We start from the raw sequence: 70,470 nt of genomic DNA on the forward strand, positions 1-70,470 counted from the left end.
AGATCGTTTCACGGGTTCATTGGTTATCCTGGAACCTAACTACACATGGCAACACAATGACTACACATATAGATTTCATACTTTACTGGGAAAGTGTAATCAGTTATTGAATTGTCTGTGAGAAGGAATATCATCTTAAAATGTGAGTGAATCATTAACAAATATTGATAACTCCAAGTATTTGGTGAGTATATCCTGTCAGAAGTTATCGATGTTTATACATGACGTAACTCATGTCTGTAACGTTCTCATCAAACCTTCAACATAATCTGAACGTAATATGTCTCGAATTGTGGGCACATGTTTAAAAGAATTCGATAAACTTCTACAAGTGATATAAACATTACTATAATTATGCATTACACTGAACATTAATAACAACATAGTTTGATAGTAGATACGTTTAGAAATATATCTAACAATATGAATTTGGAAGGTTTACAGTGTATCAATCAACAGCTGTCTTTATTTTCTAGTACGCATGACGATTTGTTTTAGAATTGGTCGTGCATGCAACACATGTGGGTATGTTCCCTTCTACTGACTGGACACCTGGATGTGACACATACATGACTATACAGAAGTGGGAAACTAGAACGAGGAGTACAAATGGTGTTGTACAAACTTCACCTGGACAGACTCACACCATCAGCACTGGTGAGAAGATATGGATCCTGATGGTGGCTACAAAACGTAAAGCCAAAGGACTGTCAGGACACCTGCAGTTCAAGGTGAAGCAGCCATCAGGTGAGGGATAGTTCCAAATCTGTAAACGGCTAAAACACAATGAAACTGGTGGATGTTGTTTGACATAAAACCGGTAATAATCACATGTATATTCCAATTAATTAGAAGTAAGATAACAAACCTGAAGTATATGAACACCCAACTTTAACTACTTTATATGTAATTCAGATTACAACATAAACGTCCAACATATATATACTTCAGCCTGTTTGACCACTTATCTTACCTTCATGTGTAATAATTCAGTTTCATTGGTCAAAGACGCTTTAACAAATTTCCGAGTCACCCCCTCTCAGAAAACTCTGAAAACTGGACTAAAAAGATTATCCGCTGAGAAGGTAACCACCAAGAAACTGTATCGCTATCAATCATATGACATCATAATATGAATTGTGTAATGCCTGAGTTCGAAAACCATTCGCTCAGCTGTTTTTACGAACACGTTTTTGTTTAAACGACTCCACTGCTTATTAAAACTATTTCATATATTGAGTAGTTTGCACACTCAACCTATACATAAATAACCATTGTTATAGCAGTTTTTAGTCTGTCAGGATAGGTTTCACTGATTTAAAAATATCCAGTAGGAATTTGTTTACATGTCATATAGTCAGTAGTGATCTTTAAATAAACCAAACTGATATTTTGTACATTTAACATGATAACAATATAATGTAATGACAGGTGGAGATACTGTCAATGAAATAGTTTCGTTTTGTGTTGATATTGTATTGTTATAAATTTTATTCTGTACATACCAGGATGTACTACTTCATTTCAATGTTGTATGTCCTCATAATGTAACATTATGAAGAACCTAAATACATTTGCTTTCCACACGGCACCAGACCAGCTTAGCATTGAATGCTTTCAGCCGAACACCATCAACTCTACAACAACACCCACAACAACATTACCATCAGCAACAACAGGAGCAAACAAGAAGACATCAACGAGGACAGGAAAACCTTCTTCCACAAGTACAACAGACAGCACACCTCCAACACAGGCTACTTCTGGTGCTGCCACAGAGACACGTCTTCTAGTTCATCTGTAGGAACGTCTTTGCAAGCTGCAGCATCAGCATGAAGTACTCAAGCTACACCTACTCAAGGTGCCAGCACAGGAAATACAACGGATCCCTTCCCGGGTATGTATGTTCCAACTCTCTCTCTCTCACTCACTCACTCTCTCTCTCTCTCTCTCTCTCTCTCTCTCTCTCTCTCCCACTTAAGAGGAATGTTTCTTGGAGTACTGTGGTGAAACTTCTTAACGAATCAGAGCTGAAGGTAGCCTTGGTGTAGCTGACGGGGTAGTGTTGGTGTGTTGTGAACTATTTAAGAAATATAAGCGAAATCTTTGTGAAATTAATAAGAAAACGCGCAGTCAAGTCAAGAATCATAAGTGTGAGTGCTATAATTCTAGCAGACTTAAAGTTGCACACTTTCTACACAACATGTGAGGCCATTCTTGTGTTTCTAATAGCATATCACTTCAGTAAACATCTGGCCATACAGAGATAACTGTTGCGAGGATAACCTTATATAAAATAATCTATATCAGGAAATATTACTTCATATTTTGAACATCTGTATCACATTAATTGCCACGAGTATACAACGCTGTCAAGCAAAAGACGACATTAGAACAGAGTCGAGATGCAGCCTATATAGAATAAAAAATCGAAGTTGTATACCATATAAATTGTCCTCATTTTTCAGATCCTTAACTTCGAGAATGCCATTCAAACGTGTTAACAAATAGTAGAGAGGAGTATGCATGAAACGTACGAACTCAACCGTATGTACCATTTTGCCATGAATGAATGGTGTTATCAGTGTCACAATGAAATCAGTATGGGTGGACAATCTTGAAGCTGGTCATAGGAGTTAGGTAGTCTGTACTCTATGTGTTTTTACACCTTCAGAGCTGTCTGGGGATCATAGTACATCCTGATACATGCATGAGGTCTGTCTAGGGATCATAGTACATCCTGATACATGCATGAGGCCTGTCTAGGGATCATAGTACATCCTGATACATGCATGAGGTCTGTCTGGGGATCACAGTATATCCTGATACATGCATAAGGTCTGTCTAGGGATCATAGTACATCCTGATACATGCATGAGGTCTGTCTAGGGATCACAGTACATCCTGATACATGCATGAGGTCTGTCTGGAGATCACAGTACATCCTGATACATGCATGAGGTCTGTCTGGGGATCACAGTACATCCTGATACATGCATGAGGTCTGTCTAGGGATCACAGTACATCCTGATACATGCATGAGGTCTGTCTGGAGATCACAGTACATCCTGATACATGCATGAGGTCTGTCTGGGGATCACAGTACATCCTGATACATGCATGAGGTCTGTCTAGGGATCACAGTACATCCTGATACATGCATGAGATCTGTCTAGGGATCACAATACATCCTGATACATGCATGAGGTAGAATCATCCCGAATGTCCATATAGTGAGTTGCATGAAAGTGATTGTGAGACCACTGTGGGTGTTATTGCAGGAGGTATCTTTGCTGCTGGCCTTGCTACTGCCGTGCTGGTCCTCATCGCTGCTGGCTTAATGAACGTCGTCATACCAAGGTGGAGACAACATAGCCAAATAATCTAAAGATAATGTTGAAATCTTATGTAATCAGTCGTAGGTGTAAACCCACACATGGTTTTCAGTATTAGATAACAGTTCATATTAAAGAGCAATATGTTGCTTTTATTAAGTGTGATTAACTGGGTTTTGTTACAGGCGAAAATGGCGGACATCCCGCTGTCATAAGCCTGACGACATCCCAATGTCTTATGTCCATCCCACCTATTCTGGGTTAACAGCGAGAACAGAGAAACCCATAAACACCTACGGCAAACTAAGCAACAAACCCTCCAAGTAAGTGGACAATCCACATATCAATGTGGCATACATAAAGCTGTTTGTCCTGACTCTAGAGTGACTGTTGGCTTGCAAATGGTGCCCCTGGGTACTAAAAAGAACCCCCGACATCTTTCTCAGTGGAGTTGGGTTTAAGTCTGTATCAGTGACATAGTCAATAGGTTCAGGTGTAAGTCTCTGTCCATGGTGCGTTGATATGGAAATCTTTACGGGTAGGTTCAGCCATCTCTCTCATGCGGGAACCATTACATATGGACATACATTACATATGGCCAGAGAGGCAAATACTTGTGAAAGATTAATGTTGATGAAATACAAAATATAAGTAGAATGGTGACTATAACAAATATGCAGACAGACATACAGATTTGTTCAAAAAAGAGGCCTTGGGCCCATGATACATACTCTCTTAGTGATATCATAATAATGAGAAACAGTATGTGAAACTCACCTTCGGTAAAATAATTTGGCTTAAATTTACTAAATGAATAAAGCCTATCCTTAAATTACGTCTTATTGTGTCTACCGGTTTCTATAATAGAAAGACCATAATTTTGGCGTCACATGTAGCCACTGAATATCTTAAGTAAAAAAGAATATAACCTGACAAATATTCTACGTTGAACAATCATTTGAACTGTCTATAGTAGTTACACATGGAGGAAGTGCTTAAGCCTGAAATCCATAACTGTTGCACATTATCTGATAATCTTTGTCTGAATAAAGAGATGAAAGATTTTATACAACCAACCTACTGGGATACCCAGAACAAAATCAAACCCAAATCTAAATAAGATATCTCGGATGTGTGTGACCCAAGCAGCACGGCCTACATTGTCAAGAGACATAAGCATCTGATAACACTGACTTTGTAGAGGTAAACGACTACATTTCCCCAAATATCTTATTATCTGTGGTAGATATACCAGCTTACAAAATTTATAGCGTGTTCTTTCTACTTCGCTATTGTATATACCCCATAAGCTGAGCCATAACACACGCCTGGCACACCCATGCTATCGTAAATCCTTACATGACATATCTCCAATCCTCTAAGAATACCTGTAAACTGACATCATAGTTTTGTCTGCTGGTGAGCGAAGACAAAATTGCGCCTTACTCCAAAATAATTTTGAAGAGAATATAAGTCCTACATATTTATATGAGGAAACAATATCTATTTGCTTTCCTTGAAAATGCTATTTTTGGTAGACCATTATTTTAGCTTATCAAACTTTAGCCAGTTTAATCACATTTTTTTAAAGCATAGATCTTATGTTTCAATTTTAGGCAAGAACTGGCTACTAAAGACACATCATCAGGAAACATGAGAAGACATAGGTTATTAAATCTTTGGGAAATAAACACCTCTCTCCCACCACTTTCTTGCACTATTTCTTTCTAGTTTGTTTATATAAGTTCAGAAGATCTATGGACTCAAATACAGCCTTGCCGGGTGTCGATATCACAACAATCAGAAATGCATGTGCCACACTCTCACACATGCACATAGTTCTGAGTACATTGACAAGAGTCTTTGGAGAAACGTGCCAGCAATACCAACTTCGGCAAGACTGTTCAGAAGTAGATCAAACGCTTTTGAAAAATCAGCTAAAACACAATGAAACCTACCTCATTTCCTTGATGAACATTTCTGACATACAGAATATAAAGTTAAAATGTTATCATTGATTGAATAATTCTCCCCAAATCCTGCTTGCCTCGGTAATTATTTGGGTTATCTTTGTCACCAGATTTGTACAATGGACAAAAAATACTTTCCCCCAACTCTACCGAAAAAAACAGTATCAAAGATCTTATTATTAATATTGGTAAGATGGAGCTCTTGTTAGCTTGTAAGAACACTGCAGCTAAACCATCTGGTCCTAGTGAGTTATTTTTAGTAACCTTGTCAATATGGGAGGAGTTCAATCTCTGTTATAGGTGCATTTAAAACGGGTCATACATCTACAGAGTTGTTGCTTAGATTAGAAACATCACAGTCATGTGAAGCGAAGGAACTTCAATCATCCCTTTTCAAAGGCCCGAAAGATGATTTACTCACCCTTCATTTCTTGTTTTATTGGAGAGTTGAAGACATTTGTTCAATTTTAAGTGTTTTCCAAAACAACTCAAATACCATGAGATTGTTTCTGCAAATTTGTATGACGAACATATAATATACAACGTTAAATCTGAAAAATGTGCAATTGCTGGTCTACTCTACATCATGCATCTTTAACCAAATTCTGAACAAATCACTTCACACTGGGCGCTTTCTCATCTTGATCTGAATCGCAGTGAACTACTGCCCCCGAATCAAGTGACCCGTGAAGGTCCCGGGGTAGAATAGGCCTTCGTCAACTCATGCTTGCCATAAAAGGCGACTATGCTTGTCGTAAGAAGCGACTAACGGGATCGGGTGGTCAGGCTCGCTGACTTGGTTGACACGTCATCGGTTCCTAATTGCGAGGATCGATGTTCATGTTGTTGATCAATGGAGTGTCTGGTCCAGACTCGATTATTTACAGACCTCCGCCTTATAGCTGGAATATTGCTAAGTGCGGCGTAAAACCTAACTCACTCACTCACCAGAATCAAGTGAGACGAAAGCACTTTGGAAAGAGCGTGCACTCGGATTAAGTCTAAACGGAGAAGTGAACTGCACCCATTTTTGGAAGATACTAGAAAGGTTATATCTTTTTTAAAACTTACTGACATTAGGGTATATTTTTGTTCTTGCGGGTAAGGTGTATAAACTGTCTTAAGAGTATCAAGGACACTGGCTCCTTCGGTTGATTGCTATTCCTTTCAGTTACGTCATATGTTCGTAGAAAGCTATCACCACCCACTATACACTGTAGTTCCCCAGGATGTACGATATGAGTCCATGACACAACATTATGGTGGACTAAGTTGTCGCTACCCGAAATTGCTAACCCCGGCGATTCATGTGCAATGATGGTGTCGTCTGAGAAAAGTTTGTTGTACACACTCCCGTTATTGAGTGAATGAGTTTAGTTTAACACCGCAATATTTCAGCAATATCACAGAGGAGGACACCACTTGGCTACCCCACCGCGCCACAACTGCTGTAATACAACCTATGGGTTGTACTGGTTATCAAACTGTGAACCTACGTCTTGGTTGCAGATAAATATAATATGTATGATTCTCAGTCTCGAATAACAGAGCTTCATAATAATTAAACCTTTCATTTGAGCTGACGCAGAAAGATTATTTCTGTTATCATACAAAGAGTAATTCACTTCCTGGTTCCAGATAAATATAACCTTATCACCCAAAACTGTGCTCCACAGGAGATATCGCTTATGTGAAATCATATGATATCTCCTTAGAGAGATCGTTTTGACAGTAGATTTTGTACACCGATCATGAAATCAACTTGATGACGTCACAATGCTATGACATCGTTGCTTCAATTCTAATGGTAGTACAGTGTTAAGAGATGTACATTTATCCATTGAATGCTAATGAAAAATGATTTTTATGATAAACAGAACCTCACCCCCGTGTCTACTGATATCAATTATATCAACACTCGTTAATAAAGGTAAACATACCCTAGAATATTAATATGTACCATCAACTCGTAACATATGTTATATTTGGAATTACACTTTCTCAGTAAAGTACAAATTCTAGTACTTTTTTGGTTGAGTCTCACCCGGGAATCGAACCCAAACCAGGCACCTAATTGCCAAAGTCAGCCGCATAACCCGCTCACCCACCGCGATTTCCGAAAATATAACAGTCGAACAACTGGTAGTCTAGACTGCGGACTTTGTGTACCCATCTGATATGAGTTTATCAACTCGCGTTGACACAATCGATATCAGTAAATACTTTGTTGAGGTGTTCTACTTTGAATACATCTAAATTTCGATCAGAATGGGCTTCTTGTTGACTGTGGCTGCCCTTATGCTACCAGCAGCCATCTCAGGTGAGACTAACTGTATATTTCACAGATGTGTAGCTGAAACGCTGACATTTGCGTGTGAGTTACCTTCATAAGTCGTTATCAAAAAACTGTATTAACTGCTTTGGTGCGTATATATAACAGCTGTATGCATTTATTTAGTTGTCTGCAGTTGAACACTGTAATTTGAGTGTCAGTGACTTATGATAGCCGTTGTTTGCCTTTGTGTGGACATCAGTTATGCACTAGACTATGTGTATATGTGTACTTAATCTGTCAAAAATGTGTGAGAGTATGTCCGAACAGCCTATAAATACAGATAACAGGTACACGCATTTAATCGGACGAGTTCACTGCAGTACACGTTACGAAACACTAATAAATCCTTTGTATTGTTTGGTCAGAGAACTTGATAAGAAATGCAGTTACGTTCACATTTAAACGTTGTTCATTTGAAGAAAGTTACAATATAAAACCAATGAAGACAATGACAAAACGATTTTCTCTCCAAGGTCTACAGATATGTTCCGCGGGGACAGGCAGAAGCCCCAGTCAAATCCAACTTGATGTGTCTACCACACAGATCAACACAGCAGGAGGGATGTGTTCCTGCAGACTAACTGTGTCACACCCCGTACTTGTGGATATGTTCACCAATGCCTGGAAACAACAGTGTGATTCATACATGACTGTACAGAAGTGGGGGTACAGTACACAGTGTACAAATGGCGTTGTACCAACTCCATCTGGTCAGATTCACATGGTTAGCTTTGGAGAAGAGATATTGATCCTGGTGGTGGCTTCAAAACCTGGTGCCAAAGGACTGTCAGGACAACTGTCCTTCATGATTCAGCAATCAGGTGAGGGATGTTACAATTACTAAAGGCATTACTTTCTCTCTCTCTCTCTCTCTCTCTCTCTCTCTCTACGTGTATATATATATATATATATATATATATATATATATATATATATATACACAAAACAGTGGAACAAACAATGTTGACTGACACACGAAGTAACGAAGTACACAAAGTGTGTGACTTATGCTCTTTTTATGAGGATCCACAAATTCCATGTAAAAACGAACATTTATAATTAGTAGTTGAGCAATACTGTTCTTAGAATTTTACCTGGACAGTGTCACGCTCGAAAAGGTGTCGAGGGGCGATAGTGGTAGTGGCAAAGAGTGTTTTCTTTCGGCAGGAATGCTAAACTTAGAGTGTTTTGCGCCAAACACTAACAGCAGCACAACAACTACTACTTCAACAACACTGGTTTCAACAACTTCCTCGACATCGAGGAGAAATGTTGCAACAACCACGTCTCCGCTTCCGAAAACTACAAGGATGATTACATCTGCATCCCAACCTATCACTCACACTGGAACAGTAAGCTCACCTGACACCACAGCTCAAGCACAGCTCACGTCCCCTCCTGGATCAACAGGTGGGACAAGGACTACTCATGCTCCTTGCACTCAAGACCTCAGGGCGGGATGTCATATAGGTAATAATGATTTTCCAGGTACGTGTTCTGTAAGATTTTTATTACTCGTGCGGTGTAAAGAGTGTCGGGTAAAATCTTTATGATTTCACGGGATCTTTGGTTATCCTTTAACATGACTACACTGATAGACTTTTGCATTTTAACAAGAAAGTGTAATAACTAATATAACACTTCGCATGACCCCTTTCTGAAAGGCTTGCTTATGTACTTACTGCTTGACTGCATGTCACATGCTGGCACGACTTTCTTTGAGACAGACGTTTATCATAAAATGTGTGTGCGTGCGTGAATCAATAAGAAATATTGATAACACCGGGTATTTGATGAGCATATTCCGGCACCTGTTAACAAGAATACTGCTGTTTTTTTTCTCGTGACATTGACTTAATCCATGCCTATAAGTGTCTCTTCAAACCAGCTGAAATCAAATCCTTATTCTAGTACTCACGACAAATAGGCCAATCCAATATCATTACAATATAACAATTCATAACATTCGATCTTAATATTAGGTCTTTCCAGTTTTCAGCTGCTGGGTTATTGAATTTAGTTTTCAACACTGGTGAAAAGCATGTTTGATTGTCTCTTGAAACTTCATCCCATGAGCGAATGTGTCACTGACGTCACATGTTTCACTTACCTTGCAATCAGTGTGTAATCAGAATATGTGAGCAAAATATTAAGTCATAACAGGGATAATCATCTACAACTGCATACAGTCTCCATCGTCATAAGAAAGAGGTTGTAGGTTACAAGTGAAAACATGGGTAACCTGACAAGGTCAGATGTGTCTGTGGATCATAGAGTGAGATGTAATGTTGATGGTCCAGACTCGATTATTTACAGACCTCCGCCTTATAGCTGGAATATTGCTGAGTGCGGCGTAAAACCTAACTCACTCACTCACCAGAATCAAGTGAGACGAAAGCACTTTGGAAAGAGCGTGCTCTCGGATTAAGTCTAAACGGAGAAGTGAACTGCACCCATTTTTGGAAGATACTAGAAAGGTTATATCTTTTTTAAAACTTACTGACATTAGGGTATATTTTTGTTCTTGCGGGTAAGGTGTATATACTGTCTTAAGAGTATCAAGGACACTGGCTCCTTCGGTTGATTGCTATTCCTTTCAGTTACGTCATATGTTCGTAGAAAGCTATCACCACCCACTATACACTGTAGTTCCCCAGGATGTACGATATGAGTCCATGACAAAACATTATGGTGGACTAAGTTGTCGCTACCCGAAATTGCTAACCCCGGCGATTCATGTGCAATGATGGTGTCGTCTGAGAAAAGTTTGTTGTACACACTCCCGTTATTGAGTGAATGAGTTTAGTTTAACACCGCAATATTTCAGCAATATCACAGAGGAGGACACCACTTGGCTACCCCACCGCGCCACAACTGCTGTAATACAACCTATGGGTTGTACTGGTTATCAAACTGTGAACCTACGTCTTGGTTGCAGATAAATATAATATGTATGATTCTCAGTCTCGAATAACAGAGCTTCATAATAATTAGACCTTTCATTTGAGCTGACGCAGAAAGATTATTTCTGTTATCATACAAAGAGTAATTCACTTCCTGGTTCCAGATAAATATAACCTTATCACCCAAAACTGTGCTCCACAGGAGATATCGCTTATGTGAAATCATATGATATCTCCTTAGAGAGATCGTTTTGACAGTAGATTTTGTACACCGATCATGAAATCAACTTGATGACGTCACAATGCTATGACATCGTTGCTTCAATTCTAATGGTAGTACAGTGTTAAGAGATGTACATTTATCCATTGAATGCTAATGAAAATTGATTTTTATGATAAACAGAACCTCACCCCCGTGTCTACTGATATCAATTATATCAACACTCGTTAATAAAGGTAAACATACCCTAGAATATTAATATGTACCATCAACTCGTAACATATGTTATATTTGGAATTACACTTTCTTAGTAAAGTACAAATTCTAGTACTTTTTTGGTTGAGTCTCACCCGGGATGCGAACCCAAACCAGGCACCTAATTGCCAAAGTCAGCCGCATAACCCGCTCACCCACCGCGATTTCCGAAAATAAAACAGTCGGACAACTGGTAGTCTAGACTGCGGGCTTTGTGTACCCATTTGATATGAGTTTATCAACTCGCGTTGACACAATCGATATCAGTAAATACTTTGTTGAGGTGTTCTACTTTGAATACATCTAAATTTCGATCAGAATGGGCTTCTTGTTGACTGTGGCTGTCCTTATGCTACCAGCAGCCATCTCAGGTGAGACTAACTGTATATTTCACAGATGTCTAGCTGAAACGCTGACATTTGCGTGTGAGTTACCTTCATAAGTCGTTATCAAAGAACTGTATTAACTGCTTTGGTGCGTATATATACCAGCTGTATGCATTTATTTAGCTGTTTGCAGTTGAACACTGTAATTTGAGTGTCAGTGACTTATGATAGCCGTTGTTTGCCTTTGTGTGGACATCAGTTATGCACTAGACTATGTGTATATGTGTACTTAATCTGTCATAAATGTGTGAGAGTATGTCCGAACAGCCTATAAATAAAGATTACACATACACGCATTTAATCGGACGAGTTCACTGCAGTACACGTTACGAATGTGTGTGTGTGTGTGTGTGTGTGTGTGTGTAGTATATAATATATATATGTGTGTGTAGCACTAATATATCGATACAGTCAAGCAAATGACAACAACAGTAGAATCTAGAGAAGTAGTTTAACAGAATAAAGAAGTTGTATGTCCTAATTAATTGTCCTCATTCTTCATATCCTTAATTTCTCGAATTCAAAACAAATATGTTTGAAATAGTAGAGATAATTATGCACGAAACCTACAAGCTGACAGCTTAGACTTGAATGAATGGTGTCACCGGTGTCTCCATGAAATTATTCCATAATTATTTCAGTTCTAGGCAGTCAGTGTTGAAACTGTTACGTGAAGATGGTCAGGGGCGATAAGTGGTCTGTACTCTATATGTTATACCACTTCAGAACTGTCTTTGGATCGTGATAGATCCTGATACATGCACGAGAATGATTCAACCCGAATGTCCATACATTGAGTTGTATGAAAGTGGTTGTGAGACCATCAAGGGTTTTATTGCAGGAGGCATCTTTGCTGCTGGAGTTGCTACAGGCGTTGGGTTGGTCCTCATCGCTGGTGGACTGTACGTCGTCATATCAAGGTGTAGACACTATGGTCAAATGCATCTAAAAATCATGTTCAGATCTAATGTAACCAGTTGTAGATTTAAAAGCACACATAGCTTTCAATATTAGATAATAGTTCATACTGGTGAGCAATAAGTTGATTTTGTTATGTGTGATTAACTGTGCTGTGTTACAGGAGAAAATGGTGGACATTCCGCCGTCACAAACCCAACGACATCCCATTATCTGATGCCCATCCCACCTACTCCGGGTTCACGCCCAGAACTGAGGAGCCCATGAATACATACGACAAAATTGATCCAAAACCTTCAAAGGGGACGGACAATCCATATATCAATGTGTCATAGATTACCTTATTTGTTCTGAGTCAGAGGTCTCTCGCTAATGTTGCACCTCTGGATATTAAGATAAACCAACATCTTTTCCAGTCGACCTGGCTGTAAGTCTGTATCAGTGACATGTTGATATGGACATGTTTACCAATAGGTTCGGGCTTAAGTCTCTGTCCATGATCTGCGGATATAAAAATCTTAACAGTAGTTTCAGGCATTTACCTCATGCGGGCAATTTACATATGGACAATTGGCCTGATACGCAAACATTTTTAAAGCATTTAAATAATGTTCATAAAATACACAACTCTAGGAGAAGAAGGACTATGACCAACGTACAAGGTTAAATCTGAAAATTATTGATGCCAGGCTCTATATATCATGAATAACATTCAAAGATTGAATTTCGAGATAATTAGCGGACTGTAAAAAGCGTGTTAAATGCACTGATAGGACATAACATATGTTCAGTTTTTCGAGTTTGTTTTGCACGGCATCTGTGGTAACAGTCGACTGCGGCCTGGGGATTTAGAAATGCAGTATGCGTCTTTGAGTCTTCGTTAGTATTGACACTTTATGAGCAAAAAGAGGGGAATCTATGGCCAAGTCACCACTGGCTGTATTATGGTTGGTCTGCTAAACATCATGCACTTTTGACCAAAGGCTGAACGTATTATTTGACATCGCGCGTTCTTCCTATTTTGATCTGAATCGCAGTATACTAATGCACCCGAATCAAGTGCCAAGCAAAGGAATTTGAAAAGTACTTGCTCTCGGAGTAAGTCTACACTAAGAAGTGAACTCCACCCTTGTAGACAGATAACATCGCAAAAATAAAAACCCTACACAAGAACATTTTCTACTCTCTTATTTGTCACCACTGGACGCACACGAACCATGCTGTTAGATGCTATTGTCACTGACAATAATAAATTTAACATTGTAGTTCCTAGACGTTTGTTGAATGTACATGAAAAGTTATTTCGCATAAATAATATTGACATTGAGGTATGCTTTTGTAGGTAAAGTGTCCAAACTGTCCAAAAGAGTACTAACTACACTTGCTTTTCCCGTTGATTGCTATTCGCTTCAATTACTTTCTGTTTGTAGAGAACATGCACTATGTCCATATACTGCAGACAGTAGATCCCCAGGCTGTGACACACGTATCCATAACTTTACGTGACCCTGCTTACGGCATACAGATGCCACGTGGAGCAAAGGTCTCCACGACAAAACCTTATACTGGACTCCGTTGTCTCTACTCCGAAATTGCTAAGCCCGGCGATTTACGAGCAACGACAGTGCCGTCTGACGAAACTTCATTCACACACTCCAGTAAGCGAGCTTAATTATACGTGGCCTTTAGCAATATCCGGGCAATGTCACGACGGAGGAGACCAGAAATGGGTTTCACATTTTGCACGCACGTCGGAAATCCAGCCCAGCATGACGAGCGAACACTTTAGCCACTTGGCTACACTACCGCACTACACGCTCCTGTATATACTACATTATACTGGTTATTAAACAAAGAACCTACTTTCTGGTTGTAGATGAATATAACCTATACAATTCTTAAAGGAGAAGTACATCTGAACTTTGATCATCATGGACGCCTTTTTGACTTTGGTTGTCCTCACGCTACCGGCAGTTATCTCAGGTAAAACTTACTGTATTTATGACAGGTGGGTAACTGAAACACTGAGACTTGCGTGTCAGTTATTGAAAAACTGACACCAGCCCCTAAGAGATCCTGCTGGATGTGTCTACCATGCAAATCAACTCAGCGGGTGGGATGTGTTCATGTAGACTGACCGTGTCACATATAACACAGGTGGAGATGTTCCCTTCTACTGATTGGATATCACAGTGTGATACATACATGACTGTACAGAAGTGGGGGACACAGTGTAGAAATGGTGTAGTACAAACTCCACCTGGACAGACTCACACCGTCACTACCGATGAGGAAATATGGATGCTGGTGGTGGATACGTAGCCTGGAGCCAAGGGACTGTAAGGACTGATGCAGTTCAAAGTGAAGCCTTCATCAGGTGAGAGATGTTGCCAAACGTGATATATATTATGCCTGGGGTGAGTGAGTGAGTTTCGTTTTACGCCACACTTAACAATATCCTGGCTATATGGCGGCAGTCTGTAAATAACAGTCTGGGCCAGGCAATCCCATGTCCCGACCCCGTTAGCCGCCTTTTACCATAGGCTTGGGTTACAGAAGGCCAATATGCAAACCTAGACAGTGTCACGCCTATAACGGTTTCGTCTCGCGATGGTGGTAGTGGCAACGAGCTGTGTGACTACAAAAGAAACATATAAACTTTGTTTAAAATTTAACTTAATTTCCGCATTATCACTAATCTACATACTGTAATCTGTAGGGTTTGCCTGTGTCCTTGTATGCTACAATTCACATCGTTTCCGAAAAACAAGATGATATCCTGAAGACAATTTACAGCAGAATAATTGTCAAGGATCTGCTTTGTCCAGTACATAACCCAGTCAGCGAGACAATCAATCACGTAGTTTGTCACACAGAGAATCTACTCCCTTGTTCCACATGAATGCCACATGTATAATTCTCAGTACATCTAAATTTAGATAATGGACGTCCTGTTGACTTTGACTATCCTCACGCTACCGGCAGTCATCTCAGATTGGACGTTGATTGTATACATACTTCAGTTGTGTAAGAGGCGTGCAGTTAAGATTTAAGTGTCCGTTACCTGCGTGAGTCGTTGTTTGACACCTTGTGTACTGTCTTTGTGCATAGTTACAAAACATACGGCCTGCTGCCCATACGATCAGCAACAGGTGTCCGTGGTCGTTGAAGTTCAAATGTTACGTCCACTGTAATACTTTAATGCATAATGTTCTATTGTTTGGTCAGAAAGCACATAAACTTGAGCATATGTAATAGTGTGTCGCCTGATGAGAGCCCCAACCGTCCTGTGTATTTACTAGTGTTGTGTCGGGAACACATATTACTTTACCATTAATGATATGTCCCAGTCAAAGGTTATGACATATGATTATTCTCTTCTCCAAGGTCTGCAGACATGCTCCTACTCTCCATGTCCAGACAGATAATCTAATTATATATGCAGGAAAAAAAATATATACAGTTTTGTTTAAACACAAAATAACTATAACCGGACTGTCTCACACCCTCCATTCTGGCAAGATTCAAACTGTATTTAAAACTTATGGCACCATCAGGTTCGTGAAGAAAGGTCAAAACATATAAATATTTATTTATTTGCATTAAAACATTAATATTTTCACATCATCAAAATTACTGCGATTACCTGTTTTAGTTGCACGCAAACTGACTGCCTATTCTTGTTTTTTTTCTGTTCCTGTGATAATCGTTGACAGGTGCAATCGTAGAACAAATCGGACAAAAAAAAATACATACAAAACTCGTTGATTTGCTTGCGACAAGCAGTGAATGGTCAATTGAAAACTGCAAACAATCGTTCCATGATCATTTCTCGTTTCAGCAAATCAGCTGAACATTTATTGTTTTGAGCCAAACACTGACAGCAGCACAACGACAACACCTACTATATCTACATGAAGAATGATATCTACATCCCTGTCAGGCACTCAGGCTGAAACGGAACGTTTACCCGACACCACACCTCTAGGACAGTCAACATCTCGTGTCTTAACTATAGTGTGGTCGATACATAGATTATCAAAAATAGTTTTGTTAACACAATGAAAACATATACTCCCACGTTGGTGAAACGTATTAATGATTCTTTCTTCAGCTTCAATGCTAAGAAATTAATAACTGCCGTCTGAGGCAGGAAATCGTTGTACCATATTTAAGTTAAATTCCAGTCAGTGTGTTATTGTCATGTAAGAAGAAACCTGATGCTGTTCACATGATGCCGGTCCTAGCAGAATCATGTATAACCTTTCCCTCTTTGGTCAAACGTCTTTGTATGATTATGAACAAAGAACAGATCTCTTAAAATTAGTGCTCGTAGTTTGGGACGATGATGTGAATGGGTCCTTGTCTTCACATCCTGACTTTGCTCATTATTTTGAAGCACTAGTTTATCTGGTCATGTGCGGTCCATTTAACAAGCACCACTACTGTTATTGTTTTATCCATCTTTAATCACGAAACAAAACACATAAGAAATCCACACAGTGGGTTGTCTGTGTCTGTTATCCAGACTGCGGTGCAGGTATGGTGTGCCATCCTCTTTGATGGAACCTGCAGGAACAGATGTGTTGCTGGCAAGCCAAAGATAGTTGTGAGTCCACACCAACACACATGGAATCTGTTGAGGGCAGTATTTAACTGATGTGCTTTGGTGTGAAGAACTGCTCAACACATCTATAATGTGCGTGGAATTTGTCCAAATGTGAAAAATATCAGTCTGCAGACTTCAACACATAAGGCATCAGTGGTTGGGTTGGAAATGGTGGATGGGGAATTTATTAAAAATGTGGATGTACCTGTCAGTGAGGTAGGATGGAAACCAGTGTGTGATTGGCGAGTGCTTATACTTCATTTATAAGAAATAACACATCAAACAAACATTTGAATCCAAATAATTACTATCAAGGGTCATGTATTTGCTGGTGGAATGGCCACAGATGGCGGGATGGCTATTGCTCTTCACGTTGTCTACCTCTGCGTAATCATGTATGTTTTTTTAAAAAAATATTCTGCACTGTTTTTAATACACCTACGGATCCCCGAAGATCCGGGACTTCAGCAACCCCTGCATGTCACAAGAGGCTACTAATGGGATCGGGTCTAACTTGGTTGACACATGTTGTCGTATCCCAACTGCGTAGATCGATGCTCATGCCCTTGATCACTGGATTGTCTAGTACAGACTCTATTATTTATAGACTTTTGCCATATAGCTGGAATACTGAATGTGGCGTTGAAAAAACAGCCAACCATCCAATCATGCATCTACAATGGCTGTGACACAACTTGCATATGTTAAACTTTGCGAACAGGAAAAGATGTATGTGTCATGACACTATATTAAGTAGGTTCTTGACACACTGACAAATGTACTATAAAGGAAAAAATAAACATTTATATCAGTAGTAACGTAGGTTCAGGTATAAAACAAAATGTCAACTTCTTTGTTTTATACACAACGTTTCTGAGCTATCCCTTGCCCCTTCATCAGCTGAGCTGTGCATTGCCATTTCGTCAGGTGACGAAAGGATAAGGAATACCTCAGAAACGTTGTGTATAAAACAAAGAAGTTTACACCCGTAACATTTTGTCTTATACTTGAATCCCAACTTCTATATGCCTTCCACGAACCTAACGTAATTTCCTGCATCACTTTTCACTTTGACGTATTTCAGACCAAGATACAGGCCCTCTTGCCGTAATAGTCCTACTGCTGATATTTCTATGTCTCCTGTCCATCCCACGTATGCTTGCTTCGTTGACAGACCAAAAGAACCAGCCAACAACTATGACAGACTTAGTCCAGCAGAGGTCAGGACCAACCACTACATCAACGAATAACTGACATAATCTACATTGGATGCTATTAGTAGGGACTACTGTTGGTAATTATTTACAACTAAGTACTCGAGTGTTCGAGTCAAACTGTTTTGAATGTGTAGCAGTTAAGTGTGGTAGTATTAAGGTTCATCAATATGTGTGAGCACACAGTATAATGTCATCATGGTTCAAACACTTTGGATGTAGTATGTCCCTTTACATTACAAATTTAAGAAATTGATACATTTTTTTCATATTGCACGATCCCATTTAGACAGTGGTCAAATGCAACCTATGTCATATTTGGGATTTCACTTTCTTAGTAAAGTACGAAGTCTAGTACTTTTTTTCGGTTGAGTCCCACAAAGTCAGCCGCCTAGCCCGCCCGCTAGTGGAAGTCGCGGTGGCTGAGCGGGCTAGGCGGCTGACTTTGTGTGCTGGCGATTAGGTGCCTGACTCTGAGGGTGCGGGTTCGAATCCCGGATGGGACTCAACCGAAAAAAAGTACTAGAATTCCTACTTTACTAAGAAAGTGAAATCCCAAATATGACATATGTTGCATTTTTTTCATAGGTTGCAAATTTCTCATACGAGTATTTGTGTCATGTGAACATAGAATTCATTAGCTTGTATGAGCAAATAAGTTTCATCATAACTACAATTAGACAAATATTACATAATTTAAAAAAATAGCCCTGATGGTGTGATTTTATTGATGACAGGTCATACACTTAAAAGCAGCAGAAGTGTAGAGGAACTAAATGGCTGGTCAGAAAATTAGACATTGAAGTACATTTGGAAGATCCTAAAAGAAATAGAACAGCTATTTATCAACACGTATCTTCTGCTCTATGAAGTCATGACGTTGAGAAGACAAGTGCACAGTGCAATAACAGGATGCACACACTTCAGCATTCATTTCGTGACCAGAGTGTACTAAGAAACTGAGGAAAAGTGGAAGAATGAGAAGACTCATTAAATTTTACAGCATCCTTTTTCAATTATTCCCTGAATACATTAATAATGTGATTGATGACTTTTGTTGTTTGAGGAAAATTGTGTTTGGTAGTTGTTGATGCACACCACTTCCGCAATCGAAGACACGGTTTTCTTTTTGGAATTATGTTAAAATATGTTTGTTCAATTTAACATGCATGAGTATTTTTCCATTGTGATATATAATCTGATCCACTGCTCTTTTCAGTCCTTTTTGGTTATTAAAAATGTGTGAACTGTAACTTTTGGGAGTATTATAGAATAACAATAAAACGTGTTGAGATGTATTGAACCTCTTTATTGTTTACAAAACGATATGAACACATGAATGAAAAGTTGACTGCAACATATCATATTCACATAAGATATAGAGAATAGAAGGCTCACTACAGCACAAAATATTCTGCCAAGTCCTTGAGCAGAGTTGTGGTGCTGAGGATTAGATCGTCCTCTGGGTCCACCTCATCAATGTCTCCTGGTCCTCTAGGTCACCGTCCTCTTGGCCAAACGCTTCACGGTGCATCTAACACAGATTATGCAGGACCACACATGCAATGACCGCTGTACTAGTGAACTCAACAGGTGTCTAAGCCTTTTCTCACGTTTCCTACTATTCAGGCGCCCAAATGCAATCTCTACAGTCAGACGGGCAGGACTTGGGTTGAATGTGGTCCCGGAGAGGTTGGGTTTAGCTCTGTTAGCAAAGGGTTTCACAAGCCAAGGTTTCGGGGGATAGGCTGCATCAGCTTCGAGAATAATCGGCATGTGAAACTACTTGTTGGAAGTCGTTAATTTCTTTGACCACTGAGAAAACAAATCATCCGTCTCTCCTTCGCGGAAAAGCTCAGAGTGTCCCAGAACATGCACATCATATACCTATCTCGGCCAACCCACATTGATGTCAGTATATCTGTGATCGTACGGCGTGCAAAGTCAGTGAATAGTATCCGTTTCGATTTAAGTAGTCACCATGGACATAAGCGGGCGATGGTAGGAAAATAATGCCATCAAGGGCACCTGCGCTGTTTGGTAAATCCCATGTTGATTCAAATCCCTCAATAACAACTTTGAGCAGCTGACCTTTTGGAAAAGAGCCATATGTTGGCACCATTGTCTCTTCAGTTGCAATACAAACATCCCTCACACATTTCTACACTGTAGACTTGCCAACACCAAACAAATTTGCGATGGTCCTGTATTCAGCCTAGGATGCAAGCCAGTATACAGCGACTGCAACTTTGCAATCAATCTCCAGTGTGTCTCTGACAGATCGACCTACACATTTTGATGTCAAACCAGGTTCAAGCTCTCGACACAGAATATCAAACGTTATCTTTGTCATTCTAAAGGTCTCTATCTATTCTTCACTTGTGAATCTTTTTTCACAACTTTTGACCACCAATGCTGAGATCTGGGCTTCACCCATATCGTCTTTTGTCTTGTGCTCCAAAAATAAGAGAAGTCGTAACATCTTTTTTCTTGTTAAAAGCAGAGCCTGCATGTTTTCAGATCAATTGTACACTCTCAAATGATGATAAAAATACAAATACTCATAAAAGTAAACATGGTTTTGCAACTGGCACTATTTTCTCATGTGAACACGTGGTATTTTTGTTTCATTTACTCTTGTAAGCAAATTTGCTTATGTGAGCAAATATACTCATTTGTGTACCTGATAGCATTTGAACGCGGCCTAAGACATTCAGAATGGTTACAAGATAGTGTGGTGTCTGTCACTGTGTGACCTGGAAGAACTACGTCTTGCTTCAGCCACCTTATGTGGGCGTGTGACGTAAGAAACTGGATCATAATAAGCGTCTTCGGCTGTTTCGGAAAATATTGTTTAAAATTGCGATTACATTTCAGCCTCGTCTGACAGTTTGTTGTTTAGAATATTATTTACATCGTTAGACATTTCATATCCGTGAAGAGATTCTGGCGACAATAGAAATTAGGGGCGTAATACATATGCAATCCAAACAGCACCGTATGGTTGATTAAGCATAATTATTTAATCGATCAGGGGAAAGATATATGACCACATTGAATCCATACTAGGAAAGACTGTCAGTGTCACTTGGTTGGTTTCACGTCATCATACTCTAAATTGCATAGATTCATGTACCATATTGCAGTCAACAGATTATCCAATCGAATTCAGTCATACAGAAAAATTATTGCTCAGTACATTCGGGAACGTTTGGTACAAGTCAAATTACGAAATCGCAGATTGAGCAGATTTGCATTGGTTAGATGAGATTTCATGTTTATAAAACCCCAACCTAGCCACAATAATATTCTGTATACCTTCAACATAACTTGGAGACGACTGATTTGATTGTACGGTTAGAGTGACTAACACTGGTTACACTGGTTAGTGCAATATCATGGTATCCAGATCGATGCTCATTATGTCAGCCACAGGATTCCTTGCCCAGTTTAAACCTTTTCATATCGTCAACATTAAACTGGAAGATTGCTGATCTGAGTTGTAAAGCGTGAACAAAGCACTTCGTCTAAAATGGCTGATTGTTTATCTATTATATCAAAATACAGACTGAACATTTGTTATTACCTATATAAACATACCATGACTTTATCTCAACATCCCCTTTCAGAAAGTAAATCTTACACGTAAAACGTAGATGATTTCGGACGGGACTGGTCTATTAATACAACCTCCTAAAACGTAAAACGAATACATGTACTGTGTTCTGAAGTCCATAACCTCAAAACAGTTGTCTGGTCGATTCGTACGCCTATCACGTCAGCTCACACATACAAATAGTAATTCACTTCCTTGAAGAAGTAAACCTAAATTTAGATAATGGACGCCTTGTTGACTTTGGTTGTCGTCACGCTACCGGCAGTCACCACAGGTAAGACTTCAAATGTACATATAACTCATACACTGTGTAATAGGATCACCATTGAACAACGACATTGTTTGCTTGAAATCTGTATGTACTGCGTTTGTGCGTATATCACTCATGCACTGAGATACGTGTATATGTGTCCTCTATCTATAAAACATGTGAGTATATACTTGCCCATAAAGATCTACAAACTGGTATACACTTTCCCATTGCAGTACACACGCTGTGTACGGAAACTCTATGAATACTAGTAATTCGACTGTCTTGTTTGAATAGAGAATAAAATTAAGAGCTGCAATTTACACAAGTACTAGCTAAAGTCATCGATAATCGGAAATATCATCCAAAGGAAAAGGAAAAGATGTTAATGATAACGACATGAAAATTCTCTTATCGGTAATATCGCACTCTATCTTTTGTAGTAGTTACTTTGTTCACACACAATATACACATTTAGAAGTTTATGCATGGTCAGGTTCTATATTCTGTTTAGAACACTGTTTTGATATTAAGAAAGATATGTGATGTGAAATTTATCACTCGCCCGTTGAAGATACTGCTGTGTAATATTTCCACTTCAGTATTACACTAGTGTAATACCGCTTGACGTATGACGTCAAAATGGTTCAAAGTTGTGACGTCACAATGCTAAAGTTGATGTCGCGATTTTACTAGACCTTGCTTGACTTGAAAGCTGAGAGTCCTCACACGGTAGGCATTTTAGCCGCAGTTTCTGTCAATTTATGTTGGCAAGTAATAAACAGAATACTAAACTCGCTTCCGTGAAATACCATTTTCATTAAACTCGTTAAAGACTTAGTATCAAACTCGCTTTCGCTCGTTTAACTCGTTTGATAAAAATGGCATTACACGGAAGGTCGTTTAGTATCCTCTATATCTCATTTCCTCCAGTGGCCATGTTTGCTGAAAGTTACTTCTCCGATAGTTATTAAAAAAGATGATAGATTATCGATCTCCATGATGTATATCAATAGCCATTATTACCTTCATGTATGTAAAAGTGCTGTTCGTTCAATGAAAGTCACAGCAAGGAGCAAAAGGAACTTAGAACTGATGATATCTCCCTGTGTGGGTTATGTCACAAGTGATGTTATAGCTGTACAGGTTCACACAACAGTAAACTATGTGATCTGTAGCACTGGAATGTATTGCATGTATATGTCCTTTTTTGTTTTCAAATTTTACTAAATGTTTTCTATGTAAGTATCACTGTTTGTGCTTAAAAATGTAGGTTTTGCAAGTGACTTTTCTGCTTTCTAACCAAGAATTACAGACATGCACCTCGGGTACAGAGACCAGCTCCATGCAAATCATGCTGGATGTGTCTATCACACAGATTGCCACAGGGGGAGGGATGTGTTCATGTAGACTGACTGTGTCAAACACAACACAGGTGGAGATGTTCCCTTCTACTGACTGGACATCACAGTGTGGTACATACATGACCATACAGAAGTGGGGAACAAGTACAAGTTGTACAAATGGTGTTGTACAAACTCCATCTGGACAGACTCACACCGTCAGCACTGGTGAGGAGGTATGGATCCTGATGTTGGCTAGAAAACCTGGAGCCAATGGACTGTCAGGACGCCTGCAGTTCAAGGTGAAGCCGCCATCAGGTGAGGGATGGTTCCAAATTTGCAAAAGGCTAAAACACAATGAAACTGGTACATTTTGTTAGACATCAAGCCGGTAATAATCACATAATACAGTTGTGTATTTTCCAGTTAATTAGAAGTAAGATAACAAACCTAAAGTATATGAACACACAACTTTAACTATTTGATATTTCATTCAGATTACAACACAAACGTCCAACATACATATGAATATACTTCAGCCTGTTTGACTGCTTATCTTACCTTCATGTGTAATAATTCAGTTTCATTGGTCAAAGACTCGTTTACAAGTTCCCGTGTCACCCCCTCTCAGAGAGGTGAAAACTGGCCAAAAAAATATTATCCGCTGCCACGGTAACCGCCAAAGTCTCCGTTGAGAAGTTGAATCTCTAGCAATCATATGACATCACAAAATGAGCCATGTAATGTATGGAGTTCGTAAACCGTTCCTTCAGCTGTTTTGCGAACACTTTGTACAGATTTATTTCACTGCTTTATTTACTTCACAGCAGTTTGCACATTCAACCGAAACATAATTAACCAGTATTATAGCAGTTTTACGCCTGTCAGAATAGCTTTCAATGATTTTAAACAATTCAGCTGAAATTTGTTTACAAGTCATATAGTCAGGAGCGATCTTTAAATAAACTAAACTGAAATTTTGTACATTTAACATGATATATGCATAAACACTTCATGATGAAGTCAGCATCATCAGAAAAAAACAACTTCTTGTTCACATGATATTATTTTGTTAATTTCCTTGGAAACAATACAATGTAATGCAGGTGCAATAATGTCAGTAAAATAGTTTCGTTTTGTATTGTTAGAATATTTAATCTGTACATATCAGGATATATAACTGTATTTCAGTGTTGTATGCCCTTGCAATGTAACATTATAAATAACCCTAAATACATTTTCTTTTCTCACGGCACAAGTCAAGCTTAACATTGAGTGCTTTAAGCCGAACACCAACAGTTCTACAACAACGACACCTACAACAACATCATCCACAACAACTACAACAGTTCCAACAACAGTAACAAGCATGAAGACAACATCAACAAGGCCAACAAGTACAGAAAAACCCACCACAACCGCAACAGACAGCACACCTCAAGGGCAGACTGCTACTGCCTCAGGAGGCACTTCTTCTAGATCATCTGCAGGAACTACTTTTGGGTCAGCTGCAGCATCAACAGGAAGTACTCAAGCCAAACCTACTCAAGGTGTCACTACAGACAGTACAAAGGATCCCTTCCCAGGTATGTATGCTTTTTAAAGTTCAAGACTGGCTTTCTCTTTCACTTCTGAGGAATGTCACTTCAAGTACTATAGTGAAACTTCTGAAAAGATCACATCTGAAGTTAGCCTGTGTCTTTTAACTGGCAGGGTAATGCTGATGTGTTGTGAAACTATTTCAGAAATATGAGTGAAATCTTTGTGAAATTAATAACGAAACAATCCGCAGACGTCAGGGGTCACAAGTGTGAATGTTACTATTCCATCAGCTATATATATATATATATATATATATATATATATATATATATAGCATATGTGTATATATGTATATGTATGTGTGTGTGTAATATATAATATATACGTGTGTGTAGCACTAATATATCGATACAGTCAAGCAAATGACAACAACAGTAGAATCTAGAGAATAAAGAAGTTGTATGTCCAAGTTAATTGCCCTCATTCTTCATATTCTTAACTTCTCGAATTTCAATCAAATGTGTTAGAAATAGTAGAGATAATTATGCATGAAACGTACAAACTGACAAGACATACCACTTAGACTTGAATGAATGGTGTTACCGGTGTCTCTATGAAATTATTCCATAATTATTTCAGTTACTATGCAGTCAGTTTTGAAAATCTTACGTGAAGATGGTCCGGGGCGATAAGTGGTCTGTACTCTATGTGTTATACTACTTCAGAACTGTCTTTGGATCATGATAGATCCTGATACATGCATGTGACAGATTCAGCCCGAATGTCCATACAGTGAGTTGTCTGAAAATGGTTTTGAGACCTTCGTGGGTTTTATTGCAGGAGGCATCTTTGCTGCTGGAGTTGCTACAGGCATTGGGTTGGTCCTCATCGCTGGTGGACTGTACGTCGTCATATCAAGGTGAAGACAGTATGGCCAAATGCATCTAAAAATCATGTTCAGATCTTATGTAACCAGTTGTAGATTTAAAAGCAAACATAGCTTTCAATATTAGATAATAGTTCATACTGGCAATAAGTTGACTTTATTATGTGTGATTAACTGTGTTGTGTTACAGGCGAAAATGGTGGACATTCCACCGTCACAAACCCGACGACATCCCATTATCTGATGCCCATCCCACCTACTCCGGGTTCACGCCCAGAACTGAGGAGCCCATGAATACATACGACAAAATTGATCCAAAACCTTCAAAGGGGACGGACAATCCATATATCAATGTGTCATAGATTACCTTATTTGTTCTGAGTCAGACGTCTCCCGCTAATTTAAGAATGTTGCACCCCTGGATATTAAGATACACCTACATCATTTCCAGTCGACCTGACACAGTTTTTCGTGTTTGTTTTGCACAGCATCTGTGGTAACAGTCGACTGCGGCCTGGGGATTTAGAAATGCAATATGCGTCTTTGAGTCTTCGTTAGTATTGACACTTTATGAGCAATAAGAGGGGAATCTATGGCCAAGTCACCACTGGCTGTATTATGGTTGGTCTGCTAAACATCTTGCGCTTTTGACCAAAGGCTGAACGTATTATTTGACATCGCGCGTTCTTCCTATTTTGATCTGAATCGCAGTATACTAATGCACTCGAATCAAGTGCCAAGCAAAGGAATTTGAAAAGTACTTGCTCTCGGAGTAAGTCTACACTAAGAAGTGAACTCCACCCTTGTAGACAGATAACATCGCAAAAATAAAAACCCTACACAAGAACATTTTCTACTCTCTTATTTGTCATCACTTGACGCACACATACCATGCTGTTAGATGCTATTGTCACGGACAATAATAAATTTAACATTGTAGTTCCTAGACGTTTGTTGAATGTACATGAAAAGTTATTTCGCATAAAAACTATTGACATTGAGGTATGCTTTTGTAGGTAAAGTGTCTAAACTGTCCAAAAGAGTACTAACTACACTTGCTTTTCCCGTTGATTGCTATTCGCTTCAATTACTTTCTGTTTGTAGAGAACATGCACTATGTCCATATACTGCAGACAGTAGATCCCCAGGCTGTGACATACGTATCCATAACTTTACGTGACCCTGCTTACGGCATACAGATGCCACGTGGAGCAAAGGTCTCCACGACAAAACCTTATACTGGACTCCGTTGTCTCTACTCCGAAATTGCTAAGCCCGGCGATTTACGAGCAACGATAGTGCCGTCTGACGAAACTTCATTCACACACCCCAGTAAGCGAGTTTAATTATACGTGGCCTTTAGCAATATCCGGGCAATGTCACGACGGAGGAGACCAGAAATGGGTTTCACATTTTGCACGCACGTCGGCCAGCCCAGCATGACGAGCGAACACTTTAGCCACTTGGCTACACTACCGCACTACACGCTCCTGTATATACTGCATAATACTGGTTATTAAACAAAGAACCTACTTTCTGGTTGTAGATGAATAACCTATACAATTCTTAAAGGAGAAGTACATCTGAACTTTGATCATCATGGACGTCTTTTTGACTTTGGTTGTCCTCACGCTACCGGCAGTCATCTCAGGTAAAACTTACTGTATTTATGACAGGTGGGTAACTGAAACACTGAGACTTGCGTGTCATTATTGAAAAACTGAGACCAGCTCCTACGAGATCCTGCTGGATGCGTCTACCACGCAAATCAACTCAGTGGGTGGGATGTGTTCCTGTAGATTGACTGTGTCACATATAACACAGGTGGAGATGTTCCCTTCTACTGACTGGATATCACAGTGTGATACATACATGACTGTACAGAAGTTGGGGACACAGTGTAGAAATGGTGTTGTACAAACTCCACCTGGACAGACTCACACCGTCACTACCGATGAGGAAATATGGATGATGGTGGTGGATCCAAAACCTGGAGCCAAGGGACTGTAAGGACTGGTGCAGTTCAAAGTGAAGCCCTCATCAGGTGAGAGATGTTGCCAAACGTGATATATATTGTGCCTGGGGTGAGTGAGTGAGTTTCGTTTTACGCCACACTTAACAATATCCTGGCTATATGGCGGCAGTCTGTAAATAACAGTCTGGGCCAGGCAATCCCATGTCCCGACCCCGTTAGCCGCCTTTCACCATAGGCATGGGTTACAGAAGGCCAATATGCAAACCAGGACCTTCACGGGTCAATTTTACCTAGACAGTGTCAAGCCTATAACGGTTTCGTCTCGCGATGGTGGTAGTGGCAACGAGCTGTGTGTGTACAAAACAAACATATAAACTTTGTTTAAAATTTAACTTAATTTCCGCATTATCACTAATCTACATACTGTAATCTGTAGGGTTTGCCTGTGTCCCTGTATGCTATGATTCATATCTTTTCTAAAACAACACGATATCCTGAAGACAATTTCATAATTATGATTCTGTCCCAGTGACAAAACATGTACCTTTTTCTTATTTTAATATCAAGTATTATAGAGTATTTTTACTGTAATATTTTAACATAATTTATGTATATATTTATATTGTCCACTTTTATTGTAACATAAGTTTCAAGCTTGGCAGGTTATTATTTATGTAACAACATCTGGTTGCCAGGTAAACAACTTGTAATTAATATAGCTCACCTAGTCAACCGCCAATTCATTTAATTAGTATCGTTTCATAGTTCTCCATGCCATTGTCATAAGTTTCAAGCTTGGCAGACGCTAATCCGTTAATCTCTTATAACAACATCTAGTTGCCAAGTAAGCGAGCTTGTAATTAATATAGCTCACCTTGTCAACCGCCAATTCAATTAATTAGTATTATTTCATAGGTCTCCATGCCATTGTTTAACAAAATCATGTAGTTAGGTTTAATTGTTAAATTAAAAGTCTAAATTATAAATAACTTAATTGAGTCTGCTGACGTAGTTTCCTTAGCTGCGAAGACCTATAAAAGTCGGGTCTGTGTGCAACCTATGTCACACTTCCAGAATAAACTGTGGAAACTACATCAGCGACTCCTCATCTATAACTATTATTTTATTATGTTTTAAGTTAAGCAACTATGTTTTATTTCGTAACTTAGTCTATTTCAATCATCAATTAAGTCTCTTTACATATTGTTAAGTCAGACAGGATAAATTTATTATTAAGGTAAAATGTTAATGTTTATGTTCAGTCTTTGTTGTTTAACGTTATTTATGTATGTATGTTTTATCTATTAAGGGACGAATCATTATAATAATTATCTTTCTTGTCTCCTTTAGTAAATATTCCAACTGACTGTAAATATTGAGATGGCTACTGTGTACAAAACTATTATTGTCTTTACATTGAAATGCCAATGCAAGGTGAACTAAATATCATAGATAATTGTTCATTCCTTCATATTTGCAGGTGCGTTGTGGTGAATATATTCCAAGTCATAATTAGATTTGCCATTAATTGTATTAACACAATGTGAATGTTTAAAATGAAATGTTATCTTTATATTATATTTGATATTGAATATGGGAAGTAATTGTTAATGATTTGTGTATCTGGTAAATGTATATGATAATGAAGAGATTTGAGTTTGTGATGTGTATTATGTATTATGTTGTAATGGTCACACTTCCAGAATAAACTGTGGAAACTACATCAGCGACTCCTCATCTTTAACTATTATTTTATTATGTTTTAAGGGTACTTAGTGGTGAGAAGGAGCACTTTCTCAGTTGGTGGATGAAGAGTGGAAGATTCGGTACCTCGATGAGCAACTCCAAAACCAAGGGCGCAAATCCTACATTGACCCCCTACGGACTCCGGAGCCAGTCGTCCAGCACCACCCCAGTGCAGCCAAACCCCAGATCCAGCACTTTCGGCACCCAGCAATCCAGGACGACGCAGGTATCTGATTCTGACAGTAATCAGTCCACAATCAACGCCGACATACATCATCAACCAGACCCTAATACCAGCACATCTCAAGTGGAAGAACGAGAAGCAGGAATGCAGCAACCACAGAATCCACCAGTCACCATGACAGTATCACATTCTCCACTGTTTTTGGATAAATTCCGTGAGGGAGCAAACGTAAAACTCTTTTTAAATAGACTAAGACATTCCTTCAAAATTAACAAGTATAGTGCTGACCATCAGAAGATCATTATTCCAACTCCCCTGGAAGGATCAGCTAAAGTTTGGTTCGATTCTATGGCATTTGGCATGGAGACGGATGTTGAGACCCAGCTTCAAGCCATAGAGGACAGATATTCCCAGACAAGCCTGAACCCAGCATCCCTCTTAATGCAACAACTTCCAACAGAAACTGTGAACCAGTACATTGACAGGTATCTGAGTGGGCTATCAGGCGATGATGTGCCAGTTAACATTCAGGTCCGAGTGGCATTGCAAGGACTGAAACCAGAGCTGAGGAAAGTAGTGGGGAATAAGGAACCTAAAACCCTTAGCAACTTAAGACGCCATGCCCTTCTAGCAGAGCAGTTGGAGATGGAACACCTTCCAGTTCAGGCCATATCAACCAAAGATCCAGCAGATAAGTTAGCAGGCCTACTTGAAAGTGTGCTACAGCGGTTCCAGTCCCAGCCACAGTACCAGCATCCTGACCAGTACCAACCAGAGCAGCACCAGGCACGGTATCCTCAGCAACATCAGCAGCAGTTCCAATCAAGACAGCACCAATTATTCCCGTCGGCAGTATCGACGTCACCATGGACAATACCAGAAGCAGCCCCAGTCCTACCAAGCCCAGCCCCCACATCATGGTGGTTATGGACATCTACCTCAGCAACCACAGGCTCCTGGATTTCAGCCACGGCATACTGATCGGTGTAACGGATGTTCAGGTTGGTGTCCTTCTAGAAACCAATGTCCGTTTTATCATCATTTCTGTAACCGTTGTAATAAACCGGGGCATGATGAAATTGCTTGTCAATCAGCACCCAGACATTAGGATAGGGTGCCTGATCCTCGAGAGGGGCTCAGGCACTATATTGAAGAGTATGGTTCAGATTCCATACAAACAGAACCTGCCTTTAAGCCTAAATAAAAAATCCCTCCCGAAAATCATTTAAAACTTCCAGAATCCCCCAAAACTTCATGTCAAACAGGAAACAATTCAACACCTCCAAATTATCCCAAACCTTTTGAAAACATTTCACAACCAACCTTCAATAAAATTCAGCAAAGTTAAGGTCAATTCAGTCTGTACTACAGGTTTGATAGACACTGGAGCTGAAGTATCATGTGTTCGTTTATCTTTGGTAGAAAAAGCAGGCTTTTCACTTAGCAATCTTAAGCCCTCAATTTACCATTCTATTACTGGTGTAGGTGGTGAAGCACATCCTGTTCTTGGTTATCTTACTTTACCACTTTCAATCTCAAATGTCACAATTGAGCATACCTTTCTTGTGTTTAAACGCTTGCACCATGCTTTAATCTTAGGCATAGATTTCTTAGATACTAACAAAGTGACCATTAGTCTTCCTAATCGTTGCATTTCCATTCAAGATGGAACTATTCAAGTATCACTTGTAGAAACAAATGCAGGCATAGCACGCAACAATAAACCACATACCATTCCACCCAGATCTCAGTGCAATATACCTGTTACTATGTCCCGGGTCTCTTCCCTGGGCATCTATCTACTTGAACCAGTTCCATGGCTTCACTCACAAGAACTTGTAGGAGGCAAGTGCCTAATCAACACTCAGGGTAAGAAAGCAGTTATGTGTGTAATGAATGTCACTGACAAACCTATTCACCTTTCACCACGCAAAGTTCTAGCTACTGCATCACAAGTGGCTGAGTCGTTTGTACAACCTTTGGATGAACCAGTCCAGTCTGAAGTTTCTAAACCTCATCCTGCAGTAAGTGCTAATTCTGATATTTCTTTTGACCTCAGTAACTCTGACCTTACACAAGAGCAGAAACAAGAATTACAGTGCTTTCTACAATCTCAACGTGCTGTTTTTGCCAAAGACTGGACAGAACTTGGCAAGACAGATTTGCATCAGCATATAATTAAAACTGCTAAAGCAGATCCTGTCAAGATGCCATTCTACAGGCAGTCTGTGCCAGTTAGGGATGAATGTGCTAAACAGGTAAAAGAAATGTTAGATGCAGGCATTATAGAACCCAGTGACTCTGAGTGGAGATCCCCAGTGGTAATGGTACGCAAGAAAGATGGTACGTATAGAATCGCAGTTGACTACAGGCGCCTTAACGCTGTCACCAAAAGTGAATTTTTCCCCCTACCCCGTTTTGATGATGTAATAGACTCAGTAGGAAATTCGGAAGCCAAATTTTTCTCCGTTCTTGATTGTGCTAGTGGATTTTGGCAGATCCCCCTCCATCCTGCCACTAAGCACAAGTCAGCTTTTATTTGTCAAGAAGGAATTTTTGAATGGAATAGACTCCCGTTCGGTCTTAAAAATGCACCAATGACATTTCAGTCAACAATATCCAAGGCTCTTAAAGAAATGAACTGGAGGTATGTACTCATATATGTTGACGATATCATTGTCTTCAGTAAAACCTTTACTGAGCACCTACACCACCTCAAGTGTGTCTTCAGCAAACTCAAAGAGGCCGGACTTACACTGAAGCCCAGCAAATGTCGGTTTGCAGCAAAACAGGTAACCTATTTAGGCCACATTTTTACAGAAACTGGAATTGAAACTGACCCCTTAAAAGTAGAAGCAATCTCATCTTTTCCCAAGCCCCAAACCCAGCAAAACCTTCGAAAGTTTTTAGGCTTAGCCAGCTACTATAGACGTTTTGTCAAAAACTTTTCAAAAATAGCTACTCCATTGATTAAACTTTTGCAAAAAGATATTGATTTCATTTGGTCTGACGAATGTCAAAAAGCATTTGATAAATTAAAATCTGCCCTGTGTTCATCTCCAGTTCTGGCATATCCCAACCTTCAGAAACCATTTATTTTAACCATGGATGCCTCAACTGAAGCCATAGGATATATTCTTGGACAACTAGATGATGAGGGTCATGAGAGAGTCATTGCCTATGGAGGTAGGTCACTACACAAATGTGAAAGGAAATGGCCAATTACAGAGTTGGAGGGTCTTGCAGTCTTAGAAGGCATCAATACATTCAGGGTATATCTTACAGGTAACAAATTTAAAGTATTCAGTGACCATAAGGCACTTACTTATATTCAGTCCTTCAAGCAAACTGGTAATGGTAGACTTGCTAGATGGGCTCTTAAACTCCAGGAGTATGACTTCACCATAGAGTACAGAGCCGGAAAGAAGAATACCAATGCTGATGCTCTCTCCAGAAGGACTTACCCAGAACCAGATGTCAAGGAAGATGTAGATAATGACTCACCATTCATCCCTGTTGCAACCACGACCTCCTCCGCTCCTTCAGCTCCAGAGAACAAGAGCGAATCAGAATCCATTCTTGTGACCTTTCAGTATGAGAATGAAGAACCATCGGTGGCTGCACTCCAGATTCAGGAAGATTTCACTGATGACATTGCTGAGCGACAAAGGAAATGTCTTGACTTCAAACTCATCTTTGACTATAAAGAGAAGGAAGAAGCACCCACCAACTACACAGAAGCCCAAATCCAAGGTCTCATAGGTTTATGCATGGAATATGATATCTTAAATGGAACCCTGTATCACTTTTTCCGAATGAAACACAGAGGAGCCAAGCCCAATCGCCATCCTCTCATCAGACAACTTGCTGTACCACGACAAGATAGGGAACAACTCTTGAGAGCCTACCACGACTCAAAAGCTGGAGGATGCGACCAGACAAGCACTTCTTCAAAATTACTTCTGGCCAGGTATGTACCAGAGCATTGAGGAGTACATCAAGTCCTGTGAAGAATGTCAGAAGTCAAAGCGTCCAGCACATCGTAAGCCTGCACCAATGGTACCCATGCCTACAGAACCAGCCTTTGATCGCCTCCATGTTGATATCCTTGGCCCATTACCCAAATCAGCAAAAGGTAATAAATATGTTCTACTTGCCATTGATTCTTATTCTAAATGGACAGAAGCCTTTCCAATGCAGACTCAAGAAGCCACAGAAGTAGCCCAACTACTCTTCAATGAAGTTTTTACAAGGTATGGTGCCCCAAAGTCCCTTCTCACAGATAGAGGAAGACAATTTACATCAAAACTGGTAAATGCTCTCTGCGAACTCTTAGATATCAAGCACTATCTGACATCTCCGTATCATCCTGAGACCAATGGAGTATGTGAAAGGCGGAACAGTACAATCGAGCAAGTGATGAGGATCTACTCCAACGAACGACAAGATGATTGGGATACCCTTATTCCTTGTATAATGATGGCCCTAAGGAAGATGCCCTGTCAGAGCACTGGTTACTCACCACACTACCTGCTCTTTGGCCGAGAAATGATGCTTCCTTTTGACACGAAACTGCTTCCCAAAGATACCCTTCCTCTTGATACCAAAGAGCGTCTTCAATCAATCCTTGACAACCTCAAGATAGCCAGGGATATAGCTGGAGAAAACGTCACTATAGCGAAGCAACTCTCAAAGGATCGTCATGACTTGAAGGCAGCAGAGCCAAGTTTCAAGATTGGTGACACAGTCCTCCTTTATAACCCCAAAGTTCAGAAAGGCCATTCCCCCAAGCTAACCCAGAAATGGACAGCACCCTGGTACATTCGTGACATTGGACCAAACCATACCTTCAAGCTTTTCCATGCCGAGACACAGAAAGAACATAAAGCCCTGGTACATGCTAATCGTCTAAAGCCATTCCATCTCCGCCAGGCAGCCAATCACCAGGATCAAGATGAGCAAGAAGTCCAGCATATTATTCAAGACCAAGACACCCAGACACCTGCCCAGGATATCCCGGATCAACATCCAGATCCGCCAAGTACTCCAACACCAACTCCAACACATGATGACACCCTATATCCCGTAGAAAGGATCCTTAGAATGAAGACTTCCAAAGGAAAAAGAATCTACAGAGTAAAGTGGGTAGGAAATCAAGCATCATGGGAACCAGCTGAAAACATACCAGCAGATGTGCTACAAGACTTCCATGCAAAGATCACCCTCTCTGGAAAAAGAAGAAAACGCCAGCCGAAATTCTTCACAAGAAGCAACAGACCATGATATCCCATATATATAGCCAATACTTTCCTCCTTCTGTCATTCTCCTCTTCTAATCTACTAACACTTACTAATTATGGATGTGAATAAGCCTCCCTTCACCTTAGTTGATTAAGGTTCCTTAGTACTAGAAGGTTGTATTAGACGTAATGCTTCCTCATTGAGACTTGTTCCTATCCAAAAACATTATGCAGATGAATACTGGATCCACACCTACGAACTTGACCTTCCAACGAAATTCCACATGAAATCCATCAGCGGATGCCATCGAGATAATGCTACCTGTAATGCTGTGAAGATCATCCAAGCCAATCTAAACGCCATCAAGACCCAGTGTGCCTCGTTCCTTAGCATTACAACTCATCAGATCCAGTCCCTTATCCCCATTTCACGGCCACCCAAGAACCAAAGAACCAAGCGCGCTCTACTTTCATTTATTGGACAATTCTCCAAAGAACTTTTCGGAACTGCTACTACTGAGGATGTCAACATTCTGGCAAAGCATATTAATGCGTTAACACAGAATAGTCTCCATGTAGAAAATTCCTTAACCCAATACTCTCATCACATGTCATCTATCATGTCCACTGTTGACCACAGATTCCAGAATGCCCTACAAGGAATCAAGCTCAACCACCAGGCTATACGGCATGCCACTGCCAGTATTTCAGCCTCTTACAATAGTCTCAAGGAAGCATTTGCATCCCTTTCTTCTATCATGCCACACCAGTTAGAGCAAGCCTCTCTAATTGAACATAAATTAGAAGAATTTAAACTTGGTGTGCATGATTTAGTTAAGGGAAAACTTTCGCCTTCACTTATTTCACCGGATGTTCTGTCCAAAACAATTCACCATATTAAACAGATTCTACATACAAAATACATTGGTTTCAACGTCTTGCAATCTTCTCCTCAGTTTTATTATAACCATGCTAAATTTTTGTATTCCAGGCCAACTCCTAATAAGCTTTATAGTTCAGTCAAATTTCCTATCAGCTCTCTTAAACAATCGTTCAATATATTTAACATTTTGTCTTTTCCAGTACCAATTAACTCATCCTCTGAACATGCTACGCAACTTTTACACCTTCCCTCTTACATTGTTTTGTCTGTCAATCATGAACACTACACACCCTTAACACAAGAAGAACATCAACTATGCTATGGTTCTTCTACACTACACTGCCCCTTTTACCCAACTTTCATTTCAGCATCTGTACCCTCTTGTGAAATGGCACTATTTCTCAATAATAAATTAGATATTAAGCAACTCTGTAATTTCCGTTTTATTGTACATGAACGGCAGTCAAAGGTAAAGCAAATTAACCCAACTACTGCATTAGTTTACAACACTCCCTTACTCACTCTTAGTTGTCCATCTGGTCAAAAAGTTGTCCAGGGTTGCAATTTCTGTATGCTAAGTACACCTTGCATGTGTTCCCTAAGCACTCAAACCTACTTAATCCCTGCAAAACTAGGCAAATGCAATAATAACACTTCTAATTTAACTCTTTTGCATCCAGTTAACCTTGCACTGTTACAGCACTTCTTTGACGATAACTCTTTAGATGCTATTATGGGTGACACCACCTACCCTGCCCCTATTTCTGTACAAATTCCTGATTTTCAAATTTATGATCACAAATTCAGTGAGGTAATTGCTAATGATAACAGTGATCATCTGAGTTTAAAGCGCATGGTTAAAAAGGTCAAAAACAACAATGTCATTTATAAAACCTTAACAGATTCTCTATTAAATGGTGAAATTTCTATTCAAAGCAGCGGATTTACTTTAAACTTTTGGCTTACTATTTCATCTTTGGCAATTTCAATCTTCTGTGTAATAGCCACTGTATATATGTTCTTTAAGCTCAGATCCCTTACAACAGCCCTTTGTTTAGTAACTCAAGCAGCTCCAGTAAAAAGTGAACTTCCCCATTTTGAATATCAATTGCCATCAACTCCTGCTCCAGTAAATATTTTACCTGTAGTCAAAGTCCTTTATGAACAAATCCCAATTATTTTATCATTTTTGTGTCTTATCCTCCTCATTGTTATAATTTACAAACTTTATCAACGTAATCGTTACCATACTTACATTTATTTAGAACTGTCAACAGGTACAATGTGTCAAATGGTACCTTTAATGTACTTGTCGCTCTGTCCATCTTTCCTAGATGTAAATGTTCCACATGATTTGTCTGACATCAAGACTGACGGCATTTTCTTTCCCACCTTGTACATTAATTGTTCTAAGTTCACCACTACCAGCCAGCTTAACCGTCAGATGCTTGTTGTACCAAATGTCATTAAAATTTCTCCTATTGCCGTTACCGTATCAATAAAATTATGAGTATGCCATTTTCAGCAACACTATTTTTTCTACACCATAATATGTATCAACCATTAACGAATGCGCCAGCTTTACCTATTTGTTAGTTTTCCCCATGTTTTATGCCGCTTTTGAGGGCAAAAGCTTGTCGTCACAGAGGGGTACTGTCCCAGTGACAAAACATGTACCTTTTTCTTATTTTAATATCAAGTATTTTAGAGTATTTTTACTGTAATATTTTAACATAATTTATGTATATTTTTATATTGTCCACTTTTATTGTAACATAAGTTTCAAGCTTGGCAGGTTATTATTCATGTAACAACATCTAGTTGCCAGGTAAACAACTTGTAATTAATATAGCTCACCTAGTCAACCGCCAATTCATTTAATTAGTATCGTTTCATAGTTCTCCATGCCATTGTCATAAGTTTCAAGCTTGGCAGACGCTAATCCGTTAATCTCTTATAACAACATCTAGTTGCCAAGTAAGCGAGCTTGTAATTAATATAGCTCACCTTGTCAACCGCCAATTCAATTAATTAGTATTATTTCATAGTTCTCCATGCCATTGTTTAACAAAATCATGTAGTTAGGTTTAATTGTTAAATTAAAAGTCTAAATTATAAATAACTTAATTGAGTCTGCTGACGTAGTTTCCTTAGCTGCGAAGACCTATAAAAGTCGGGTCTGTGTGCAACCTATGTCACACTTCCAGAATAAACTGTGGAAACTACATCAGCGACTCCTCATCTTTAACTATTATTTTATTATGTTTTAAGGTAAGCAACTATGTTTTATTTCGTAACTTAGTCTATTTCAATCATCAATTAAGTCTCTTTACATATTGTTAAGTCAGACAGGATAAATTTATTATTAAGGTAAAATGTTAATGTTTATGTTCAGTCTTTGTTGTTTAACGTTATTTATGTATGTATGTTTTATTTATTAAGGGACGAATCATTATAATAATTATCTTTCTTGTCTCCTTTAGTAAATATTCCAGCTGACTGTAAATATTGAGATGGCTACTGTGTACAAAACTATTATTGTCTTTACATTGAAATGCCAATGCAAGGTGAACTAAATATCATAGATAATTGTTCATTCCTTCATATTTGCAGGTGCGTTGTGATGAATATATTCCAAGTCATAATTAGATTTGCCATTAATTGTATTAACACAATGTGAATGTTTAAAATGAAATGTTATCTTTATATTATATTTGATATTGAATATGGGAAGTAATTGTTCATGATTTGTGTATCTGGTAAATGTATATGATAATGAAGAGATTTGAGTTTGTGATGTGTATTATGTATTATGTTGTAATAGTCACACTTCCAGAATAAACTGTGGAAACTACATCAGCGACTCCTCATCTTTAACTATTATTTAATTATGTTTTAAGGGTACTTAGTGGTGAGAAGGAGCACTTTCTCAATTCCCTTCAAGTTTGTCATTAATCATGTAATGTCAGACAATAAAAGGACGTATTCGGTGATGTCTTTCTAACAAATGTTCGACTGGGTAGCCTAGGTGTTCCCTCGTTCCGCCGAGGACACGGGTTCAATATCCCATATAGAGACAATGTGTGGATCGCATTTCTCGTGTTTCCCGCTGTGATATTGTGAAATGGGAAACTAAACCCACTCTTCTGACATGTATACACAGTCAACAAGATGATTAGCTTGCAACTACCATCTATTCGTAAACTGCAAACAGTGGTTCTCTTTGTTTTCTTTCAACAGGCCAGCCAAGCATAGAGTGTTTTGAACCAAACATTAACAGCAGCTCAACTACCACTTCTCCAACAACACTGACTTCAACAACTTCGTCGACATCGAGGAGAAATGTTGCAACAATCACGTCTCCTCTTCCAACAACTACAAGAATGATTACATCAGCATCCCAGCCTACCACCAACACTTAAACAGGAAGCTCCCCTGACATCACAGCTCAAGCACAGCCCACGTCACCTCCTGGATCAGTAGGTGGGACAAGGACTACTGGCGTTTCCTCCACTGAAGACATCAGGAAGGGATGTCATATGAGTAATAATAATTTTCCAGGTACACGTTTTAAGATGTGTAGTACTCGTGCGGTTCGGGAAGTGTCAGTCCAAATCTTTGATTTCAGGCTTCTTTGGTTATCATGGAACATAACTACACATGACAACACAATGACTACACATATATATTTTATACTTTACTAGGAATGTGTAATCACAGATATAACATGTTACACGACCACTTTCTGAAAGGCTTGATTATTCAATTACTGAATTCTCTATGAGAAGGAATATCATCTTAAAATGCGAGTGAATCACTAACACATATTGATAACACCAGCACCAGGTATTTGGTGAACATATCCCGTCAGAAGTTACTGATGTTTATACGTGACGTAACTCATGTCTATAACTATCTCATAAAACCAAATCTTTTCTCCAGTCATAACATAAACAATTCATAACATTCTCCTAATATTCCGTCCTTCCATCATTCAGGTGATAGGTTATTCAAAGTAGTTTTTCAACAAACTGGAAAAAAATATGTCTCAGTGCCGTTTGATTGTCTCTGGAAACTTCACCACTCACCGACCAGTAAATGGTTCTAGTATATTTCACATATGTCGCAATCAGTGTGTAATCAGAATAATTATTATGTGAGGAAACGTCATAGAAATCAGGCAGTACGTTACAAGTACATGTGTTAACTCCTGAAAAACCAAAGATCTCTATCTATATGTTCCACAACTTCAGATGTGCGAGTGGATCATCCTTATAATGAGATGTACTGTTGGTAATTGTGAGTTTTATTGCAGGTGGTATCTTTGCTGCTGGTGTTGCTACAGGAGTCGTGTTGGTCCTGATTGCTGCTGGATTATACGTCGTATAGCAAGGTGGAGACACTACAACCAAAGACATCTAAACATTTTGTTCAAATCTTACGCTATTAAGAGTACTGGGCTAGCATATCTAGCAAAACGATATCAGACAACAGTTGATATGGGTGGGCAATATATTGTTTCAGTCTAGCTTTATCAGTTGTGTTTTGTTACAGGAGGCAATAGTGGACATCAAGTCTTTGAAGGGCATTTAGAAGTGAAATACATAAGAATGAAGATTTTATGGATAAAACTCTGTATAGCTCCGTACCCCATTCTCATTCACCTGATGAAGGAGTAAGCATTAACTCCGAAACGTTGTGTACTCATAATAAAGAAGTTGATATCCATAAAATCTTCATTCCTAATAGTGGACATCCCGCCGTCAGAAGCCCGACATCCCAATCTCTGATGCCCATCCCACCTACTCTGGGTTCATATCCAGGACAGAGGAACCCATAAACACCTACGACAAAGTAAGCCCAAAACCCTTCAAGGGGGCGGGCAATCCCTATGTCAATGTGTCATAGATAAAGCAATTTGTTCTGTGTCATGTGTCATCGCCTAAAACCTGGATATCAAGATGACATGAAAGTTATTGTTTTTACCTGTAGAGCATCAGTGTAGGTCTCTATCAAATATGCGGGGATATGGACGTCGTGAGTATGTACGGTGTAAAGTTACATATCTTTTCGAGTGAGTCTGGTCCTAAGTCTGTATCAATGGATATTAAAACATCTTTTCAACTAGCTCCGGGTGTCTCTCTTAATCATAGGTAGACGTACTTAATCCTGTGCTTTTATATACATTCATCTTTACGTGTATATATCTTGACCTCAAGCATCGCCTCTGTAAATGGACACGAACATGTGTGCCTGTGTACCGACATAAAATTGGCTACACGTGTTATATCGATGTAAATAAAATATGGACCTTAACGTAATACGCAAATGCAGGAAACATATTTAAATAATGGAAATAGTGTGTTTGTGTTGTCAGCTCCATACTATGGAAGAGTACCCAGCTCTACTGACATGCAAAATAAATTACAGAAACACAAGCTTTATGTTATACAATTTCCTAGACGTTTAAATACAGGTCAAGTGGTTTAACTGTCTCAGGATAAAAAGAGACTTGCTTGTTCTCCACAGTCAGGTTTCATGGCAGACTAACCCGACATAAAGCTCAAGCGACTTGAAGATGTGTTGTTTACATACACGTATACCCTTCGTAAAAAAAACCCTGTAATCCAGCAATTTGTCAACATTGGTATAAAATCCAAGTCCCTTCCGTGGCTTATACATTTATCATCAGCTCTCCAATCCATCACATTGCCTATAGTGGATATTTCCTCAGTCCCAATGCGTGCTGGATTAGACAGCTGCCAGTACTAGTGTACCTTATTTTTTATATTTGTATCTTTACAAACATGTGTATGTTTAAGAATCAAATGTATATCTTCTGAAGGTAGAATTCACAAGCATGTATTCACAGCTAGACATCCTTATTATATAACTATGAATTATGAAACAGGTCCCCTCCCACCGATGCTTTTTGTGTCTAAGAACTGAGTATATGAAATCATGAAATAATTTTTATCATAGGTTTGTGTGATTGTTGACAAAGCACTATCATATCCCTGTAATATAGTTTTGTTAATGCTTCATAAGGAAACTAACTGAAAAAAACATCCATATTGTGACACTTGACTGCATGTGTCTGTTATAGTGCTTTCAACTTATTTTATGAGGAATGGCACAACATATTGTTACAAAATAATTGGTCTTGTAATTTAGTATTGAATGATATATAAACATATTCAGATCACAGTTGAATGTGACAAAATGACTTGGTTGTTTGTAGGTAATCTGATTCCTACTTCTGTGAAGTGAAGATCATGATGACAGTCTCTGGACTGAGAGGTCAAGGCCTGACGATTTAAGGAACACCATCATAAAACAGTCTAGAAATACTGAAGAGTGAAATGTTCAACAACAAACCAAGCACCTAAACATTATACTGTATCAACATCTTAAGACAATCTAAGAAATAATTGGAAGCTCATGTTCTCACCCACAAACCAATATTTATCACCTCTATGAGAACATGTTTACACAGCCTACCTGTATCTATCAGTGACCTACATTTAACAATTATTACAAATACCACAAGCAGTAGAGAGGAATACTGCAATGCTGTGATACATCACAGGTATGTGAGGCTAACAATATTTGAGTTCATTTACTACATGAATCAGAAAGATGTGTATATGTCTTCAGGATAATACTGATCATAGGATCAATGTTCATTTCAAAACCGGTTTCTCTACATATCACTGTAGTCAAGTCACCTTGCAGTCCTGGCATAAAATGTGTCAATGCTGAAGGATAATCTCAGATGGTATTCTTTCATATAGTATACATTTAAATGTAAATATCTCAGCAAGAAATACCATGTTTATTCAGCAAAGATGCACTTTAAGCATTTCATCAGCATTATGATATTTGACTCAATGTTGCAAACAAGTCACTGAATTTTTTAGGTTTACACACAGTGTGAATGCTATTTCATATATCAGTATATGTGATCACAGCAGAGTACATACCTACTGACGTAGGTTCAAACATGGATAATCATCTGTCTCCAGTATCCCTTCACCTGACTGTCTTCAGAGGCGCAACAGTCAGTGACTTCAGTCTCCTTCTCCTTATGAAATCTCCATCTGCTTTAACAGCTGAGCTCAACAGAAGCAATAATAGCTTCCATGACATTTGTTTGTGTGATCACTCTCAACAAAACTTTCAATGTAAGATAATTTCTTTACTTAACTGTGTAGGATATGAGTGACTGATGTAATGAGGAACATTTGATGACAAAGAATCCACCAAGTCACCATGGCTGTTCTACCTATTTGTACTGACACAATGCTGATGCACAAGAAACTATGTATAAAGTAATCTGTATTGGCAATCATTAGGTCATGGAGGAAACAAATACGTTTCTTCTAAAAGGAACAAAATCTATGTATTAATTTCAGTACAAAAGACAGGAAACAAAGAAGAAGTAGCTTCAGACGGTTCTCCAAAATGCTTTTACACATAAAAAAAATCATTCACATATACATGATTAAGAATGAGCTGAGGGAACAATGCCCATATCAAGACTGGACTTGTGCAACTACATATATTTGCATGTGTAGTGGGTATGCTGATTGTAATAGTCTGGACAAATGATGGCTTTATAGTGGAAGCCTGTCTTTGTTTTAAGGTGGAGCACCAGGCAGGATAACAACAAGTAGCATCATTTAACCATCTATGATATTAAAAAGAAACTGAACCACAGACCTGCACACATGGCAGATGCTTTATCCACTAAATCGTGGAGGTGGTCTTCCATGTAGCTGGATGATGGTTCATTCCCCAAAACAAGAAAACATATGAAAGAAGTTGTAAACTGCCTAAAACGACTGCATGCACTGAGCGAGCTTGAGAAAACCTGAATCACTGGAGTACACAATTAAAAAAGTGATTGTACAGTGGTAATTATCAAATCTTCTCTAGCATTGTCCAAATGCTTCAACTGCTTGAAACCCGTGAAGGTCTGGGGTAGACTGTGATTTCAGCAACCCTAGCTTGCCATAAATGGCGACAGTGCTTGTCATAAGCAGTAATTAATGGGATCGGGTGGTCAGGGTTGCTGACTTGGTTGACACATGTCACTGGCTCCAAATTGTGCAGATCGATGCTCATGCTGTTGATCACTGGATTGTCTGGTCCAGACTTGATTATTTACAGTTTGCCGCCATATAGATGAAATATTGCTGAGTGTGGCATAAAACTAAACTCACTCACTCGTTTGACAAAAACAACTACCTATAACCAGTGTTTGCAATACTTTAATTTACAAGCTGGCCACCTGGGCCAGGCTTTAAAATCTACTGTCCCTAAATGAAATCTTCAGGCACTTTTTGTTAAAGTCAAAGCAACAAAAACAAAATATACTACATTGTACTGTTTCATACTATATTTGTATAAAATCAGTTAGTGAAGCCTCTGGAACACAGAGTTATTATATGTTATAATGGTGTTGACATTCCTTATCAAAAGCGCTGAAGTGCCGTAATATGATGGTTTGTGGATGATTCCAAAACATTAATAAGGAAAAAAAGGGAAAACACTACAGCTGAAAAATAACTGACAGACAATCTACTCAAGCAAATAAGGGCTTGCACATACTTGAAACAGCCGACCTGATACAATAACAACCAGCACTGAGCCTTCAGGCTGGCGGTTATTTTGAATGCTGGCAATAACTACTATGGATGCCCCACCTCAATCAATCTCATATTACTATTACCAGTTTCTACACTACTAGCTGGTGTCTGTACTTCAGTTGTGGGTTTATTAAAAAAAAAACACTTTGAATTACAAACTATAACACATTATCCTGACAGAGTGACAAAGAAGAGGGGTCATGACAGGGGAATCACTATTACTGACCAGCAATGAAATTAGGGATATTTTCTTCTTTTCATGTTTTGGGGTTTGTTTCAATCCAGCTAAACACTTATTGAAAGCAAAAACTACAAAACCTTTGAAAAAATATCATTACAGCATGAAAGAACTGCTAGTTGATGACAAGACAACATTTACCAATGAACCTAATGAAATGAAAACCAAATTAATGTACAGTGAAATGTGTCACAAATGAGCTGAATGAGTTGAATGTCTTGCACTGTTGCACAATCCAGAAGCTAGTATTCAGTATACCTAAAGCCTAAGCCTCTGCTAAGATTTGCAATTTCTTTATCATCCATCCAAACCTGTTCCCATGATGACACTCATGATGAGGCATGAAGCATGCAATTAACTGCTGCATCACACCAAATACTGTAAGCAAATGGGTGATCATCAAGTTGACCTGGTGTGTAAATATATTCTCTGGTGTTTATGAGAGCCTGTACAAGTGACTATCAGATAAGTGACTGTTTCAAGTGTTTAGGTGATCGTGTTGGGTAAAATGCAGTAGGGATATCAGTTACACAGACCTGTTCTGCAAGTTTCTAATAATACTTATGTTTCCTCCCGCTTGGGATAATCAATACCAATAGACTTCCTGATCTAGCAGGCAGCCACAACTCGTACTTACCATATACTTGAGAGAAATATCATTCATTACAACATTCTATCCTTTCAAATATTTCAGTTACATTAAAGAAAAAGCTCTGTAAGCATTAAGTAATATTAACCATATTACATAATTTTGTTGCAACTACTGGCAATGTAATCAGTAATATTTTCAGAGTGATAATGTGCTAGCAGAGACCATATGATGATATATGTACAGTCAATAGAATAATATCAGAGTCAGCTGCAGATTCACTGCATACGCGTTTACTCATTTTGCTTATCTGAGTGAGTGACTGTGAATCAGTGAATGACAGAGAGAGAAAGAGAGAGAGAGAGAGTCAGTGGGTCAGTCAGTCAGACTGTGTCGTTCAGTCAGTAGTCATTTTACCTGTGTGGCTGCATCCTGTAAATAATCAAGTCTAAACCAGGATACAGGATCATGAGCAGTGATCCATAACTGTAACGTGATAATAACACACAATCAGAATGAAGATTTTTATGGATATCAACTTCTTTACATGAGAACACAATGTTTCGGAGTTAATGCTTACTCTTTCATCAGGTGATGATGAAGGAGTAAGCATTAACTCCGAAACATTGTGTTCTCTCATAAAGAAGTTGATATCCATAAAAATCTTCATTCTTATGTATTTCACTTCTAAATGCCATTCAAAGACTTGACACACAATCAGCCGTGTCACTGCATGAACACCTGATCCACTGACTCTCCACAGACTCTTACAACAGTCACAAGTTACTGGGCACCTTTACTACCCTGTAATTCTGTTCAGGACAACTACTTTACAAACATAATCAGTGTGGTAATATAGTGTACTGGCTGATTTCACCTTCCTTGCACAGTAAAATATATTCCATAGAAAATACACATACCATCAGTGTGAAATAGATAATTTTCTATAAATTGATCGTTACAAAGCATAATTGCTGACTTGTACCTTTCATGTTCCAGGCGTTCCATAAGTTAACTTGAATACTTGAACAAGATGATCTCTCTGGATAGAATATCTACAAAATGACAATAGTTTATCCAGTGAAAGTTTCTAGTATGTACCCTAACTGTCAAACAAGAAGATGCTGAAAACTGATAATTATTGCAACCCTACCTAGCCCAGTATTAAAGAAAATGCAAGAAGGACCGGTTGTCTGAAAATCAGGAGAGTGCGTTTGTGGTATAACTTTGTTAAAATTGTTATATGATACCTCAGTAATCTAAAAACCCAGCATTATTATGGACAAATACATGCACACATAAAATATGAATGAAACAAGTGATTACATAAATATATTTCATACAAATATGTGTTGTGATGGGTTAAAATTTAAAAATTAAAGAAATTAAAATGCTTGGGGTGACTCTTTGAATTGAAGTAAGATACAGTTACTTCTCGTCCCATATTGATGTTGGTCATTATCTGAATGTTTTATGGGAAAAACAAATACAATTTTATCATCAGACTTATCAGCTACAGTATACAAAATCTCATCTGACAAAAAGTCAGTATAGAATTCAACCAAAGGTGCGTTTATTGCATACAGCTCGGTAGTGGTGTATGTTGACAGCCAGCACATAAGTCCATGCAGGAGCAATGCCTGTGACAGCGGTGCTCACTTGACTGCTAGATTACACATTCAGTAGTCCATAAATGCCTGTGATGACTGGTCTGTAGTTTCCTGTAGAGTCCAGGAGTGGAGGAGCCAGGTGCTATAATACAGCTAGCACTGGCCCCATGTGTTTGTGTGAGTGGACTGTTATGTGGATGGTCACATAGGCAGCATGGGGATCTCTCGCTGTGGAAGAGGGAGCTGGCTGATTCTGCTGCTGATTTACATCTTCAGTGATGTCACTTCAGGTATGGATAACTCACTTGATTGAAATGATATGTAAATAAACAATGATTGATCCAATTGTCTTTGTAAGGATATGATTAAAGTGTATGTTCACCCACATGTGTCTGGTGATGTTGGGATGTGGGTTTATCTATGCATAGAACATCAGTTATATACTCAGATATCCGTTCATGCTGAATGGGACAGTGGGGTCGTACAATGGTTAAAACATTCACTATTGACTATTCAGGCTAAAGCAATGTGTGCAGACCACTTTTGGTGTTCCCTGTCATGATAGGGCTTGAATATTATTAAAAGTGATGTAAAACCATACTGACTCATTCATGTTGAAGGATACTTTCATTGGGATATCCAAACTGAACAAGTGAAGTCTTTTTATTCTCTATAGGCCATTTACATACATTTTCACAATGTATACTTTAACAAAGTTTGAGTTTACAACTCACAGTTATTATGATGCAGTACATACATCATACAAAAATCATACAAAGACTATTCACCTCAATGAATGGGGAAGTATTCTAATTCTTTTAGTTGATAAGCATGGTATAAATATGTACATACTTTCCTTAGAAGTGTTTTGTTATTAGTAGTCAATAGGGATATAAATTTATGATAACTAAGTTCTTGAAAATATACAAATGGTAGATATTTGGCCCTAAGAGTATTATAAACATTACAAACATATAAAAAGTGATACTCATCTTTAACTGCTGAATTGCATAATAGACAGTTGCGTACCATTACATATATATTTTACCATCTACCTCCATTATACTCTAATCTTAGCAATCCACATCTAAATTTAGTCAATATTTCATTGTTTTTTGTCAACAATACATGATAAATATTTTTCAGAAGCTAAAGGACTTCTGAAATCTCTATATATACAATACTGGTAGATGTTATTTAATATACATGCTGATGACTGGAAAAACATATTGATTGCAACTGATTTGAATTCATTCATAAAAGAGACTCTATCAACCACCATATTGGGAATCTAAACATAACCAAAACCTTGTGAAAAATTAATATTTCATATGTATGTAGCATATATATTCTAATACCAGTTATCATAGTACATTTGCATTTTATAGACATTTAAAGAAAATCTGTCTTCATTCCTATGATTGATTTTTGACCAATCTTTCAAGGTTTTACACAAAGCATTTATAAAAAGAGTGTACCTTCCACACTTACCGTAGACAATAGAGGTTGGAGATTGTGGATTGACATTTAAGAATCTTTTACAGGCTATCAAAAGGACCTTTTCTGTTTGGTCAAATTATGTATAATGCATTCTCCATATTTCAGTCTCTTAAAGTAATTTTGGTTGAATCTGCACATCAAATATTTTGAAAAAAACACAACTCGAATCTATAATTCCAATTTTACTGAGATTAGTAATTACTTCCATTAAAGCCTGTTTACCTCTTAGTGCAAGATCATTAGCACAATTTCTCATTTTGTGAGAACAGAACAACTCATGCAGACTGTACTTTATAAAACATACTGAATGAAATCAATCAATGCTTTCATAACCTATGGTATTCACAAGTACAGAGGAAGAAATCAGATGTCTTGTTGACAAACACACTTTAATGACAAAAACATCCTGAAATAACTTCTCAGTAAATATGACCCCAATCAAAATGGGTTTCCTGTTTTTATAGACAGATAGGTTGGGTGATAGATTTCTTTGTCTGAAAACAAGATTCCTCGATTCTCAAATCCATAGTTCGCTTGTGTAACGAGAACTTGTGCACTCTAACCACTGCACCACCAAGGTGGTCTAAGATTAAGAAAGTCATCACTTTACGCTTTCCCTTGATATCAAGCTGACCTAACCTGATGTGACGCAAGCACAAGTGTCTTACATTGCACTAAACAATACCACCAATAACCAAGTTCATACATTTCTTTTACAGAAAAGGGAACCACCTATTTTCTTCATGACACTACACAAACAGATAATGTGCAAAAGCAATTCATATTTTACTATACAATCTCCATTGCTTCATGCTACTAAGATTCCCATAAAATTATATCATGATTTTATGACACTCATCTTGATAAACATGATTCTTAACTCACCCCTCATTCCCTGAGGTACCACTTTATGTAAATACCATTAAATACCACAGACTCCTAAAATATTCCTTTTTATCCATACTGAGGGTATATGTTTCAACTACTCATTTAAATTCTCTGACAAATTTATTTCCTTCAAGAAGCTCCAAGTTATGTCTGTGTCTGTGCCTAAAATATTACTTTCTATCCATACTTAGTGTATATGTTTCAACTACTCATTTGAATTCTCTGACAAATTTATTTGCTTCAAGAAGCTCCAAGTTATGTCTGTGACTGTCAAGACTAATTTGTTCACAAATAGTGATAAATATAATATCATATATATAACTAGAACATCACATAGCAATGATAGCGCATATATTATTATATATTAACAGTAGTTATAAGCACAGTCCAGAGATACCAAACTAAAAATAATCACTCCTGCTTTGTGTGTTACTTCTGAGGTTTACCATGGATTATAATTTTAAATGTTTAATAATTTCATCTATTGGAAATATAAGTTAAAGTACACATCAGGGGAATAGTTTAATCATCTCAGTAAATTTTACATGCATATATTTCCTCCAAATTTTATTAAAAGTTTTCAACTTAAGTATCTGTTTGTGTGTGATAACACTGTTTGTGTGTGATAACGTAGATTCTGAAAACACTAAGTGATCACCACAGCCCAGTGATACGAAACTAAAAATGCGATACTAAAAAATAGTCTCTCCTGCTTCATCTGTTACTTCTGACATTGCAGGTTTATATATTTCATTATGATGTTTATTGCTGTACAGGTTCACACAACAGAAAACTATGTGATCTGTAGCACTTGAATGTATTGCATGTATATGTCCTTTTTTGTTTTCAAATTTTACTAAATGTTTTCTATGTAAGTATCACTGTTTGTGCTTAAAAATGTAGGTTTTGCAAGTGACTTTTCTGCTTTCTAACCAAGAATTACAGACATGCACCTCGGGTACAGAGACCAGCTCCATGCAAATCATGCTGAATGTGTCTATCACATACATTACCACAGGGGGAGGGATGTGTTCATGTAGACTGACTGTGTCAAAGACAACACAGGTGGGGATGTTCCCTTCTACTGACTGGACATCACAGTGTGATACATACATGACCATACAGAAGTGGGGGACAAGTACACAGTGTACAAATGGTGTTGTACAAACTCCATCTGGACAGACTCACACCGTCAGCACTGGGGAGGAGGTATGGATCCTAATGGTGGCTACAAAACCTGGAGCCAAGGGACTGTCAGGACGCCTGCAGTTCAAGGTGAAGCAGCCATCAGGTGAGGGATAGTTCCAAATCTGAAAGGCTAAAACAGAATGAAACTGATGTTGTTTGACATCAGGCTGGAAATAATACTGGAAGAGCATACAAACGTGTAGATTCCAGTTAATAAGAGGTAAAATAACAAACTTGAAATACTAACAAACTGCAACATAAAAATTTCAGTTGACGGTTTAACAACTTTAACAAGATTCTCTTCACCCCTTCCAGGAGGGTGACAACTGGAAAAAATCTATCCACTGCTATGGTAACCTCCACACTCTCTGCCGAGAAGCTGTATCACTAACAATCATATGATGTTATAATATGACGCATGTTACTAAATGCCTGGACGTCAAAACGGCTTAATGAGCTCTTTGTTGGAACACTTTGTAGATTTATTTTACTGACTTTATCCAAACTATTTCATACACAGAACACAGAGTAGATTGCACTTAAATGAACATAATGAACTTAAACATGATTAACCATTTTTAAGCCTGTCAGAATAGGTTTCACTGACTTTAAAAAACCCATTTGAGGCAAACTCCCATTTGTTTATATGTCATATTGTCAGTAGCAATCTTTGAAATAAACTAAACTCATATTTCATACATTTATCCTGGTAGTAAGATAAATACATTGTATGCTTCTCCCTTGGGTAATACCGGCTTGGATGACATATCTACAAAAAGCTTACATCAAAAAATAAGCAACACTCAAACAATGCAGCGTAGTACTTCAACAGCGGGTCAGATCAGATCAGTGATATGTAACATTTTTCACACGCCTCAAATACACTATAACATTTTGGTTTAGATTATGAAACTCTCACTGTTACTTGCACACACATTTCACCTCATAAGAGTTTCAGGTGCATGTGAAAGATGTTTTTGAAGCAATAACTAGAAACACTCAAACAACGGCATTTTAATGGCGAATAGAAACTGACTGGCGATGTCATATTTTTCACACACCTCAAATACACCCTAATATTTTTTAAGTCATAAAACTATCACTATCACTTGCACATACCTTTCAAGTAAAGGTATGTTTCTCTTCTAAAAAATTAAACATATGTGTGAAAGAAGTTTATATCAACAGAATTTAGTCTATCTTCGCGATGAATCGAGAATGGAAGCCAGTCAGCTATAATATACTGACTTGAAACATTATTACAAATCTACTGTCCTAATATTGACACGAATAACAATTATTTGACTTAAACTGAAGTGACAAAATAGTTAACTTATCTTCTACATGTAGGTCTTCAGTGAACTTAATCAACTGTTGAAAATGAACTGGGCTCAGTAATAAATACTAAGCTGACTCCATATTGCCTACACTGGTTACGTAACAACCTACGATATCCGTTCAGGATCTTTTCGAGGAGTTTCTTCTCCCTCTGTATATAGTCTCCCTGATTCAATATATCATACAAAGTGGGGTAAAAACTTTTGTGAAATTCATGTACAATTAACAGTCAGAGCAGTTTTCAAACTTTCATTTTGAACTATTGTTTCCCTTCAGTTAAATACACTTTACCCGTTTGTAGTGCAAGCTGGCAATGCCCTGGAAATAGAAGTCTTTTGACTGGTCCCTTAGTAAACCTGTGAAGCTTCTGTTGTAGCCTTGAGCTCCTCACTTGCAAATCATTTTCCATGCCAGTGAGACCTCCAATTTCAAAACAGAATAGTCACTGGTCAGAACTACACTCATGGATTGTATTTGCACTGTGCCCTCTGGTGTGAGACCATGAACCACAGCTCTGTACTCAGTTTGACCCATGAAGGTTCTGGGCAGGATAGGCCTTCACCAGCCCATGCTTGCCATAAAAGGTGACTGCTTGTCGTAAGAGGCAACTGATGGGATTTGGTGGTCAGACTCACTGACTTGGTTGACACATGTCATTGGTTCCAGTTGCGCAGATTGATGCTCATATTGTTGATCACTTGACTGTCTGGACTGACTGTTGATCATTAGACATTTCCAGATGATCCCAATATTCGCAATAGGTCATGTTTGCTGTACTTTTGTTCGTCATATAAAATTACCACCAAAAGTGAAATCGTCATCCAAGTGGACTATGAGTGAGGATGCTTTGCACTAGTGACTCACATTTCAGGTCTAGCAAAGTGACAACCTAAGTACAATTTCAGACAAGGCATTAAATTCACTTGCTTCATCCCACCGTGTTCATGATAGTGTTTCAAACAATAACGAATAAATCCAAGTTTCAGAAAACAATTCAGTGAGGGACAGTTCCATTTGCAACTCCTCATATATTTAGGCACATACATACTTGAAACTTCAGAAAGTTAGGAATTTATATAAGGTCACTTTGAACTGGTATGTACATAACACAGATATTTTCTCAGGTTTATTATCTATGCTGTCAAGATCTCATGTTTACCAATACTGAAGAATTAAGAGAACATACTTTTAGTATATCAGCTAACTTGGAATTTGTCATTAAAACCCATGAGTGACTTGTTTGGCGAGATAGGGTAAGTAATGAGCACATTTATACATAAGGACATAATATACAAAATCTGATGCAAACAAAAGTTGTGTCCATATTCAAGTAAATCAAACCTAATAACTTTCTGAAGCAAGTTCCTGGTCATGATATGATGATATGATAAGTGTTCTTGTATAGCGCACAAATCAAACTGCAAGCCAATTTCTCTAGGCGCTAGATATTTTTCCCTCGATCACCGGATGTCAATCTCAACAGCACATCGTATTTCAATCTCAACTCCCTGGGGAGTATACAACTCATTGCTGCCACTAGGCGCACCGAGTTTATTGTGGCTCTCTCATCCTAACGAGATACCCAATTGACAGCTGGGTGGACTGGGACACATAGTCACAGCACTTTGTCCTAGTTTACTGCACGTTGCTGTACCTGCAACTAGGTGTATCCACGTGTTCATGTGGCCACCATCTGGTCATATACCAACGGATTCGTGGGGTCTTTTAAGTGCACAGGGTTGTGTACAGTACACTAGGGGTTGTGACAACACTGAAAGAGTCTGCACACAAAGTTGACTCCAAGGTTTTTACACCCGGTCACAGGTGGGCTCGATCCCGAAACCTCAACCTCGCTGGATCACTAGCCTGGCACCTTAGCCAGCTCACCCACCATGCCCCACCATGTCATCATCTTTCCTATTATGTAGAACAATATTCCAGCAGCTTGGACCACATTTCTTCACTTTTTAGGTACAATTGAGCATCCTCATTCACACAAATTTCAATTGGAGTCATATCACTCTGTCTTAAAGGCAGCTTTTTCAAGGTATAGTTGACAGACTGACGCACTGACATTTAAAACTTCTTCACTTCAGTAACTAAAACTGATGTCAAATACAACTGCCTATTTTGATTTCAATGTTTTCTTTGGTTAACAGGAGATTTGTTTGTGGATATGTGTCACTCATCAGTCAGGATAGGCTTATTCTTTCCTGAACACCTGGTATTCTCATTATCAATGATATATTCATAAATAGATACTCATGATAAAGTCAGAATCCTCAGAATCCTCAATACTTCATCTCCACAGACTGTATCTTTCAAATGATATTATTTGGTAATTTCCCTGGAAACAGTTTAATGGAATGACAGATGGAATATGATCAGTGAAATTGTCTAGTTTTGCGCTGATTTTGTATTGTTATAATATTTATTCTGCTCATCTCAGGACGTATTACTTCATTTCACTCATAATGTCCTTCATGTCCTCATAATGTAACATTATGAATAACCTAAATACCTTTTGGTTTCCCACGGCACTAGTCCAGCTTAACATTGAGTGCTTTAAGCCGAACACCAACAGTTCTACAACAACAACACCCACAACATCAACAACAACTACAACACCATCAGTTCCAACAACAGTAACAAGCATGGAGACAACATCAACAACACCAACAACAAGTACAGAAAAAATCACCACAAGAGCAACAGACAGCACACCTCAAGGCCAGACCACTTCTGGTACTGCCACAGGAGACATTTCATCTAGTTCATCTACAGGAGCTACTTCTGGGTCAGCTGCAGCATCAGCAGGAAGTACTCAAGCTACTGCTACTCAAGGTGCCATTACAGACAATACAAAGGATCCCTTCCCAGGTATGTATGCTTTCCACAGTTCCACACTGGCTGTCTCACCCAGTTCAGTGATGAATTAAAAAAAGAAATGTTACCTCAACTAATGCTATGATTCCAGCAGACCTAAAGCGCTTTTACACAATATTCTGTGATCTTACATGAACATTTTTCCAGATAGTCAAATACTAGCATCACCATGTTTCCAACAATGTGCTTTCACTGTAGCACAGGCTTGACCACACAAATACTTCTGTTTCAAGGTTAAACTAAAATGTTAAAACAGCAAATGTGTGCCTAACCTAACCTAACTCGCACTCACTGTCTAACGATAGGAGTGATGATAAGGTATGAAACCTAACAAACTCAGCGCTATAGAAAATGGAAAATGTTTCAACACATTTATGAAAAATGCCATTGTTTAGAAACAAACTGTAAAAGGATCACAGAAATGTCTGTCATTGTCACCACTTGTCAATATCTTCTTTGCATAAATGGTTTTGCTTGTCCTGTGAGAGAAGAGGTATGAATAACTAAAGCATGAATGTTTTCTTCTCAGTGGATGCAGTAGCTGGTGGTATTGGAGGAGGTCTGCTTCTCATCCTCATCATCGTCATATCTGTCATTTGCTACAGGTCAGATGAATCATATTGTTTACGGTAGCTTACACTTTATGACTCCCATCTTCATAGAACATGCTTGTCATATGCCTGTCGTAAGTGGCGACTAATAGTCTTGCTGACTTAGATGAACATGATATCTGTTCCAATTTGTGCAGATCAGTGCTATGCTGTTAATCACTGGACTGTCTGGTCCGGACTTGATTATTTACCGCTGCTATATAGTTGGGATATTGCTTAGTGCGGAGTAAAACTAAACTCACTCACTCATTCTTCATAGAAGTCTGAACATCCAACTAGTTATCCTTATATCTTTCTTTCAAATATGAGCATCTGAATATATTCTGCAGAACTCATATTCTGATATGGTATGGTCTGATATGGTCCCCCTCCCAATCCCATTACTACACTACATTTTTCCTTTATGTTGAAAATATGAATCTCTCTTAACTCATTAAGGCTGAGTGCGTCATGCGTGTATGTGCGTCAAACTAATTAGCTTCTCACAACGAGAGCCACGTGTTGGCGGTAATAAAAAGCACCTCGTATTCAGTGAGAGTTGCACATGGTCGTCGGCAGACCGCACCTCTCATTCAGCGAGAGACTCACATATCTGTTTTACATTTTAAATATGTACTGTACTTATTATTTAAATCAATTTAGCAGCATAATGATCAAAGATTAGCTTTTCTTACGAGAGAGGTTACTTTCTGTGTTAGTCAGAAGACGTATTAAAGTGTTTTGATAACAGCTGCTAGCAATGTCATAGGCTTATATAGGCAAATGAATACATGTCTGTGAGAAAGGGACTATGAGATGTTGTTACAGGAATTAAGTGTTTGTTACTCGTCATTGGGAGTGAATACTAAATACTATTTTTGCACATTGATTGAATTAACAGTGACAAGGTTACCTTCTTCTAAAGTAAATCATTCATACATTCATTGTAATAGTTTATATAATGAACCGTAGACATCAATAGCAATACTGTATTACACCCATGTTCGTGTAGATTTGAAATAAACCAAGTTACCAATTTAGACCTAAATCAATAGCAACGATTGATTTTTCATAATTCTAAAGTTGATAATAATGCATAATCGAATATGAAGTGATAACTCTTGCATTGAGTTATCACATATATATATATATATATATATATATATATATATATACATACACACACACACACACACACACACACACACACACACACACACATATATATATATATATACATACATACATATATATATATATATATTACACATACACCATACAAAGGTAACTGGAGCATTTGTTCAAGTTGTTGAAAGTTTCATGTTGATTTGAAATGTGATTTTTCAATGCAATTTCCATTTTAAGTATTGTGTAAGAAATGTTTGTATTTGATCTCTGCAATTATCTTATCCAGTGTAATGATCACATGTGTCACATCAATTGTGAATGAAACGAGGATAATACATCAGTTACGGAATTGATGTGTATAATCATTCAATCAGACAACACTAATGAGATATTTGAACACCTCTTTCAACCTCGAAATAACAACCTCTGGCAGATTGCTTGTCCAGGTAAAGTTTTGTCCCATGACAAGTGTAAAACAAACTATTGCGCTGTTATATCATTTGACAACCTATTTTATGGAGTCATTATCAATCTTCTGAACCTCGTTTGCATTCAAAACAAATATAAGCATGTCCATCTTCAAAAATATTTGGGGGGACTCAACTGCAAGTGCATACATTATAATAATCAGCATCATGTCACTTTTTGAATTCCATAATACATGTACTTGAATTATGATATTCATTCGTAACAATGTGCAAATTATATTGAAATGTTCAGCAAGCCATTATGTTTGATGTACAAGTAGTTTGCGTAAAATGTATATGTTAATAAATACTATCTTTACTCAATGGATGGATTGTGTTATCAGGGGTAATAATAATCGGACTGTAGCACTTTGAGCGCTTTAAGGAAAAATAAACTCGCCAAAGTGCTTGTTAGTCATGTGTGTACATTTCAGGCATCCTTATGATCACTTTTTCATGATATCTAGAGTTGATAAAGCCAAAATCCAACATATCGATTGGTCAACAATCTAGCCAATACTCAATCTGTATCCAAGCTGTCTAGCTGCCCGCTCCCTCGACCGTGATGGACAAAGGGACTGGGTTCCTGTCCATATTAGCAGAATTTCTTCACCTAAACAGTCAGGAGGCCGGATGCCCATCATATGCCATTATTTAAAAATATCCATAGTTTTCCTTGTCTGATCGTAACAAAATATCCAAGCGGTGTATTTTTTTTTTTTTATGCTTGGATGGTATAGTGACTGATCCAATTTGATCATATTTCTGTGTTTTTAACCTCGGTATTTAATCATGTTATGTGAAAATATGATGTCTACAGGCACGTAGCAAGCCATTTGTTTCAGTTCGAAAGATTGCAAAGCTTTATATTGAGATAGTTTTGAGTGTTGGTTCACCAGTCCACAGAAATTGCTCCGCATCAGTGCCCCTTTAAGCATGTGTGTAAATTCTTCTTTACTGCCATTGACATAGATGTTTTCAACAATTTAACCTCACACAATGATATGAGACGGACAATTTGTTTAAGTATGTCTTACATACAAAGAATACAAACGTGTTAAGAAAATACATACGTACACGCCATCAAATGTCTAAAAGAGAGACTACAATAAAATTACGTAAAACGTTACGTATATGACATGTATTCACTCCTGTTTTCTTTCAACAAATACCTTTACAATATCTTTACAACGCAATTAAACAATCAGGACTTGCTCGTATGACGAGACAGTTTCCTGTAATCTCCGAAACCTGCCAGCGATATCAGGTGTGAGCAGTGAAGTGGCTCTTGGGCTTAATGAGTTAAAGTATACTTACATACAAAATGTATCATTCATGAAATAAATTCAAAATCATCTAAATATTTGTTGTGTTCAGATGGTTCACATGTTCAGATGTACCAGCAAGTATATGATTTATCTAATATTTTCATTTTCTTTAACCTTTATAAGCGAAAATTGCGTGTTTTTACAGGAGAAAACGGGATAATGATCCAAGGATTCTAGAAGACATCCCAAGTACCAACAAACAACACAGTGGTTATCTGAACCATTCCTATGAAAATGAGGAACGTGTAACAGAAGAAAATGTTCTCTACCAGCCTTGTGGTGCATATGACAAGCAGCTTGAAGAACAGGCACTTGGAAAGGAAGAAGACAACATCCCGAAACAAGAATCATACCCAGTCTCAGGAGCTCCTCCAGGTGAAGCTAGTAACAGGATGAAACATCCAGAGGCAGATGCTGATCCAGGCCCTGCCCCAGTGTCCAGTGATGTCACTGATATGTATGCAGCTGTGGATGATGTTCAAGCCAGAAACCCTGTGCAAGTGGACAATGACATGTATGCTACTGCTGATAGCATTGCCCAAGAACAACCATCAGGACTAAATAGCACTGATGGCCTGTATGCTGTGGTGAATAATCCTGATGAACCATCTTTAGCAGCAGAGGAACTAGAATCTCAAGATGCTATAGTTAGTTCACCAGGAGATATCTATGCTGTTGTGAACAAGTCAAAGACTGGAGAACAACCTACAGAAATAGATGAACCTGCTTCACCAGATGGTATTGTAAGTCCGTCTGGAGACATCTATGCTGTTGTAAATAAGTCAAAGTCAGCTGAGGATTCTGCAACTGATGATGTGTACACTGTTGTAGACAAATCCAGAAAATATGGATCCATGGATCAAGATGGCTCTGGTCAGGAAGGCAATGTATCAGCTGATGACCAGGAAGCAGCTCTCAGCATGATGAACTCTGCAGTAGAAGAAGGGCTGGATGATACTGCACCACCAGCATCTCCAACAATCCAGTCTACTGACCTCTAGGGACAGATATGTATTCCTAATATGTGTGTTTTTATGCTCAGAGATGACACTTACTGTTTCCAGGAATTTTGTGAGAACATTTGATAACTGTTTTATGAAATAATTCAAATTGGTTGTGCTTGAAATGAAGGTATTATATTTTGGTTTACAAAGGGCACTGTCAGCAGTGTTGAAATATACATGAAGCTTCGTTCATCTAAACGTGTAATACCGTGAGTGTTGTATGCCATGATGCAACTTGCTGTGAAGAGTTGTGTCCCTCTGCTGACTGTATTTTCTGGTTGTGGGTCCAAAATTATTTGTAACTTCTTTATTAATAGGCTATATGCGGTGTGCAGTATATCCACTACATTTACAAGTCATAAATATCCACATCATCCTGAACTTCACATGATCCGGGTACACATGATATATAGGTTGAGCTCCAGCCACAAAGTAATTGCCCTAGATATAGATAATAGTTAATGGTGTGAACACCAGGAACATTATAGATGCAGCCTGTCACATTCAGATGACGATGATCTACAACAGGAACAAGGACATAGGGATAAATCATGGTTGTATGGGTTGAATAACACTCTGTTTCTAAAATTATATAATTTTGACAGACTCAAATTACTCTTCTTAAATTTTAATAGAGGGTTTGGTTTAAAGGGCTGAGAAAATTCTAGACTTGCTTCGTTTAGGACTTTCACATATCTGATGTGGCTTAGTAGGAAAATGATATGGTTCACAGACAATAAGACAGACTTTTGTACACGGTACAGTATGTCGATCGTCACAGGGACTGGATATACATAATGGAGATTCAAAATTGGCTTGTTTATATATAATGAACAATGTCAAACAACTGAACCTGAAATTAACCATTACATTAAACTATTTCCTTTGTATGATGCACATTTGAGAATACAGACACAGCACATGTAAATACGGAAACAAATATTGTCAAAGGGGTAGACACATGTTGTGGAGATAATAAGTTGACTGGGTATGGTATCCCAAAGAAATCATGCAGAAATGCAACATTAAAGCACCATATTTTCTTGTCTATAATGCACATTTGAGCATACTGCATTCAGTGAAATGTGGGAGTTGAATAAACAATGTTCCATTCATCAATGTGATCTTATGTCAAGGATAAGGTTTCTGATCAAATAGGGATTTTTGGGATTTCTGATCCGCCTTTGTGATCATCTTCGTTAGCACATCCATTTGTGATGAATGTGACCCAAACAGTGAAAGTGATGAATATTATCCAAACACTGTCAATGTGCAATTTATGATGGAGTGAAAATTAGCTGACATTTTCCATGCTTAACTGAAATCTTTACATTCCAGATTCATCGAGTCGGGCACAAAAGATATGCACGACATATCTTTGATGAATGAAATGGTCATGCTCGATGACATTCATTTAACTACATCATGCCTAGCTTTGTGAGTCAGGAGTCAGGTCATTAGAGTACTTGATTTTAAGTTGTGCTGCTCATATGCTATGTTAAAGCATGGTATATCTAAAATGAAATAACCTTCCATGCTTGATTTATTCATTTAGCATTTTCATGCCTGTCTTTGTGGGTCGGGATTCAAATCAGGAGGGCACTTGATTTCAGATTTAATCTTGTCCAGTCAGCTAACATGCTTGCAATATCTTAAATGAGTCAAGTGGTCAAGCTCAACGGTGGTCACTGACCACCATCATGCCCAACATAGTGGGACAGAGCTCACATACATCTGTTTGTCCATTCTAGATTCCATTCAAACTGTAAAATAAATCAAAGCAATTATTCGGTGTGTCGGAGACACCTTAGGTTAGGATTTATCAAGGAACATCTTCTTTTAATCATAACCATACTGTTTATTTAATTCTGCGGCGTACGATGTGAAGCACCCTGCCATATGCCATCAGTCTGCAGTGCCCTTTTGAGTTCCATATTGGGTGCCCTTTGAGGCGCCAAACTACAATGTAGCAGTATGTAACGGTATACTCTTTTGAATAGTATATCTATTGATATATGATCTATGAAAAGATGTGACTTTTCATCACTTCTGACTATTTCTGGTGTCCCATACCATGATATTACTTTAATATTGTTGTAACATGAACTTGTACATTACTGCTAGGCCTAGATTTTCAGAGCCCTTTTAGCGCTAAGATAGTCATAAGTGTCACCTATTAAAATTAACTTACAACTACCTTAGCACTAAGAGAGCTTCGAAAATCTAGGCTCTGATTCTGAGGATGAGCAACAGAGCTTGACATCACACTATTTATTTTAATCAATATCAACAGAGTCCTGACCTGCTATAGGCTGACAGTGAAGCAGAATATTAAATACTTTTTTCATATTAATGACGTCATGGTTAAATCAGAAATGATACTAGTTAACTGAATGCATAAGTAAACGGTTCCCAAGTTTTGATTTTCAAATATATATCCTGACTTACATGGTCTATGTGGTATAGTATAAGCTACTTGAATGAAGAACTGACGATTGCACATTATCATGATCTAAGACAAAAAGATATTGTGTACTAATATTCAGTTTCTATTTCAAGCTGTAACAGCACATATCAAGAGGGATGGAATATTCAGAAGAATGTGAAAGTCAGTGGTGATTGAACATGACTTTATTTGTCACTGGGTAAAAGTTATTAAAGGGACAAATATTTTATACTTCCATCAAGCAACCGTGCTTTAAAGAGTTATCTCCCTTCCTGTGAAATGGAATCTCATTCATATATCTGATGTTCAGTCAACCCTTTGACATCAGTTTAATGTTTTGATTGCATGGGTATCAGTTTTCTCTTTGTTTTCTCTGATTCACTTGATGTATAAAATAAACACATTGAATAATTGCTTCTTGTACTATAAGGAATATTCTTGTTTGGGTAAATAAGATAGTATCAATGTAAACATTACCACGGTTAGCATAATGTACTCTGAGGTGCAATGTTTAGATTTGATACAATAGACTATTTTTTTATAATCTTTATGTACATAAAATATTTGATAATGATTGGCTTTGATGTCTCAAAAACATGCAGCCAAAAGTGCTTGTATAATTTACATCCTGAATAATCATCTCGGTACTTCATACATGTAATAAGGTTTTGATAATAAAGTGTGCTTGAACAAGAATGTGTTGTTTGTTCCCTTATCAACTATACATTGTTTCACAACTGCAAGGATGAATACTTGGATTTACTGTAGTTTTCACCATAATACAAACTACAAAAAATGCATAACCATTCAAATCTTCTGAATTACATGTTTAATTTATATCATCTTAGTTTGAATAATGTGAACACTTAACAGTTTTCGCATAATTTGTTGCATACATCAGAAAATAGATTTCTATAAATGAACACAAATTTTAACTTAGTTTTACTCAGTTAATGCCAAAAAACACCAACAACATCCAACTTGTTATTAGGCGTGACAGTTTACCATTGCTTACCCTGTTTGAAAAAATACACTAACATACTTTGTAAAACAGTTTTGCGTAATCTTTTAGCTACAAACTAAGCAAAAATGTCATGGTTATGTTACAGTCTTATTTCAAGTTTTCAAACAATATTTCATTAATGTATAAATTGTTATTATCATGATTGATTGAAATGTATGCTGATGTTACACACTTTAATACACTCAACAGTAATTCTTGTATATCATATGACAATAAAGCTTAGGGGTTAAAATTCTCATGCAGATCACATGACCTTCACAAATGATAAACTACAGCAAAAGGGCTTGGAAAGATCTCAGTAATCCCTTGCATGACAGTCAAGATCAAAATCAGTTTCTAACAGTTCTGTATTAGAAATATTAGAAAATGTGTTGCTACTACTTCTCTAGATTTATTTGTTAATGGTCACATGCAACGTAAAACACAACTTTGCAGATTCTGATACCTTTCAGTATGCACATACTGAAACGAATCATCACAAATGCCAATTCAACCTATAAAGTTGAAAAAAAAACAGATAGAAAAAAAGCCTGCAAAATCAGAGTTCAAACGATTCACTAAACTTCCCCCAGTGCTGGGGGACAAACTGGTTTCAACAGCTGTGCTGGGCTGCACCCATAACGCATGCGCAGTGAATAGGTTCGCGGAGTTGAAACAGTATGCATGGCCAGAGTATGAGGTCGCAAGCAGTTTATTCTACTCATTACATAAAATAAACTTGTTGATTGTGGTAAGCAGCCTCTGTCACAAAAAAGAAAAGGTCATTGTCTGGTTTATTGACACCTATATGTCTGCCTGCGTGTCTGCTAAAGACAATATGCAATACACAGCTTCAATCATTGACCACATGCAATTTGAACGTAACATGTATAAGGCTATACGCCATAAACAAAATAAATTGATTTATGACTCGTGCACACGTCCTGTCTCTCCCATATTATGTGATTAGGCAGGTGTGATACTTGTACACATGACATGTATTTATGTCTGTGGATTGCAAACTACATCCATTTTTTTCGCATGACTGGATCTGATGGAAACTGGTGCAAACTCTTGTCAGTTTCAAGTCCTGCTTTGTACTTTGACAAATGACAGTTTCCAGCCACACAGTAGTTCACTATCTCTACTGAGATAATTTTTGATTGGATCGAACGCAAATTCAGAGAACACATATTTACAAAACCCAACATCTCTATATACATTCTTTATGTATAACAACTTCTTCTAGTGTATATGATTTTGTTTGGAAACGGTATATGAACCCATACTGAAATGCTGCATCAAGTACAATAAATAAGTTTTTATCCATAAAGAATCTTACTTTCTTGTGACTCGCCATACTTCTAAAATGCCCATCAAACAGATCATCTTTCTCAGCGTATCAGCAAATGAACCAACCAACTGGAAGCCATCGTTACACTTGAGTGCACTGCCACCCGCTATGACTGCGTTTGGTCTGCCGCAGGCTTCGTTTCGAGGGAAGTAAGCCCAAGTACAAAATATTGCACTTTTGAATCGCGATTGTACCCTTACAACTGTGTTTATTTGGGTTTTTTTAAGCAGCAATCTATATTATATGTCGTAAATAAGTGATAATTATGTGTTAAATTATGTTTGATTTTTTGGTTGCACGTGACCTTTAAGGTTCAGTTTATGAAGACACAGTGCAGAGAGATTAATCACTGTGGTCAGTCATGCATCAACTCATCTGTATCAGCAATGTACCATAACAGAATAGGGCTCAAATATCAACCTTGGCTGACAGACTGCTGTATATACCTACCCCTGGTGAATTCTACCTGCAGGGACGAAGTTCCTACATCAATAAAACTGTGTGTCTGTTTGGAGGTGACAGTGACAGTGAGGTGATTTGTGTCCATTTGAACTGGATACATTGTCAGGAGCAGGATATACTCATCATTTCACTTACTACTGTTTCATCTTGACTGATACGCACATCCACATTCAGCATGACGCTCATGTTCATGGAATGCCCTGAAATATTTTCCCCTAAAATGATGCTGCAGTCCCTCTTTATATCATCTGCATTTTACTAGATGATAGCTGTATGATACACCTATGAATTGTATATTAATGCAGAGACTACTTTCACTGTGGGATTACCTTTAGCCTGTACCAAGTTTTTTGGATGAGCATATTCGAAATGCCCAGCCAATAAAGAGGTTTAGTCCCTTTCAGACTGATTGTTTCATGTGGCCACAAGGGGACTTGTTATAAGTAACATTATAAGTAACTAATGTATTCACTTTTCATGCCTCATCTGATTCCCCGCAAGGGTACACTGTATCAAGCCAGCTGTAATATCACTGGTATATAGCTAAAAATTTAGCTCATCACATGGTTAAAATGGTTGCTCACACTTTATATCTCACAGAACAATGACAACCTGGAGCAATGACTGGGTGTAAAAATCTTGTAGTCAAGTTTGTGTGCAAACGCCTGTTGTGTTATTGCAACCTCAAGTGTACAGTACACAACCCATGCACTTAAAAACCCCACAAATCCGTTGGTAAATGGCTCGATGTTCAAGGACATATGAATGCATGCTAACACCTAGTTGCGGGTAGAGCAACATGCAATAAACTTGGACAAAAAACTGTGTCTATATGTCTAGCAGTGAATGGGTTCCTCACAAGGATGGGAAAGCTGCAATAAGTTGGCGTGTCTAGTAGCTACAAGAGTTGTATGAGTCCCAGGGAGTTGAGACTGGTAATACAATGTTCTGTTGAATCATATTATCATATTACCTGATTCTGACGCTATCTCTACATTTCGCCTAGGAGTTGGATAAAGCTTGGTCTCTGAATATATGTAATTTTGATAGTAGCAAACTAGCTCATATAAACTGGAAAGGAGACCCAGGGAGACCAGAGATTCAGAACATGAGGAAATCTAGACTTGCCTCATTTAAGGCTTTAGCACTGCACATAAGGCTTGGCAAAAGGGACAAAATTTGGTTCAGGGACAGTGAGACAGACAACCTAAGAGTTATATGGGTTGTCCAGACAGTAGGGCTGCAATGATGCATCAATTTATCAGTGGATTGCAAGTGTTGTCTCTGATAGCAAGTAATCGATGATGGGAATAAAAACTATTTATGCATTGATTATGTGTGTGAATGTTGAATATTTGACTCCTGTTGACACATGTGCAACACAAAATACAAGATGTTTGGATGCAGCCTTATTGAGTTCATGTCTTAACTGTTTACTTGAACTGAGTTTCAAGTTTCTAGTTGGTTATTAAAAGGGAATGAAGCTACTTCAACTTATTTTTATTTTATATAAATTTTACATTCATTTGGGAAATGACTTCCAGGGGAGAAAAAATCTATAGTAATAGTATTGCAACAGTAAATGGTAATAGACTATCATTATCACAGTGTTATGTTTCAATAGACTATCACAATGTAAATAGTTATTTCCTCATGGATATAGTCATGGATAAATTCTGGAATCTGTCTGACCCCCATCCATGAAATAACTGCTATAGTATTTATTTTTCATGTATGACCCTTCCCACTCCATCAGAACTACATCGTCTGCAGATCCTTGTTGCCAAACACTAGTGGAAATGATGTCATGAGCTATATTTATCTCCTGGAAAATGAATTTTATTGTTTACCGCGATATGATGGAGTTCTCTCCTTTGGTAAATATTAACTGGCTTCATTCATCTGATGGCTTTCGCTGAAACACCATCAAAATTAAAGCAATAATTTCTTTTACAGATGTGTTGATTAATTAAATGTCATGTTAATCAGATTTCACTATAGGCCTCATAAGTTCAGTATTTCATTTCCAATTATTGATATGTCAATTACCACGAAACAACCAGGTCGCAGGCTATATGTACATAATTAAATCTAAAACAAAGTCCTGTTGTTGATATTACATGGTCCATGCTCCTTATATTGATTATGAGGAACTGGAATCAAGCTCTTCCCTGTTCCTGACCAACCAGTCCACTAAACCACCCTTGTGGAAACATAATGATACTGAGAACCTGCTCTAATGCAGAATCCTTAAAAGAACACAAAAAGCCTTTTCCTCAGATTACTGATGGTTTAATGGTAGATATCATTATGCAGTTTAGTTCTATTTGGAGCAGTGACTGCATGAAACACAAAATGGTAATCTGAAATAACATTTGTCAGAATTGCTAAAGAATACCTGTAATTGATCATATTATAATACATATCCCCTGCACATTCATAAGCAATCAATCTCCAAGAAATGTATATCACATTACTCATGTTAGTGCCATCTGTGTAGACACTAATCAGTTTAATGCATTTGACATGTGGATATAAGCCTGCAGCTTCCCACAAAGAAATTTCATTTTTCAAAAACTTTCACAATATAGTAATATGAACCATTAAGCAGAACACAGGTTCTCAGTTTAGCTGATGGAAATTCTTGGTCGTGAATTAACACTGGTATTGATATATTGATTCTGACACCAATCACCAACATGAATCAGATTAACAGTAGATTACAGGATCAGCTGCTATGAGATCCTCATTGTTGTGGATCAAACTCACACAATGAGAAACAGTGCTACCATACATAATACACTGTGTTGTGTATGGGAATAGCCCTATTCCTGGAGTAATTGATCAAACATTTTGTATCCTGGTGAGTGAGTCATTAGGAATTTTCAACACTATTTCAGTTTTATTGTTGCATGTCAACTTAATGTAGCTGTAAAGTCCAAAATGCCATGAGGGTCAGAGATGTTTACGTGATTGAAGTAACTCATGGATGTGGTTATGACGGAAGTTTGCTCTAAGATTCAAATGCAATCAGATGGGTGAAACTGAGTCATTGATTGTTGATATTAAGGGTTGTTAACAAATAGATCAATAAGTACAATAAATGACAAATGACAAACACTGAGGGATGCTACAACCAACTTAAGTACCAGGATGCCAAACTGCATGAATTTAGTATCGAAATGAACTGTTGGAATTATAAGATTCTCCAATTGGAACAACTGATATTGCAACACATAACATTATTTACAAACCTTATACTGCAGGATTAGTCACAAGTTATCACAAGTCAGTCTGACCTGTTCCAATGAACAGAACCTCTTCTATCAGCTTCTCTGTCAGTGGGTCATGGTTTTGAATCTAAGACTTTCCACAATAATGATTCACTGTCTTGCTGAAACATTTGCTGAATCATAGGATCCAGCATCATGCCTTTCAGCTGAGTGATAAATGCCTATACACCCCGCAGTTCTCTTCCCTAAGTGGCTGGGTAGCCCACTGTTAAAAGCATTCGCTCATCATGACGAAGACCCGAGTTCGATTCCCCAAGCATGCTGTTGCTGGAATATTGCCATAAGCCGCACATAACCAAACACACTCACTTACATTCTTCTCAAAATCAAATTCTGTTTCTTTCCAAATAACAATGCTTTATGAATTTATTTTCCTGAATCATTATGAACCAGAACCCAGGGTTTCATCAAAGTGATAAATACTGTAAACTGTCTTATTTCCGCGCCTTTAAATTTTCGCGAGTGATGGTCACTAAACCTTTTCGCACCTTTTTTTCGCAAGGTGATCTTGTTACAGGGGCATTTCTAAATGTTTTACATGACACATAGGTACGTGGCCATTGAGCTGTTATAAAATAAACAGATTTGCAAAGTGATCTGACAACAAATTAAAGTAATTGATTTCAGAATTAATCCTTTTTAATTAGGTCTTAGAGCAATGAAAATAGAACATGATTGAGTCGTGTTAATCCAGCTTAGCCCAGCGGTGACACGTGATTGAGCAATGACATCTGTATTGTTTTTGTGTTGCTGACTTACCTGAATAGAGTGTATGATATATCTATATTATCGCATGTTTTTATTCTCACGTGACATCTGATGCGAAGTTTGCAAATTAAACGGTGCGAATTAAACGGTCGCAAAAATTTGGCAAAAATTTGGCTGTTTACAGTACTTTCTCTTTCTGCAGCTTTTGTCCCTATTCAACTGACACAACTGAAATACTATTCATTACAAATTTAATTTTAATTCACTCCATTCTTTATATAACTAATGTAATTTGTCAGTCAATACATCGGTACCATAGCCCTAAAATGCTCCATACCTAACACAAAAATCTCAAGTCAGAAATCCATCAGGATGTGAAAATAATGGTTGGCTGATTTCAGCTGATACAGAGCATTAAGGTGCTAGAAGGTGGAACATAGCACTACATGTAACTGTGGAGAACTTGTTATTAAACTCAATCACAACTGTATTTACTACAATATGTAAATGCTTCAATTCAGACGAATATCACATCCACAGCTTCTACACAAGAGAAGAGTATAGTTCCTAAGATTCTAATACATGTATCAATAATTAATCTCAGGTATGTTGCTGAAAAGACAGATCATGGCTGTCTGGTATTTCTTATGCAAACACATGTAGGTATACTGACTGTTTCATGTACAAGGGATTAATAATTAGCAGGTGAGAATTCCTCAACATGTGTTCTGTTCCAGGCTGATGGTTATTTGATCTCTTGTGAGATCACAAGCCATGGAAGCTGTTTGACCTATACAGAGTTGAATTATTAATCCACATGGTTGAACTTCCAATGAGATTCACCTGGTGGCATCAGGAGAGTTCAGGTACATTCTCACTGAGTTGACACAAGGAAGAATCTCACAAGAATGTGGGATCTCGTCAGCATCACACAGGTAAGATCCAGTCAGGATCATACAAGTGTTTTCACATAAGGATTTCATAAGGTAGGATCTCATAAGGATTATACAGGTAGAATCTCATAAGTATTGAAATGGTAGAATATCATACGGATTACACCTGTGGAACGTTATAAGGATAAAACTAGCAGGAAATAATAAGAATTTCAAAGGTAGGACATCATCCGGAATACACAAGTAGAATCTCATTAGGATCACAAGAAGGATATCATAAGGATTACAAAGGTATGATTTATATAAGGATCATAAAGGTAGGAAATCATATGGATCATAAAGGTAGGATATAATACGGATCATAAAGGTAGAATATCATAAGGATTACACAGAAGGGTTTGACTTATGCAACTTACAAACAAGTAATTGTAACTTCATGAAAAATCTTTCAGAGGGTAACATTTATGCTAATAGTTTCTAACTATATACTGGAAAAATACCCTTTCAAGAATTCTTTGTACTTCATATTTGTACACAGTCAAAAAGGTTTGCTTGATGTGTCTGTTACAAGAATAGATGAATTGTGACAATGCATGATGCAAGGCTGTCATCAGAGGTGACATACTTTATGATAAAGGTTACCCTCATTCATCTGAGTGTAAAAACAAAATAACAGTTCCATCAATTACAGGTGGGTTCAATGGGTTTCACAATGTATGCTAAGGACATGATCAAGATTTATTAGAACTGTTCTTTGTCCAACCTGCATGTCTTTTAGTCTCTACAATGTTATAAGGTACATACAATGCTGCCTGTAGAATATGACAAGAGATTTTTAATGTCATCGTCAGGTAAGTGACATCAGAATCTATGTCGATACATCTTCTATACATGCTAAAGAAGTTGCATATCCATAAAAATTACTGTCATTCTTCATTCCCTCAACCTCTAAAATGCCAATTGAAGAAGTAATGCAACTTATTCTCATGAAAGGTAAGAACATTTTTAAAAATAAGAAATGTGGGTTCAAGATAACATAACAGTAAACATTAATAACTGACAACTATCTCTCTTTTCCTGAGAGATAAGTCAGTGG

At 38.0% G+C, this 70,470-nt stretch overlaps 4 protein-coding genes and 1 pseudogene across 5 annotated transcripts; all 5 read left to right on the plus strand.

The window, feature by feature from the left end:
* Positions 1-7,485: 7,485 nt before the first annotated feature.
* Positions 7,486-13,495, plus strand: LOC137287613 (uncharacterized). Of its 2 annotated transcripts, none has more exons than XM_067819994.1 (5): positions 7,486-7,625; positions 8,114-8,461; positions 8,808-9,110; positions 12,246-12,324; positions 12,486-13,495. In XM_067819994.1, exons 1-5 carry the CDS (start codon positions 7,574-7,576, stop codon positions 12,655-12,657), a joined length of 954 nt encoding a protein of 317 aa, XP_067676095.1. In that variant the 5' UTR covers positions 7,486-7,573; the 3' UTR covers positions 12,658-13,495. The 2 variants fall into 2 exon arrangements, with proteins under 2 accessions (XP_067676095.1, XP_067676094.1); XM_067819993.1 differs by having other exon boundaries at positions 7,505-7,625; positions 8,808-9,128.
* Positions 13,496-14,253: 758 nt separating this feature from the next.
* On the plus strand, positions 14,254-16,240 carry LOC137287621 (uncharacterized; annotated as a pseudogene).
* A 5,705-nt stretch (positions 16,241-21,945) lies between these two features.
* Positions 21,946-26,629, plus strand: LOC137287611 (salivary glue protein Sgs-3-like). The gene is made up of 5 exons (XM_067819990.1): positions 21,946-22,035; positions 23,319-23,672; positions 24,614-24,940; positions 25,737-25,815; positions 25,973-26,629. The coding sequence occupies exons 1-5, from the start codon at positions 21,984-21,986 to the stop codon at positions 26,142-26,144; spliced, it is 984 nt and encodes a 327-aa protein (XP_067676091.1). The 5' UTR covers positions 21,946-21,983; the 3' UTR covers positions 26,145-26,629.
* A 527-nt stretch (positions 26,630-27,156) lies between these two features.
* Positions 27,157-30,688, plus strand: LOC137287607 (uncharacterized). Its single transcript, XM_067819985.1, has 2 exons — positions 27,157-27,826; positions 29,525-30,688. Exons 1-2 carry the CDS (start codon positions 27,747-27,749, stop codon positions 30,666-30,668), a joined length of 1,224 nt encoding a protein of 407 aa, XP_067676086.1. The 5' UTR covers positions 27,157-27,746; the 3' UTR covers positions 30,669-30,688.
* A 16,192-nt stretch (positions 30,689-46,880) lies between these two features.
* LOC137287602 (uncharacterized) lies at positions 46,881-59,604 on the plus strand. Its single transcript, XM_067819976.1, has 5 exons — positions 46,881-47,188; positions 50,224-50,577; positions 54,357-54,692; positions 55,228-55,303; positions 58,357-59,604. The coding sequence occupies exons 1-5, from the start codon at positions 47,113-47,115 to the stop codon at positions 59,210-59,212; spliced, it is 1,698 nt and encodes a 565-aa protein (XP_067676077.1). The 5' UTR covers positions 46,881-47,112; the 3' UTR covers positions 59,213-59,604.
* The last annotated feature ends 10,866 nt before the right edge of the window (positions 59,605-70,470 follow it).

Source organism: Haliotis asinina, chromosome 6, assembly GCF_037392515.1.
Source record: "Haliotis asinina isolate JCU_RB_2024 chromosome 6, JCU_Hal_asi_v2, whole genome shotgun sequence".
NCBI lineage: Eukaryota > Metazoa > Mollusca > Gastropoda > Lepetellida > Haliotidae > Haliotis > Haliotis asinina.

Bases quoted from the DNA above. Each gene is read 5' to 3' on its own strand.
- LOC137287613 (XM_067819993.1), top strand. From the start codon at position 7,574: ATGGGCTTCTTGTTGACTGTGGCTGCCCTTATGCTACCAGCAGCCATC. The intron at 7,626-8,113 runs GTGAGACTAACT...TTTCTCTCCAAG, and splicing joins GCTACCAGCAGCCATCTCAG to GTCTACAGATATGTTCCGCG. The intron at 9,129-12,245 runs GTACGTGTTCTG...GTTTTATTGCAG, and splicing joins AGGTAATAATGATTTTCCAG to GAGGCATCTTTGCTGCTGGA.
- LOC137287611 (XM_067819990.1), top strand. From the start codon at position 21,984: ATGGACGCCTTGTTGACTTTGGTTGTCGTCACGCTACCGGCAGTCACC. The intron at 24,941-25,736 runs GTATGTATGCTT...GTTTTATTGCAG, and splicing joins TACAAAGGATCCCTTCCCAG to GAGGCATCTTTGCTGCTGGA. The intron at 25,816-25,972 runs GTGAAGACAGTA...GTTGTGTTACAG, and splicing joins CTGTACGTCGTCATATCAAG to GCGAAAATGGTGGACATTCC.
- LOC137287607 (XM_067819985.1), top strand. From the start codon at position 27,747: ATGGATGATGGTGGTGGATCCAAAACCTGGAGCCAAGGGACTGTAAGG. The intron at 27,827-29,524 runs GTGAGAGATGTT...TTATGTTTTAAG, and splicing joins CAAAGTGAAGCCCTCATCAG to GGTACTTAGTGGTGAGAAGG.
- LOC137287602 (XM_067819976.1), top strand. From the start codon at position 47,113: ATGGGGATCTCTCGCTGTGGAAGAGGGAGCTGGCTGATTCTGCTGCTG. The intron at 50,578-54,356 runs GTGAGGGATAGT...CCACGGCACTAG, and splicing joins CAAGGTGAAGCAGCCATCAG to TCCAGCTTAACATTGAGTGC. The intron at 54,693-55,227 runs GTATGTATGCTT...TTTTCTTCTCAG, and splicing joins TACAAAGGATCCCTTCCCAG to TGGATGCAGTAGCTGGTGGT.